The 72,089-nt window shown below is 27.0% G+C and overlaps 9 protein-coding genes across 13 annotated transcripts in view; 4 read left to right on the top strand and 5 right to left on the bottom strand.

Annotated features, from left to right (window-relative positions):
* Positions 1-2,624: 2,624 nt before the first annotated feature.
* LOC112599313 lies at positions 2,625-10,110 on the bottom strand. 3 transcript variants are annotated; one of them, XM_025346159.1, is made up of 4 exons: positions 9,928-10,110; positions 7,500-7,898; positions 5,272-5,376; positions 2,625-4,915 (listed from the first exon to the last, which is right to left on the bottom strand). In XM_025346159.1, the coding sequence occupies exons 2-4, from the start codon at positions 7,623-7,625 to the stop codon at positions 3,230-3,232; spliced, it is 1,917 nt and encodes a 638-aa protein (XP_025201944.1). In that variant the 5' UTR covers positions 7,626-7,898; positions 9,928-10,110; the 3' UTR covers positions 2,625-3,229. The 3 variants fall into 3 exon arrangements, with proteins under 3 accessions (XP_025201944.1, XP_025201945.1, XP_025201946.1); XM_025346160.1 differs by lacking the exon at positions 9,928-10,110 and adding an exon at positions 8,025-8,048; XM_025346161.1 differs by lacking the exon at positions 7,500-7,898 and having other exon boundaries at positions 2,628-4,915.
* Positions 10,111-12,930: 2,820 nt separating this feature from the next.
* Positions 12,931-19,431, bottom strand: LOC112599309 (plexin-A3-like). Its single transcript, XM_025346152.1, has 3 exons — positions 19,321-19,431; positions 15,776-15,889; positions 12,931-15,468 (listed from the first exon to the last, which is right to left on the bottom strand). The coding sequence occupies exons 2-3, from the start codon at positions 15,863-15,865 to the stop codon at positions 13,357-13,359; spliced, it is 2,202 nt and encodes a 733-aa protein (XP_025201937.1). The 5' UTR covers positions 15,866-15,889; positions 19,321-19,431; the 3' UTR covers positions 12,931-13,356.
* Positions 19,432-24,345: 4,914 nt separating this feature from the next.
* On the bottom strand, positions 24,346-28,525 carry LOC112599297 (dnaJ homolog subfamily C member 3). The gene is made up of 10 exons (XM_025346125.1): positions 28,185-28,525; positions 28,001-28,093; positions 27,248-27,372; positions 27,090-27,164; positions 26,693-27,021; positions 26,481-26,631; positions 25,696-25,888; positions 24,978-25,146; positions 24,800-24,909; positions 24,346-24,684 (listed from the first exon to the last, which is right to left on the bottom strand). The coding sequence occupies exons 1-10, from the start codon at positions 28,264-28,266 to the stop codon at positions 24,545-24,547; spliced, it is 1,467 nt and encodes a 488-aa protein (XP_025201910.1). The 5' UTR covers positions 28,267-28,525; the 3' UTR covers positions 24,346-24,544.
* Positions 28,526-42,487: 13,962 nt separating this feature from the next.
* LOC112599350 lies at positions 42,488-45,293 on the bottom strand. Of its 2 annotated transcripts, XM_025346221.1 has the most exons (6): positions 45,201-45,293; positions 44,934-45,042; positions 43,388-43,506; positions 43,163-43,318; positions 42,948-43,103; positions 42,488-42,873 (listed from the first exon to the last, which is right to left on the bottom strand). In XM_025346221.1, exons 2-6 carry the CDS (start codon positions 44,966-44,968, stop codon positions 42,641-42,643), a joined length of 699 nt encoding a protein of 232 aa, XP_025202006.1. In that variant the 5' UTR covers positions 44,969-45,042; positions 45,201-45,293; the 3' UTR covers positions 42,488-42,640. The 2 variants fall into 2 exon arrangements, with proteins under 2 accessions (XP_025202006.1, XP_025202007.1); XM_025346222.1 differs by lacking the exon at positions 44,934-45,042 and having other exon boundaries at positions 45,201-45,284.
* A 5,338-nt stretch (positions 45,294-50,631) lies between these two features.
* LOC112599352 lies at positions 50,632-53,184 on the bottom strand. The gene is made up of 4 exons (XM_025346224.1): positions 52,551-53,184; positions 51,426-51,548; positions 51,180-51,332; positions 50,632-51,115 (listed from the first exon to the last, which is right to left on the bottom strand). The coding sequence occupies exons 1-4, from the start codon at positions 52,684-52,686 to the stop codon at positions 50,856-50,858; spliced, it is 672 nt and encodes a 223-aa protein (XP_025202009.1). The 5' UTR covers positions 52,687-53,184; the 3' UTR covers positions 50,632-50,855.
* A 4,653-nt stretch (positions 53,185-57,837) lies between these two features.
* On the top strand, positions 57,838-59,399 carry LOC112599351 (probable pseudouridine-5'-phosphatase). Its single transcript, XM_025346223.1, has 4 exons — positions 57,838-58,272; positions 58,424-58,642; positions 58,702-58,934; positions 59,022-59,399. Exons 1-4 carry the CDS (start codon positions 58,215-58,217, stop codon positions 59,196-59,198), a joined length of 687 nt encoding a protein of 228 aa, XP_025202008.1. The 5' UTR covers positions 57,838-58,214; the 3' UTR covers positions 59,199-59,399.
* LOC112599348 (pseudouridine-5'-phosphatase-like) lies at positions 59,353-60,654 on the top strand. 2 transcript variants are annotated; one of them, XM_025346218.1, is made up of 5 exons: positions 59,353-59,445; positions 59,504-59,614; positions 59,688-59,738; positions 60,083-60,315; positions 60,385-60,654. In XM_025346218.1, exons 1-5 carry the CDS (start codon positions 59,442-59,444, stop codon positions 60,559-60,561), a joined length of 576 nt encoding a protein of 191 aa, XP_025202003.1. In that variant the 5' UTR covers positions 59,353-59,441; the 3' UTR covers positions 60,562-60,654. The 2 variants fall into 2 exon arrangements, with proteins under 2 accessions (XP_025202003.1, XP_025202002.1); XM_025346217.1 differs by having other exon boundaries at positions 59,354-59,445; positions 59,688-59,906.
* Positions 60,655-63,598: 2,944 nt separating this feature from the next.
* LOC112599349 (probable pseudouridine-5'-phosphatase) lies at positions 63,599-67,629 on the top strand. Its single transcript, XM_025346219.1, has 4 exons — positions 63,599-63,670; positions 65,490-65,708; positions 66,658-66,890; positions 67,411-67,629. The coding sequence occupies exons 1-4, from the start codon at positions 63,607-63,609 to the stop codon at positions 67,612-67,614; spliced, it is 720 nt and encodes a 239-aa protein (XP_025202004.1). The 5' UTR covers positions 63,599-63,606; the 3' UTR covers positions 67,615-67,629.
* Positions 67,630-70,523: 2,894 nt separating this feature from the next.
* LOC112599357 (mitochondrial import receptor subunit TOM40 homolog) overlaps positions 70,524-72,089 on the top strand; it is a gene marked incomplete at its 5' end in the record, with an annotated part of 2,798 nt that continues 1,232 nt past the window's right edge. Inside the window, one exon of the mRNA XM_025346231.1 lies at positions 70,524-70,616. Within this exon, the coding sequence (XP_025202016.1) occupies positions 70,524-70,616 (93 nt within the window). The remainder of the gene's footprint in view (positions 70,617-72,089) is intronic.

The following is a 72,089-nucleotide window of genomic DNA, read 5'->3' as shown; positions in this document are numbered from 1 at the left end:
TTATTTATTCCTCCAGCTCTCCAGTTATCAGATTTACAAAGTTTTCTGAATGGTTCATAATTAAATTATTTTTCTTGATAAACTGAAGTAACCCAAACCCAGTAAACCCATCTTATTAGAATAAACGACTACCTTAAATAACTTTAAAATATACTCCATAAACTTTTAATTTATAAATTTAATAATAAATATATTACACATATCATTTTCTATAACAATTTACAATGTCTTTTTGTCTATTTTTTCAATAATGCAAAATCTCCATTTATAAAGTAGTTGAAGATTATTATATCACAGTAATTAGTATCCAAGCGATAATATTCAAATCCGATTTCAATTTGATATTTCAATTATGAATATCAACTTCACATTTTAAAAATTAATTTAATATATTTGCGATGAACACAAAATCATTTTTCTTTTTTTATATTTCTAACTAAAATCGCTTTTTATTTATGAAAACTATACCTATTCCATCTTTCCACTGTAAAATATAAAAAAGAATCATCATAAAATTAAAATATCTCATCTATAAACTAAAAAAAACACAATAATAATTGTAACCATTTGTAAAATGATAGTTATACTAAATAAATTATTTGAAAATTAACCTTTTCTCCGCATAAGAACATTTTTTTAAAGTAATTTTAGTATTCAACACATTCTCTTTTAAAGATTATGCAACTTTTTTATAAAACAAGTCTATTCACAAATAATTGACTATTAAAAAAAATGTTTAATATAATATATTATATGTAAGAGTATACTATCATATTTCAATCTAAAGTTCAATAAAATTGTAAAAAAAAAAATGGAAAATACTTTCACAATTTTTAGAATTGAAAAATAAATCTGTTCTCTGAACTGTATTTTATTTATTATGTTAACTGCAATAAAATAAATGGGTAAATTAAGCTGAGAGTTTCCGTTTTCCGCCAAAATCACCATCTCAATATTCAGATTTTTTAATACACTATTATAATCTTAGTCTGTTGGGCGTAACCGTTTTTAATTAAAATAACCCTTGCCCTAAATTTATTTTAAAATACAATTACAAAAATTAATAAGAATTGGCAGTATTAAGAGTTTTTATCAGATATTCAAAATGTATTAATTATTATAAATAAGAAATAAGATGTAATATGTATAAAACTATTAACTTTATTTTGTTTGCATTATTCTAAAGACTAAAATGCTATTGTATTAGAATGCTTTTAAGCCTTAAGATTTTCTTATATCACCTTTTTCTATATTATTCTAAGACTATTTTTTTAATGATATTATTTATCTCATATTTTCAAAGATCTAATAATTTAATCATTATAGCATAACTTACACGTGTCATACCTGCATTTTACTATCTGCGCATTACCTATACATATGTGTAACATACTTGTGATGTATCATTGGAATAATTGACTCTCAACTAGTAACACATTTTAGATGACGACCATGCATGCTGATATTAATATTTAATGTTGTTTTCTTATGATTTGCTATTGATTGGTGGCTAGTACCATGGACGATCATATAAATTTTATGCAGACATGAATTACCATTGCAATCACATTTTAATTTGATCATAAGGATTCATATTACATAAAGTCATATAATTGTATATGAATGCCGGTATTTAAAATTTAATACTTTAAAAATATCATTAAGTATGAAGCGTATAACTTAAAATTAAATATTATATTTTTGATTTTTACAAACTTCTATTTGTGATAGCCCGTGAGCTATTTCATTTTCATTTAACATACACTTTTTGAACTTTGAGCAGGTATCCTGGAATGGCCTCTAAATAATCTTTAGTTAATAAATTTAACCTTTTTTAGAACTTTTTTAATTTTTTTTTTTTTTTTATGAGATAAGACGAAGAATTACAACTTATACCTACTAATATAATAGGTAACAATTTAAAAACTAAAAAATTACGGCACATAATTTATCTTATAATACATAATTAAATAAAACAAAAATGTATTTATATTTTTAAATAAGTTTCCAGTAATTTTGTATTATTTATTATTTCTACGATGACTATAAATATAAAATTTGAGTAAGCAGATGAACAAATTGAATAGATATGATTGATATAAACAATAAGTTTCCATTAACCATATCAATATATATCTTATTAATCTAATATTCCTAGCTGATATTAAAATTGTTTTTAATTTTCAAGCAATTAATGTAGGCACAGTTAGTAAAATTATAATAAAATTAATATAATCGTCAAATTTTGTAGTTAATAATTTAAAAGAATAAAAGCAATTTAAATGTAATATATTTAATACTAGGAACAAATTTCTAATGGTCTGAAAATAAACCAATAAAAATATAAACAAATGATAAATTTTGATAAATAACAAAAATTCTATCTGGAGTCAAAACATTATACTAATTAAATCCATCATAGCGACTACTTGTGAAAGTGTTATAAAATGTATTTTTATATAATTTTACATAAACTTAGTTTTAGAGTGATTACAAAAAAATATATTTTCAAAAGTGAAAAAATTATAATAATTAAAATTATGTTAATTACCATAAGACTTATTTAAAAAACCATCCATTTCTATAATTTACCATTATGTTCTTTATTCAAAATAGACTACATTCTCAAATTTCTAATACAACATAAATTTATAGTTAATTAAATGTTGTTTCTTTTAAAAATGCATTTACCTTTTGAATGCCCTGGACAAAGTATTGGTATAAAGATAATAGATTGGTTAATTTAAATTTATAATTTATGCAATAATAATATAAAGTGCATGTACTGTATATACAGAATATGTAACGGAAATACGGATAAAATCAAATAGATATAATTTCAGGAATTTTAAATGAAGAACCATTGTATTTAAATTACTAACTAATAGAGAAAGAAGTGCTATTTCGTGTTTTAAAAATAATATCGAGCATATTATGATGTCCATAATCTGCATAGCACGAAGTAAGTTATTTCAAAAAATAGTATTAAACGCAGTGAAGCAAAACTTTTTCAATAATTGCAGTTTTTGCTAGTGTTGTCGTATTACATGTCGTACACAAACACATAGTGTACAATGTAACATATATTTAATGTAATTATATTATTACAGATGTAAATATAGTTTTATCAAAGGAAACGATGTTTTAAAATTATAGATACGAAATATTATAAATATTATGTAAAAAAAAATTAATAAATTAAATGTCATTTTTATAGCAAAATACGAAATTAATGCCGTTTGTCGCGTACCGGCAACATATTTTTAGATTCGCTGTCGTTGTCGTAGTCGTTGAAATTTTTTTCGTTCAACGACCGCATTTCTTCAAGATTCTGGCGTCCATGTAAATGTAATAGGTCATAGTCCTTGGAAGACTTAAAAAATATAAGAGCCACACATAAAACTGCAATAAATGAAACATACGCGCCTATAGTGACGATACCTGGCAATATTATCCCAGCCAACGAATTTTTGAAATGACTGGATTTTCGTTTCGTTAGCGTCAGGACTCTAAAATAATCACCCACCGTTATATTTATTTGTTTTGGCAGTGGATCTAACTGAGACGGCGGTGACCGCGATAGCGGTAGCTGACAAGTGATCTGCGTACTGTTCATCAAAATGATCAGACAACGGGACGACGAATTTTCACTGTCCAGTACAATAGACAAGTCATTAGCGGCGTAACCCAGGTCAAGGTGCAGACCATTTACGGTGACGTTACAGCAACCGTTTACCACAAAATCCGTAAAAACCGGATCCTGGTATAAGTAGTATTCGATTAACCATGAATTGGGATTCACCTGAACACTTCCGGGAAAAATGTCAGCTTTAAACTTCAACTGTTTCATTACAAGTCGTGGTTGTGGGTCGTTGATGACAAACTTGGGAGATTTACATTCCATGAACGTATCGTTATGGACATTACAGCGGCTACACGTTTGATTATAATCAGTAGTGCAAACCTTCACGTTGTACAAGCTTTCACAACTTTGACCCTGTACCATAAATTTAGTATTACCCGATACGATACCACCGAACTTTTGGCCGGCGTTCACCGTCGGAACGATCGAAGAACTGTTATTGTCGCCCACGGGATCTTTCGGTTTGAGCCGGTCTGATTGGAGCATCGTTTTCGGCGTCACAGAATCTTTAACTACGACCGGACCTTTGTAGAGACACATTTCGTCGATTTCCTTGTTAGCGAATCCCAATTTGGTAAAATTCAAATTATTCCGCATGTCACAGTACTTCTTAAACGATGTTATGTTCGCGGACCTAGTTTTGTTATCCAACCACGTACAGTAACATCTGTGCGTGCCGTTATTCCGGTTAAAATGTTCGTAATCGATTCGCGAACAATCACTAGGATAATTGAACACGTAGTGGTCGCTTTCGTTGTCAAATCGCAAAAACTTGCCATCGAACAAGATCAAAAAATGACTGAAGACAGGCTCGAAATACCGGCACTTCACCTTGTAATCCGATCTAATATGTACCGGTGCACAGGATATCCGGTCGCCGTTTACCACGGTTGTGATATTCTCGTTTTTTAGCTGACACTTTACGCTGCTATTAGCCAACAGTTCAACGAAACGACCTCCCATGGCACTGTCGTTTATCGTAACCGTTATCGTCATGTTGTTATCGGCCGCTGTGCCGACTCTATTGTCGACTGAAAACTTTGGACAAGACGATCTGTCGGTGACCATCAGTCGGCTTTGAGCTGCCTCCGCAACATTATCCACACACATCTGTTCGACAACGGACCAACTGCACGACGGCGTCATTCCTTCTGTACACGATGTACACGTCCATCGCTCTGCGCACGCAAGTCCATTTAAGGTTGCGATTCCATTCGTCGTCGAGGTCTCCAATAAATCGTTTTCGGCTAGTAACTGGTGTGCCGTAGTCAACTGCAACATTGAACGTGTGATGAAATAATTTAGAGGGTATCATAATATATAATATTATTTAATATTGTTATGCATGATATAATATAGCCTATGTAACGCGCGGTCGAGCAGAATGTCTTAGTCATTTTATTATTAATATAATAGTACAGTTTTCATGGCGCAGCTTAAAATACCTAATTTAAGCGCTCTGGGTTAATGTACCTATATAATATTAAATAAATATGATGAGCATCTATATGAATACTACTTCTTAAGCAGCACAGCATATTAGTTGCACTAGTTACGTATTATAGGGATTTATTTGTAAAATAAAAATTACTTTATTTGATATTAATAAAACGGTGGTATTTACGTACTATGATAAATAAGAATAAAAATTGATTCAATGATAAATGCTTCCAGTAATGCTCAGATTTAGGCCGTCCGCTGACAAACATGTCACTTGAGTAAAGTTTGTTTTTCTGAAAATAAATAATCATATAATAAAATTTTAGATCAAAGTAAATAAAATTATACAACAATTTAAACAATTCGAAAATGTTGATTTATCTAAATAAATACATTGTATGTGACAAACACAAAAAAATATGAATAATATTGCATAAACGTCTTAATTTCATAATTAATATACATTTTTATTTTATTTTATTTCATACAAATATATACATATATATTAATAAATAATATTAATATAAATTAAATATATATTAAATATATATTACACTCAATTAATTAATTGGTTATCAGTTATTAGTTTTGCAAGTTAAAATGCAATATTTACGTTCTATGAATTCGTGTTCTTGTATATTTTATATTTCAACAATTTTAGCAATTTAATGAATTTTAACTAAAAACTATATTTTGAAATGATAGAAAAAACTAACTTGTTGAACCTTGATGATGATCTAACTTAAAACATGTTATTGTTTATAATATATTTAAAATGTGTAATTAAGGTGTTTTATGTTAGTATTTTTATTTATGAGATTTTTGTATTTTGTATACATTGTTAATTTGAAATTAGGGTTATTTATATTTGACGTTTATAATTTTTGTAAAACAAATCAATACCTATGTCAATTCGACAGACAATTACACATTAATATATTTTTTTTTTTTTTGTTATTTCTCTTTATAAGATTACTAAATTAGGGCGTTTATAGTATAGGACATAGTGTATACATAATATTATTACATACATGATAATTATCAAATATTATCAATTAATTTCAAAATTATAAAAAAGTAAATCAAGGACACATCGTTACAAATTTAAATCAATTTAAGTAAATAAATTAACAATAATAAACGTATGAAATCTCAAATTTTAACATATTACATTTGTAATAATAATAAATATATGTAGCAGCTGTAATGCAAAAAATATTTTGATGAATTCACCTGTATCACTTGATTTTTTTATTAAAATATGCAAAAAAATAAATTATTAAAAACATGCATCTGATTAATTATACGTCGTGAATATATAAAATATATTAAATACACATATTATTTCGGAACTATCGTTCTGCAGAGGTCAGATAAGTTATATTAAAATACCGTACAAACAACCAAAAGATAAAATCAATGATTTTTTAAAATTTAATCGATCTTACCCAACTATATGGTATTAATAATATAGAAAAAATCACTTATAATGTGACCATACGTCCCGCTTTCGAGCTAATAGTGTTCCGCTGTCTCCAAAGAACCTAAAAATTTCCTGATTTAAGAAAATTTGACTTGTGGTGGGTATAATATTGATCACAGTTCACAATCATAAATTTATACTAAATACGTATACCTGAATATAACTATATACTGTAAAACACAAAAACCCATTGTTCATAGATAAAAATGACTATTGCACTCTATTATTATATTTTATTATTTGTTATTACGATTAATATATAAGCTGCATTTTTCTGTTGCTATTTTTTAAATAAATAATAAATGTTTTTTTCCAATAAAAAAATTGTTATTTTACACACAATTAAATGGTTTTCTTATTAAAATATACAAGTGTCCTGCTTTGAAGAAAAATAATTATGGTTACGTTATTTAAAAAGCTTGAAATAAATTAAGATAAATTCTGTTAAAGGGATAAGTCAACTACGTTTATTGATAAGTAATATGGTTAACCTCTTCTTCCAAAAATAAATATGTACGAGTATATTATAATTTTTTTTAACCTAACCTAACTGATTGCGTACAAAAAAAAATTCTGTGCGAAGACATAATATAAGTACCTACCTATGTTTTGTGGTATATTTATATTGCTATTATAGTAATTTGTTTTACTATTAGTACTATTATAGTAACTATACTGTAGATGTTATATAGAATAAATAGTCTTAAAATATAATGCACGTGTTTTGAAAATATCATCGCGTAAAATGAATAATATTTTTGAATTACAACAAAATAACTAAAATTTTTTTTATCATTTATAACTATCTAATTTTAACTTAAAATATTTATTTAAAATAAATATGCTAATTAATTCCTGCACATATTCGTTACAACCTATAAATTAAAGTACAATAATTAATACCAATAGCTGCCGTTGCAGCTGCAAACTCACGTGGTACATGCCGATTGTACGGGGACGTGCATAGTCAGCTGTCGCATGATCACACGACAGCACAGAAGATGTTTGTAAATTATCTTCAACTCTGTAATCAGACTTTAGGTACGTCTCTCGTGGCATTATGTTATTATCGTACGTTGATACCTATGGGTGCAGACGGCGGTGAACGACCACACCGGAGTTACCCTGAGTGTCACAAATGACTGCACTCCATTCCGAAAAATGATTAATATCTATCTGGACTTGGCTGACAGTACGGGATTCAAATTCTCATGAAGTGGCTCGTCGGTAAACATTTAAATTGAACACAAAATGATTACAACTGGCACATTAGACGAATTAAAGCAATAATTATTAATCGATGAGTATATCGCGTTCATTAGTGTCGGAGGACTGCAACCATAACAATAATAATAGTATAATAAGTATTTATGTGCGGTACGTATGACGTTATGTTGTATAATCGTTATACTATAGTAAACATTGCTATATGAAAAATATTTTACAGGAAATACTAACCTACTCTCCAGTGGATGAGAAAACAATTTTCTTTTCTTTTTCGGAAATCTAAAAGAAAACTATATGTGTAAGCATCTATCTACAATCGTTTTTACACCATCAGTATAACAAAAATACTTTAAATGAAATAATCCATTCATTCCATGCTAACACGATTTTTCAAATACCTATACGTATACTGAGTCATATAGATGTAAGTACGTAAGAAGTTTCTTCCAAAACATTTCCACTAAGTGAGATATTGACTACGTCTACACCAAAGTATAAATGTAAGATTTTAGTTTATACTTACACGACACGCATTTTAAATTTACTTAGCAATTAATTGAAAAAGTAAAAAAAAGTTGCAAATGCAACAACATCCGTGCCATAGTTATAATTTATAAATACCTAAGGAACGGATTTAAATGCAAAATACATTTTTTTCTGAATGTCAGAAAACATTGCTTTTCAAGCACAAAGTTTATTTCATACATAAAGTAATTCAAAATCGTAACTTTTATTTTGCATGTTTTTGTATTTTTAATATTTTTTTGTTTTTTAAAGCATTTTTGACATTTTTAGTGCATTTTTTTATGTTTTTAAATCATTTTTATAGAGAAATAGATAAAATTTGATAAAAATTTAATTAACATTCTAAAAGAATAAAATGAAATGTTTTTTATCGTATATTATATGTCGTACTACTATTTTTGTTATTTATTAATATTATCATGTTTTTATCGATCAGATAAATTTAATATGATGTCAGACAAAATTATTGTTGAAACGTGTTGACACTTAGATATATTGATATCTACAATACTCGTATAATATAAAAGTTTAAACTGTTAATAAACAGTTTATTCATTGTTATAAGAGAAATTTTTAAAAATTTAATTTTAATTTGGTTACTTTAATACGATACTACGTATTTGAATCGGGCAGTTAAAATATAGACCAGAAATATATTATAGTGTATGTATTAATACTAGTAATACCAGCTACTATTGGAACGTTAGATTTTTGAAAGTTTTGAATATTTATCAAAATTGCAATATTGTTTTAAGTTTTCAAAATTTCTTATTAGTCTATTACATAGGTAGTAATATTGCCTATAGTACGTATTAAAATTATTTAAGTAGTGACATGAATGAGTTTAAATTAATCCTATATAATAGCATTGATTTATTATCAATGATTATATTTTATAGCATGGATTAAATTTTGAAATGACAATCAGCTAATACAATTTTTTACTATAAAAGCGTGTTGCAAAACCATTAAATATAATATATAATAGTAATAAACTTATTTTTAATCTAATATAGGTACTACATATTATATGTATAAATACTTAAATCAAAATCTATGACGATATAATACTCGTACTTTTGAATGTGTACATTTCCGCTTAAATTTTATACTTTTACATTTCAAAAAATTATACAAACACGTGAAACAGCTGGTAAACCATAATATAAAACTGTTAAACATAAAAAACACAAAGCAAATACTTCTTCATTTTTTGAAAATGTATTCTTATTTCTTAAGTTCACAAATTACATTTAAAATACAATTATAATAATAATGTAACCTAATATTATTAAATATCAGGGATAACTTGGCTTAAAAATAGGTAATATACAATGGTATAATACGGTTATTATACATTTATACATCGTAATAAATCCAAATTCGGAATACGGTTAAATTAAATAAATTAACTAACTAAATAATATTGAAAAATTAATGATATATAATATAAATATCAAAAGTAAAATAATAAGTTATTATAATAATCACGCACCATTTAGGTATTAGGTGAATGAAAACGATTTTATATTATTAAGAATTATTTATTTATAAATTATAATAAAAGGATTATTAATTTAATGCAGGTACAAAAATGTTGCTATATTACCTTATATTGTAGATAAATTTGATCTCTTTGATTTGATGAGTGCACTATACGAGTTTAACAACAAAATTTTTTTTTGTAATAAATTGATGCACTATGTACAAACTTGACACACTGACACATAATATACAGGCATAGGTATATACAATTTAAATAGATATATTGGTAGTATCTGGAATGAGTTGTAAAGACATACTGATTTTATTACTGGAGGAATAGGATATAAACATTTTGACTCGCTCATCAACGATGACGTTTTATTTTTTGTGAAATATTGATTATTTTAATGATATTCCAATGTAATTAAAATTTGGGACAAAACTACTTATTTATAATAAAATTATCATATATTCATTATCAATTATAATAATTATATTCTAATATATTCTTATAGTTGACAGTCTTGTTTAATTTTATCAAAATCTATAAGTTGTTCTATATAGGTTAAACTTATGATTTAATAATAATTATAGTAATTATTTTAATTTTGAGAATAAGATATAAAATATATGTAACATTAATGTTATAAGGCAGCATAGTATATATTATAATTTAAATTATATACATAATATTATAGTAGTTTTTATATGGATATATGGTACCCATTAATACCAATATCCATATATATATATATATCATAAACCAACGAGTATACTTATAATTAAATATATTGAACTCAAGCCCGATAATTAAATCATAGTCATTAAAATAGTTAGGACGAAGGCATAATATCTATCGACTGTCAGCATAGTTTTTACGATTTATTACAATCCATAAGTAAGTATATATAAGATAGTAGCAACGTCACCCCCGAACTAAATTAATATTTATGTTCGTTAATCTTAAATTGTTTGACTCATTTTGTCATATTATTACATTTTTTGTGTTTGCAAGTCACCGCGTTGCGTCACGACCATATTATAAAAATACAAATATTACAATGGTATGAATAAAGAATAATATCATAAATTCATAATATTATCATATTCCGATACTCAGTTATTAGGTGAACGCTCAAAATTGTTTTTATTCCGATAGTCTGACGTCATTTTGTCAACGAATATAATATAATATACATGATAAATAAAACGGAATGTCTCGTATTATTTTTTTTTATTTTTAGCCAGTATTTGGTTAACAGAAACTCAGAACTTTTCGATCACATTTACTAACTGTAACGATAGTTTTCCTTGCAAGTTTGAATTTTAACGTATTAATTTTATTTTATCAGCAACATGCTGATCAGTGACGCATTTACGAAAATTAACAGTCGAACAGTCTAATCCTAAACTACAATACTTGACGTAATAATAAAAATATACTAATACTATCCCAAGCGTTCTGTTGAATGAATATTGAATAGGTACCAATTGACCCAATACTACAATGTATAAAGGACATAGGTACATCACCTATTCACATACTTACAATAAACGATATAAAAACGATTGCAGCGAAGTTAATAAATTATAAAAATAGTTTTATGAAATAACGTAAATAATTATAATTATATTTTAGAAAAATAAAAAGTTTAATCGTATTTAAGATTGATTTGTGGCCTCACGACTCACGAGTTAACACATAAATGGCACATTGCACTTATATTAATAAAATTGTGTGATCTTAATTTTATTTTAGAAACTATATTTTTTATTTTTATTATTGATCTAATGATCTAAAATAGATATTTTCTGCATTAGCCATTATTAAGTTACATTGCGTTCCACGAGTTGTCGGAAAATTCGAGTCGCATCAAAAGATTGTTGCTTGGTGGAGTTAATTAGATTAATTTAATAGTGCGTCTATGCTACGTTACGTGATAATGACGTTATAAGTGAATACGCAGCTTAAATATTCACTGGTCGCCTGGTAATAGAGCGATACCAAAATATACTTATCCATTTTTTTCTTATTGCTTCTTTCTTTTTTTTAAACTATATAAGTATATAATATATTAAGATAACTTGTTTTAATAATAAAAAATATAAGTTTATTAAATAATTTGTTGTTTTATGAGAAATAAAATAAAAATTTACTAATTTTCGATAGATTGATAAAATGTTTATTTTAAATATAAAGATAGAATGCGCAAAACTTACGAACATTTTCAGCCCACATCTATGCACCTTTTTCTATACATTTATCACGGCTATATATTGTAGTATAAGTAGTTAAACAAGGTGGCGGATGTAAAATTAAAATCCAATCATCATAAAATTTTATTTTTAGTATAGTTTCCGTCAAAATATCGAAATAATTTTGGAAGCTGTCAAGTAAATGATAAAAAAAATATTTACATCACTGTGGTTAAAAAATTCAAATTCCGAATGATTAGTAAAATTAATCTGTTTAGAAAAAGCTTAAAAATAAAATTTCATTGTTCATATTTACAAAAAATGTAATAATGTCATTCTAATTAGTAATTTATAAGTAGTGCATATATATAACAAATAATATATTTTCATACGTACAATAGGGTATAGTGTCAACTGTCAACATAATATATTGATTTGATAGTACAGTGTACTTAAACGATATATTATATATATATATATTATGTACATAAGATAGAGATAATATTAACCTAATCGCCAATTTCGAAATCAACTGTTAAGCCAGGTCCACACATCAATGCAAGCATAACAGGCAACGGCTAATACCGTAATTTTTAAATTTATAATAGTTTAAAGATACTGTCATCATGTAGACAAATGATAATTGCTGTCAAAACGTTGTAATAGAGTATATAATATCAAACGGTAATGGCAGCAGATAACAAGCTCAGAAAGTGATTGGATCTAATCCAAAATTATTTCTAAACACAACCTCCTGCCCCTAAAACAACATACAAAACAAATATATTAACCCATTACATAATACCGAATACTCATTGTGTTATTAATGCAGGTGATATATTTTTAAAAATTATATTATATTATGTGAATATACATTATAAAAAAAGTATTATTTCGTCAATTAAGACGAAAAATAGTGAATAAAAAAATAACAGCATTTCAAAGTTATAAAGATATAAAATATAAATATAAGAAAAGAGTGTCTATGTAAGAATTAAGTGTATGTTATAGAATAAAAATACATCAAGAGCATAAGAAGTAGTGACGATGCGTTTGACTTCGTGCTATAAACACAGCGCATAACGTAGAAGATCAATTAATTCAAACAGTTAAAACATGTATTACTGAAAAACACAACTTTATATCTCATGTTATAACACAATCTCGTGTCTCAAGTAAAAAATAAATACAAAAACTCTGTTCAACAAACTCACGTAACAGCATTGATAATTTTAATAGTTGAAAACTATTTATATACTATTTTAGTGCGCGCGTTATTTATTTGTACAATTGAAAAAAAAAATTTACATCCGTACATAACTCAATGCCCCCCCCCCTTCGTATTCGAGTGTTCGCCTCACCGGCCCGTGTTCGAGTTGATTAAATAGTGATTGCTCTCGTCTATTCCAGCGGTGATGTTTCGAAGTTCACCCAGATATCGCCTGTCCACGTGTCGCTTGGAACGGTTCATTATTTTCTTTGCGCCGACGATCAGTGCAAACACGCATATCAGCAATAGCGAAATACCGCCAACGACGTATTGCGGTCTTAGTAGCCGAACGATCGTATAATGCCGGTCGTGCCTTCTGCGCACCACGGTCCGTTTCGTCTGTTCGCCCAGCGCGATTTCGATTTCCAGAGTGTCGACTAATGACTTGCCGGACAGCGACCGGCACTCAAAGTGATCGTCGGTCACATAGGTCAGGGCGCACGTATGGTCGTCGTCGTCGTCCAAATGTTCGCCATGCTGCAATGCTACGACCTCGAGCAAATAGTTGCCGTCCGACCGACGGCGTTGCAACGGGTCCGGGAACCAGCCGTTTACGCGGATGACGTCGACGTCGCGAACTTCGAAGTCCGCGTACACCGGATCGGGGTGCAGCATGTAACTGTAGGGCGGCTGTCGCTGAAAATCCACGACTTTGCCGGCCAATTCGACGCTAAACCCGAGGGGGAGGCTCATTGTCTGCGCCGGACTGTCGAACTTTGGCGGCCGACAGTGCATCGCTGCGGTGCCGTTAATGGTGCGCAACGCACAACGGCCGTAGCGCCTCGTACCGTTGTAGTCGTCCACGTACATCCGTTGATTTTCCGTGCAATTGAAAACGCCCTGGACAATCAACGGCACGTCGCCCGACGCGATTCCCGCGAACACTTGACCGTCCTGGACGATTGGATCGTCGACGTACGAGAACAAATTTTCTCTGCAGTAAAATTCCATCATTCCTTCGAATTCGATTCGCAACAAGCCGGGTTTTTGATCTCTGTCGTTGGCTACAGTCGTGCAGCTTATTCGGTCGCTGAAGAGCTCGACGATCTCACACATCGGTTTCGTTTTTGTTTTTTTGAAGAAGACCTGCACGAAAGTCGTGGCGTTCAAATTCTCGCCGGTCAGTTCAATCCGGGTACCTCCGGAAGCGGGGACACACGTTGGGCTGACGCCCGTGAAACGCGGTTTGACGAACTTGAACTTCTGTGTCGATCGCAACGTCACCGTAGACGCCGTCACCCACTCGTACTCGACTAGCACCGGACCTTCGACTATATTTTGCGCATAGGGACTAACGATGCAATTTATCGTCTGATCGTCGACCATGGTCGCATTTTCACAACTCTGCCCTGCCACAGTCACAGTTTTCAACCGACTGCCGTCGGCCAATAGCTCGTGATTCTTGACGGTTATGTTCACGGCCGCTGGCATTTTACGTATGAAAATCAATACGTCCGGGTTGAAAGATTCGATCGCCAGCTCGGGACTTTTTACTTCGATCGCGGACAAAGCCGTGTCGTCGTTGTTCCACTTCTCGTTGTTAATCGCGTCCCGTACGTCGCAATTGCTCCTCGGGTCGGCCGTTGTCTGACAACTATCGTTTTTCAAACACCATTTACAGTAATATTTTTTCGAATCACTTTCCCAAAAAACGATCGAACAATTCACGTTGGGGCAGGTCCGACTGCGATAACTGACGTAATGATCTCGCGGATCGTCAAATTGTAATCTCACGCCGTTGACAATGATTGAAAAATACAAAATAAACAAAGGATTGATTTTATCTGATATTTGTTTGGCGGGAGAAATAATATTTTTTTTACAAGTAATTACTTCATTATCGATTGAAGCGTTGTAAATTTTATTTTCTATTTCACAACTAATAACTGCGTTTTTGTTAAAAAAATTTCTTACACTTTCTACCGTAATATTCAAAACCGTAACTTGTATTTGATAATGTTTATCTTCGGTCTTTAAGGTAACGGCATACTTTGGGCATGATTCTTTTGTAACCACTCCGTGATTCTCTGAGAGACTCTGATTTGAATAGAGACAAATTTGTTTTTGAATCGCCCAGCTACAAATAGATATATCAGCACATTTTGTGCAGGACCTATAAACCGTGCAGTTTATTTCTTGGCCTGATCCACTTTCCGTAAAATTAATATTGCTCGCGTTGATTTCAATACTTGTTGTCAACTGTAAAATATTTATAATATATATTACTGATTTATCACATTTTATAAAAACAATACAATTTTTAAGGATATAGTCTAACTTTAAGTTATGTAAATCCCATAAGTTAAATTTGAATTGTTAATAAGCAATAAATATATAGGATATAGATAATGAAAATTAATTATAAAGTATCCTTAATAAAATTATAGAGTTTAACTTTTAGGTCTATGAATAACATAACTAGGCTCAAAACGTATTAAATTATATATATATTAATACATTTGTATCATAAAATTGAAATAAAAATAATTATCAAAATTTAACCTACCAATACAATTGTGAATAAAAGTCGTTTAACGGAGGAATAATTCCAATATTTTCGTTGGTTTGCAGTCATGTAACGTCCGCAGGTAAACATGGTAATGAAATTCTCTACGTCCTCCTGAAAATAAATAATTAGTTTACGAACTTAAACAAGTAAATTATAATTGGAAAAAAATTGTATTTCAAAAGTCTTATTTTATTTTATTTCTATGTGTATTACATGTTTTATTCCAGCTTTTTTTTATCTGGTATTAAAGTATGAGAGTTTTATATTTCAAATTTAAACTTTGATAATTAACTACTTATTTAAAATTGAAAAATGTACCTATATGAGGTTTATAATTGTTCCAAAGCAATGTATTAATACTATATACGGCGTACAGTCATAATTTATTGTATGTACTCTTTAATTAATTACTTGTATTAATCGTTGATTACAGAAGTACACTAGCTACAAATCTAAGTTTTATACTAATTATACATACTTCTCCTGCTCATTTTTGGTATTCTATATAATACCTAGGATTTCTATATAATACCGGATTCAATACATTTCTGGTAACATATGCATATGTATATATATACAAGGGCGGATCCAGCATGTATTTACAGTTGGGGCACTTTATAGGAAACATTTTATAACATAGATATATCCTCCCCACAAAAAAAAAAATTCGATACTAAAATTTTTATTTTTTTTTCTAACGGGGGTGGCACTTGTCAACAGTGCCTCTCCTGGATCCACCCATGTATATATAGTATGTACAGAATGATTCTTTTCTCAAACAACTATCATCAATTCAAAATTTATTAACGTTTTTGAAAATATATTTTTTAGATAATTTAAAATCAAAATAAAATAACTTTTAGCAAAATATTTTTTAAGTACTTAAATAATTACTAAAAATGGAAATTCAGACAAATAGCTTTTTAGTTATAGTTAAGTATTTAAAGTATGAATTAGCGGAGTAGAATAGTACGGAGATACCCAGAAAAATATTGGTCTACTACTCTTACTCCACTCACCAATGTTCTAAGCATGTAAAACTGTAAATACTATTATATCTTCTAGTTTGAATTTTGATATTTATGAATCAAAGTACTTCCAAAAATATTCTACTTCAAAATATGAAATTAAAAATATAATATGTAATATTCAAAAATGTAAAAAAATGTAAAAAAACTAAAAGCATAAAAAAAATTTAAAAATCTTTTGAAAAAAAATTTGTTTTATTTCGACTGGAAATTAATAATTATGTAAAAGAAATACTTTCAAAAACGTTAATAGATTTTGAAAAAATGAGTGTTGATAAAATAAACACTCAGTATATTTATAAATACATAACTATATCATTAGTTTATTTAATTATTTTTTTGAAATTTAATTCATCTCACAAATATAAAAGTTTTGATAAATTTATATCTTAGTTGTGAGTAAAAATGTTTTCTGTGGTCATCAAATTAAAATCTAGAATAAAATTTAAATAAATTAAATTTCATGATGATATGTCCTAATATCATCATAAAAATGCTGTTATATTAACACCTTTTTATAAATGAATATTACCTAACTTTAAGCTCAATAATTAGTTATCCTCTTTAACTATAAGGTTAGTATTTGAAAAAATTTGTATTTTTTAGTGAAATCAAAAAAACTTTTAATTTTAATTTTTTCTCTTATATTTTATGTTGTTATTTTTTTTTTTTACTTTTTCAATTAAATATTTTTTTGATATTTCGTAATAAATGATAAATGTTTTACAATATATTTGAAATGTATTTTTGGTAACATAATTTTCGTAATGCAGCGAAGCCCTTATTTTAATTCATGTCTGTGTCGATTTTACATTGTATTAACACTAAAAGTAACTACAATTTGATGTAGATCTAGAACTAAAAACAAGATTGCATGCATATTTGTTTTATTTTCACTGATATCAATAAAAATTCGAATTGCCGATTTAAAATAACTGATTAAATTCAGAGCTAGTTTTAAATACCTACCTTTTGTTCGTGAAATTTTTGACACTAAAAATAACTAAATAACTTAATAAAAAAATTGTTTAATTTTACATTAAAAATGCTTTTTTCATAATATATAAATGCATTTTTTATAATTTATATTGATTATTCCTTACTCTACTTATAACTATTTACTTGTTTACTGATTTCTGATGCTTATTCAAAAATAATGATTGTTTTTATTTAAAAAAAAGTTTTATTCACACATTTATAATCTTTTTTTTTCGATCACTAATATGTTCCGAGGTCAAGCTTTGGCCGGCGTCGCTAGCTCTCGGATAGGTGACCACCCAAGTTTTTAGTGACGAATCCATGGCACACCCATACACTCATGTGTTTCAACCCTACTAACCAAACCTTACACAAAATACCTACTGTTCCTATGTACAGTTAATGGCCTTAGTTTCCAGGCTGAAATAAGGTCAATAAAAAAAAATCTTTTTTTAATTGCAGCAATCCGACTGAATTCATAAAAATTTGAGTATTTTAGACATTTTTCAATATACAGTAGAAGCCGCTTATTAGAAACACGGATAATTGATACAATCGTGTTATTGAAACAAAATGTCTCGGGACGGATCGGATGTATATTAGAATATTGAAAATAAATCGGATTATTGAAACATCACATCGGTTATTTGAAACAATTGGGAGAAGATTAGTTGACATAAACACCGATTATCCGGCGATAACCAATGTGGTACTTCAATCTTATCTTTGCTGTCGTTACGTTTATTTTTACTGTAATTTATCGTGAGAATGTTCTTTCTGTACGTACCGATCGTACCGTTGGTAGTTTAGCTTCAGCGTGCGTATGTAAAGATTATTAGTGTTTTCTTTTTCTAAAAATCTAAAAATGTCTAAACGCTAAGATTTTAGTCAATTTTCATGCGACCAATCGTGGTTTGAAGTTCATTAGACCGATTTGCTAACCCAATACACACCTTCTGATATTTTAAATGCGGCCGAGACTGGGTTTTATTTTAGAGCTCTACCTGAACACACATACGCACTCAAAATAAGTGACAAAGCCAAAGGGGCAATATTACTCGTATGAAAATATGGTCATGGAGTTACTCGACGCAAAAAACAAATTACGATTGATAAATATTTTAAATAATATCGTAAAATATATACATTTGTACATACTTTTTTAAATAAAATTATAGAATATATATAGGTACATACATACATACATATTTTTTTCACGTACCTATTATTCATTTTTTTTTTCAATCGCTTATTAGAAACAATCGGTTAATTGACACAATTTACTTTGGTCCCAAAGTGTTTCTAATAAGCGTCTTTTACTGTATATATATACAACATACATAAATATATACAAACCACGGCAAAAGGTAATTTTTATGAACATTACAAAAATTATTAAATATGAAAAAAAAAAATCAGACTATTTTCAGTTCAGCAGACAAGGAATAAGAGAAAGGTATCAGTGAATCGGAAACGGTATTTAGATACATGAATAATATATTACTATTTACTAACATACTTAGGTTATCTACTCACTTTGTATTTTCCGTACGATAGTGACGATGATCGATGATGCGATGGTGGTCCGTCAATAGTGCACGGTGGCGACAACAGCTCAAATTTTTAAAACATATGACTTCACTTCGCAACCTATGTGTCACTGCGAAGCGTTGCGATAACTTCTCGAACGTATATTATTATTTATTGTTTATTATTTATCAACATTTAATTATTGAACCCAATTAAACGTCTGACGATCCCCGCTCACCTATCGGGCTGAGGATGAACCATTTTATAATCTAAAACAATAATAGATATCCATCATTAAAATTAAATACATCATTAAATTGTATCATAGTGTGTGTAGGTAGTCTTAAAAACGAAATCTTATGGATATTATACATAAATTTGATATGGCAGCACAACCATGTTAATTTTGTTATACAATGTAATCACACATACACATTTATATTTAAATGCCTTATTAAAAAACAAATTGAAATAGATAACCAGAAAAAAAATTATCACTTAATACGAGACGGATATAGGTTTATAGGAAAATTTACCCATAACTTACATGTAAATGTGAAATTGATTTTGTTGCAACAGCTTATCTTCTAAACAATTAAACCTATTTCAATCAAAGTCAGCTGCTTTTTTTTTTTTTTATTAAACACAAGAAAAATAATAATTATAAAAAAAAAATCCCGTAAATGATTTTTAAAAGAAAAATATCTATTAATATATTGCAGTAAACCCGAAATACATTAGTATAATTATTACTCAGCCTATACTAATTAGTCAGCATAATATGTAACTAAGGAATAAACATTTCTAGAAATAAGGAGGTTAAAGAGTAAAAGAAACATAATAGGTAACATGTTTTTGCCATTTTACGCTAATTAGTAAATAGTAAATTTTACATAATAGACTTCCAGCTATTATTAACATCACACCGCCATATGCCCATATATACCTATCATCGATAAGACGATTCACATAAATACGAGTCGGACACCAAACACTAACAGAAGGTAGTCACAGCTTAAAATCTGACTATTTACCCCGTTATTTGATTATTGCTTGTCTTAGACATTGTCAAGCCACGTCGCCGCGAATACATAATCATTTCTAGCCTTAGTAGCTTTTTGTAATAGCATTAAGCTATAAGTAATATTATTATTCTATTGTCTAATAACTAATAAGTAATTAATTGTTTTAACTATTAACATTTTGAACACTCATGTTTTATTTATTTAAAACTACTTTCCTCACTAACTACTACAAATGGACCAGAAACATGCAACATCGTTAAATAATTAGTATGGAACAGATCGCGTAGTGTCCTGCACGGTAATCACAACAATATTTTATTCGCTTCTGAAAATTTTCGTTTTTGTGCATTTTTGGGGGTATGTAACATTGGCCTTGGGATTTCATGGCCGACGTAAAATTAAAATTTTAGTTAAAAACGATTAATTTTTTATCAATAGGTACAAATTGTAATATTGTAGTATCTACTAAAGGAAATGTTAAGAAAAATAACTACCATAATGCAATTAAATGTTATTGATTTGAAATATAAAATTAAATAATACTAAAACTGAAAATGACATAGTAATGTTTTGACCTTTGATTAAAATATTTTATTTTCAATTTTTGTTAAGGTATTACACATAAACAATAACAGCAGTCTACCAACTGATTACTCAGATTACTGTTATAGGTAGTAGGTACTTATCATCATTATTTTCTGCTTACAAAATGTATTGACATAATATTATTTATTAAGTGACTTATACGTTCACTTAATATATCTATGACAAAATGTAATGGTAATTTTGGTAGGTAACCTAAAATAGTACGATAACCATTTAATGGGGTATCTATTTTTTTCTCTTTAGCATTTTAAATTATTGAAAATAGTCATCAGAACTAAGAATTCTAGTCATACGATTAATTTCAGTAGATTTATAAAACACGATAATTATTTCGATATACGTATAAACTATAACTAAATATCAAGGTAATAAGGTATACTTATTTATTGTTACAATATAATTAATTATTGACAATATTAATTTTTTATGGCGGTTTTTTGTGTTTAAATTATATACACCCAATCGAGTACAATAAATATATAGATTCTCCTTACTGCAAATTACTTAGAATAAATGGTTATAGTTGTAGATAATTACTATCAAAGATTTAACAAAAAAAAAAAATATATGTATAATTCTTGTAAATCATAGTAGTAAATATTTATTGATATTAATATGTAATTTTAATTTAAAATATTTTTTTTCTGTGTGTTTTCGTCACCTTTTAGTGATAACCAGGCTTCAAGGAAGATTAAAAATAAAATCCTAGTATACTTACTTAACCGGCTGTAAACATTTTATGCGTAAATGGCCGACGGGGTGGTGGTTCGATGATTATCATAATATTATTGTCGAGTATCTGAAGTCATAGGACCTGAGCGAAATTCGCTGACTTCTTCGCTTGCGCCTTGGGAAATTCCGACAGGCTAGCCGCGTCGCCGATTCTGCAATACTTCACCCGTGTTTTTGTTGTCGTCGTCGTCACCACCGTTATTGCACATATAAACATGAACGTCATGACTTATGAGCCACTTTGTGCGATGACTACCTATTATACGTCCTCGTTTGTTGTTTATTTTAAATAGGACTTCAATTTTGGCGTGTACACAAAAATATGTTGTCTTCATTTTTTTTTTTGTATTGTCGAGTTATAGCTATTATAAATTATAAATCGTTATTCGTTTAATACATTTTTAAAATATGACTTGCTCATAAATTATTGACCAGTAATATAAACGCTATCTACACGTACAACTCTTAAATAGCTAATAGTCACACTTAGTGTAACGATTTAAATAAAAATAACTGTGCAAAACAATAAATTCAGCTTATGTTTCATAAAATAATAATACAATAATCTATCGATACCCACAGACACAGCAAGGCGAAGATTGTAACATGCGTTGTGACTTGTGACTGTTGTGCACACGTAAGCCATCACAATGTGTACGAATGTACGATGATAGTTCCTGGTCAGAATAAATATTAATAATGGCATAAATAAAGCTTTGTACCATATAAATGTTATTAGTTTATCTCAACACGAGCCTAAATTACAAAACAATCTCATTACACAAGGGAGTTATTTCTGCCGCACTCTGTACTAATACATAAAATTTAAATACCTAATTAAAAATTAATTAAGTGTTACTTATTTTATTTTTTGAAAGGATTTTTATTTTAGATGCCATTTATTATGGACTATAGAGGTAAGAACTAGAAATATAATTTTGGGAAAATTAACAAAACGTGTAGAAATTCTAACTAGATTTTTTTTGGACCTAAATATTATATATATATATCAAATTTGTAAACATGATAAAAAGTCATGTTATACCATGACACTATGATCTTGTAAAAATAACCAAATCAGAAAACATTTGAAATCATTGATCATATTTCCATTTGAATTATTTGAAATTTAAATGCATACATTTTAAACAATGAAATACTTGATTAATTACTTTAACATTTAAATTTTTTAACTAACAATAACTATTTTATGATATTACAGTCATCATTGACGTCACTCAGATTTATATAAATTGATGTATGATGTACCAAATCAGATCCTGATTTCTTTAAAAAAAATTTTTTTGCCTGTGCTTTATTTTTTTTTTTTAATATATACCATGTTTTTAGACTAAAATATTAAGTAAAAATATTGCTGAAAATATTACGTATAATGCTGTTTAATAACGTTTAATATAATATTGCATTTACAAAATATATGTAGATTAAAGACAGACAATAGGTAAAAAAAAAATTATAAAATCAATCTTAACGAATAATAATAAGCGATGTGTGGAGTTAACAGCTACATAGATAAGTATTTTAGACTTATTATTTCATTCTGTTTTAAATAAGTTACCTATGCAATAAACCATTCAATAATAATATATTAGAGATTATTAATTATTAACCAGCTACAATATATTACACTGTTTAAATAAACACACAAAATAGATTACTAAAATATGCAAGTACATAAATAGTATGGTGTATGTAATAGGTAGTTAAAACTTAAATTATAAAATTTGCAAGAGGAAATTCGGCAAAAAAAAAAAAAGTTTCAGTCTTGTTTAACGAGCATACAACACACCTTGTAAACTACTATTATAAAAAACAAATAGGTATTGAACTGATTTATAGCATTAAACATTATCAGACAAGAATTGTTTTGATAAATAAAATTAAATATATGAGACTTGGGAAATAGTTTTAATAATTTTGATGTAAAAAAATATCTAAATACATAATTAAACGTTAAATTAAAAAAAGTCAACAACAATGAGACGAGTACAATGTGTAATATGTACACAATCAGTTCACGTATAAAATTAAATAAAATGGTTATCAAATTTTCCATTGTGTCAATGACAGTTTATAGAAAAAAAAAATCATATTGTTAAATAATATTAATATTTGAATCATTAACATTTATATTATATCAAGTAACAAGCAATTCTCATTCCTATATTGATGATACTTGTTTTACAGGTTTTAACAGACAATATATTGAAATAACAATTAAAACGGTGTATGCGTGAAAATAATATTATTATATCAATGATTCTAAAGAATTTAAATTGGACTAGACACATTATTTCAGTAACAGATAAAAATTACACAACTTATAAGACTTTAGATACAAATATCTTTAAAATCTTTTATGTATATATAAAAAAAATAATAATTTAAAATAAATTTATTTTAATATTATTTGATTTTTTAATCTAATTGTTGATTGTGAATAAATATCACAATAACCATGTAATAAGATCAATATATTATTTATAAAAAAGAAACTCAAAACAGAGAATAATTATAAATAATTATCAATCTTTTTAATTTTAAAATTATTGCAGTGATATAGAATAGAGTTTGAAGATGTTAACTATAGAAAAAATGTCAGTTAACTATTTTACTTGCATAGTCAAATAAATTATAAGTTATCGTGTTACAATAATAATTGGAAGTTATTGTTTATTACTTACTATGTACAATACATTAATATACGTTTTTTGTTATACACAATGACATTTTCTATGCATTACTCTATTTACATTTTACCATACACAGCCTTTTGAACCCTAGACAATGAGATGATAACAAAACTCATTATGGCACCTATGTTTGTTTTTGTACCATAATATAAATTAGTTGAAGTTAAATTTGAATGTAAATGGGCTCCCATGAAATTGATGGAACTGTTGAAATGGATTAAAACCATCTTGTTGATGACGCCCAGATTCTGGATCTAATGGATCGATACCACGATCAAATTGTTCTCGTTTTTCTGATTTTACATAAAAAAAAATGTGTTATTAGTGTTAACTCATTTTACATTTTCAAAAAAATAATGTAATAAATAATAATATACTATTATTCTATACTCAAGTTCATTTTATTACCTGGATTAGTCAGAACTTCTTTGGCAGAGGCTATTTCAATGAACTTTTTCTCTGCATTCTTTTTGGCTTCACCTTGGAAATTATCTGGATGCCATTGTTGAGCAGCTTTTCTGAAAATGTATAATATTTTATAAGTCATTAATTATTTTAAATAGAAAATAAACACAAATAAACATACCTATATGCTTTAATTATTTCTTGTTTGGTGGCAGTTCTTTTTACATTTAATATCTTATAATAATCTTTTCTTTCTGCTTGTTTTTGTAAGTTTTTCGCTTTTTTTAATCCTTCATTTGCTTGTCTATGCTCCTGATCGATATGAAGTGCATGCTCAAAATCTCTAATCGCTAAACATAAAATATAAATATGTAATTACTAATGTTAGTAAATAATATATACATTTATCATCTACACATACATGGCCACAAGTAAAGTCTTCATCTTACGACATACTAAATTTGAGTTCAGAAAAACAGCATATGAAATTTAAGAACGAATAATAATATGAAGGTTTGAACTTTTTTATCTACTAACACATAATATTTTTACTCTACCGCCCCAAAATAAAATGTTTTTGATTATTAAGTTATAAATTTAATTTAATTAATAAATCCAAAACTTATAAATTATAAATTTAATTGATATAGCTTGTTAAAAATAAATAATAATAAATTAAACATTTATTTATATAGTATCGATAATTGTTTTATTATATAGGAAATTTGAAAATTATTTTGAGTTATTGACTATCCGTCAGCTATTCAAAATTTACATACTTATTAGATTTTTTTTTTTTGTAGAACTACACAAATGAAATTCAAAATATTACTAGTCATTGAGCCACTGCTACTTAGCTACCTTTAGAATAAGAAAAAAAAATTGTTTATTGTACTAACCTTCATCAAACATTGAGTTAGCAATATATCCTTCTGCTCTCAGGCAGTAGAGATCTGGTGTTTGACTTATTTCTAATGCATCGCTACAATATTTTAGCGACAATGATAATTCATCTGTATGTTGATAACTGCGGCAAAGTTTTTCCAAGGCTAAAAATCTTATGTTTTGAGTGTCTTTTTCTAAGTCTAATATCTAAAATTAAAAATTATTTAAATTATTTAATAGGTATATGAAATGTTTATATAATATTTAAGTGCTTCACCTCGTAACTTTGTTTCTCAATTAATTTTATATGAATAAAAAATATAATTTCAATAATGTTATTTTACTTTAGACTAAAGTATAATAATTTAGACAAAAATAATAGAAAGTTTATAGTTCATAATAAAAATGTAAATATTGTCTTAAACTTTAAAACTTTTAGAATTTGTTGAGCCTTTAAAAATACTTACATAAATTAGCTTTAAATTATTTACAGTTTAGGCAAAAGATACTTAAAATTTAATTTTTTACAAAATAATTATAACAAAAAGAATCATTTATTAATAAAAACCAATAAATACTATACTATACTAATCTTAAATTTATTCAGTATACTATTCTTCGAAAAATTAAATTTGTCTTTCATATTAAATTATTTATAAATTGAATTTAACTGTATAAACTGCATATTACATAGTATTTACAATTTATAAATCTAAATTTAATTTATCTTAAACCACAAAACTAATATTCTAGGGATTTTGAGTGGAACTTAACATTTTAGTTAGACCAAATATTTTACCTTTTTTGCAAATTGAATACTACTGGAAAAATCTTTGATATTAAGTGCTGACTGGCTGTCTACTATCAGTCTGTCAATTTTTTTAACAATTTTATAGTGGGTGTGACATAATTTGTGATCTGGATCTAATTTTAAACACTCTCTAATTTCTCTGTAAAATAATTTATTATTATACAATATGATAAAGATAACAAATTATAAATAATAATTACTTTAGAGATTCAGATACTTCTCCTATACTGTAATAAATTGTTGATAATTTGTAATGGCCGTCTGTATCATCGGCTTGGAGTTTAGTAGCTGTCCGCAAATCCATGATAGCATGTTGCACATTTCCAGAACTTAAATATAGCTGTGATCGTTGTTCACGTAATGAAGGAGCCCAGGGACAATGTTCTATAAGACGATCCAATGAATTTATACCACTTTCATAATCATTGTTCTCTTGATAATAGGTGGCTAATTCTATATCATAGGCAAGACCATCAAGTTTTGAATATAAATCGTATGCTTCTCGTGAAAAATCACCATTGGCAATATACTAAAATGTTTATAATTTATAAAATTAATAGACAAAAATGCCTAAATAGTAAATATGTTTATACTTACCACATTGTACAGTTCTTTTCTTGCATCTTCGATTGAGGCTTGTTTCATCAAGACTACACCTCTTTGATAACGTGCCTGATAATAAATATAAAATACAACATATAATATAACTTTAAAAATTTAAAAAAATTATCATTATTAATCTTATTTTTACTTACAGCTGTAAAATCCGGTTTGAGTTCAAGAACTTTTCCAAAGTCTAATAAAGCAAATTTGGCTTTTCCTAGAGCTAAATAAACTGTACCTCTTTTAAAATAAGTTAAATAATTATTTGGATCTCCCTCTGCAAAAAAAAAAAAGTTATTACTTAGCAAGGTACATTTTTATTTATTTACATATCATACTAAAATATATAATAAAAATTATAACTAGACTTGGATTATTATTTTGTTTTCTTATTAACATTAAAATTAAAAATAAATACATCATAATTTGTCAGTTACTAAGAAATATGTGATATAAAAGGTATAAATAATTGATAAGCAGCTATTGAGTATTGATATTTAAACCAAAATAAATGCTGAAAGTACTTTAAATGTAACAATAACTTAGCAAAAATATTCAGAAAATCACTTTCAAAAAGTTATAGCATACAATGAAAGCACAGAATATATTTAAGATTGTGAATAAAAATGATAAAAACCAATGACTTCCTTACCTACCTAATACATAAATGCAATATGGCTAAAATAATTAAGGCGCCTACTTAGATAATATCCTTAGAATTTATTAAATTCAAATATGAGTATATTTTATGGTTTTATTAAAAATTATATTAAACAGATAGACCACAAATATTAATATAGAAAATTGTATTGGATAGATGAACATTATTAACACTCAACACTAATGGTATTTAACTAACAAAGATGAAGCATTTATTTTGCCAATAAGACAACATATTCACTTACCCACAGCGGCATGATAATGGGATAGGGCATCTTGAAGTTGTCCACGAGCTAGGAAATCGCGTCCCATGTCCAAATGGTTCTCGACATCGGAACCTGCGAGTCAAACGAAAAATAAATACACACAAAACCTATTGACCGACGTATCCAAGGATAACACTCGGGAGTGCTCAGCGGCACTTCTTACCCATGGCTACCGAACAGTCCAAGGCCAAGAAAAACAGACAAGTGGAGTACAGTTTCAGCCGCATCTTATGCCACGTATCCATAACGGCGACGACAAAAGTCACTTCACTCCTTTAGACGTATCGGGCGTATCTACGTATGCGGCGGCAGGTCGTGAATCGTGATGATCCAGAAAAAACTTCTATCGCATCCTACGCGATGAACAAACGATAATACATCCGGGGTGCGTGTGACGCACGACGTACGCGAACGGTGTCTGACTAGTCTGAGGCCTGAGCACTCTGAGCGGGTCACCAAAACCAAGTCCGTTGCCACCGCCGCTGTGACAACTGATAACACAAGACGATGATAACGGATTTTTTAGCTGCTGCGTTTGGTGTGCAGCCGTCTTGGCACCTGTATTCAACTCTGACGCAATGGACAACAAACGCAGCTGTAGGCCGACCGGTCGGGCACCGTGTTGTACTCCCATTGGTCCGTTTAGCTTTCCGCGCCAAACCGCTAGGGAAAATACTATTCGCACGGATAGAACAATGTTTGAAAGCTTAAAAAAGATTACCAAAAAAACAAATTTTTTTTTAAAAAATTCACTTTACTGCGTTTTGTACTAATTAGTACAGTTTTTTAAAAAATATTTATTTTTTTTATTAAATACCACTATTTTTAACTGTACAAATTCGAAATTCCGCAACCTATTATTATTAATATTTTATTTGTATAGTACCTACAAGTACTAGATTTATATAATTATGGTAATTGAATTAATTGACATTTTAAACTTGAAATTTCTAAAAAAACTACTGAACTTGCTTACGAAAAAAATCAACAATTCATCATACATCGTCCCATGTTTAAATACTTATAAACCGTAACTCTTAATTTATTCAACCTAAATATTATTTTAACTTTTATTATTAATAAGTATTTATTTTTTCATTTAAGTGATTAAGCATCCATGACTCATTTATATCATATAGACGATTTACGTTTATCTCGTAATTGTCTAGATATTACTTATTAGTTATTACTTATTATTGTAATACCTACTCGTAAATTAGCATATTTTTGGGAGCTATTAGATTTAAGTAAAGTTAAAATTAATTTCACGATACTACGAAAAAAATATTAAAAGTTTATATCCAGTGCATAATTTTGCATATTTAATAATTTTGTAATTTTAAGAACATATTTTTCAATTTTACAATTTTTAGAACATATTTGATGAGTGATGACTAATAATATGTTTATAATAAAATTTTTAAATTTGACAGTAAAAAAAATAAATACTTTATAAAGTATGTTTATTTTGAGGATTTTCAATAGGTATTAATGTATCGTGTTTTTTAAATTTCTAGTCGACATACAATTTCTTGTTTTTAATATTAATATTTAGTATCTACAAATTATAAGATTTTTGTAATTATGAAAATAAGTGCATATTTTTTTAAGCATATTTTTACTATTATAAGCGCATAAGTGCAAATATATTTAGTACTTTTTAAATGTATTAAGTTCCGAGCTCTACTTATTAGGTACTAGATACAATGTATTGGCGTATGTGTATGTCAACATGCCATCACTGTAATATTGTTGTTTCCTCTGTTGCGGGAAAATAATGAATGATTTGCGTGTGCGTTTGTTATTGGACCACGTGACCTGCAGCGTTACGTGTGCGTAAAAATCAGGACACACGATCGAAAATAATAAATAAATTACATGCAATATTATGCAGACTGCGGGATGTTTTGCAATGTGCACGGTACCATGTAAAGAAGAGAAAACCAAAGGAGACACAATTATTATTGAGATATTTGAATATGATATGTACAATCTAATCAAACATTTTTTTTTTTAATATGAGTGATGAATGAGTTTATTTAATTTATTTAAATGGAACTGAGTTTATATAATATGTGCATCGTATATATGAATACATTTAATATTATTAAATAGATAATATTTTGAAAAGTGCTTATAAGAATTTTCGAACCTAAAAAATTACCAGAGTAAAGATACATATAGTTGCTTATTATGATTAGCACACAAAATTAACCGAACGTTTGAGTAAATTTATATTAAAGATTAAGACTATTGAGAAAATGTCAGCACTCCTGCACGTAATATTTGTTTTCTCACTATGATTCACGTACAGCATAACAATATACGAAAAAGTAAAGAACTTAGGTTAAAATAAATTTACGAATGTCATTAGAATTGCTGCAGTTGTATCTACCAAAACTATCTTTGATCATTTTCTTTAGAACATATTTGAAAATTACTCATTATTAATAGGAATATTATAATTATTATTGTAAAATGAAAAAATTTATTTGACATTATAAAAATAAATATATTATTTTAATAAAACACATTTAGCAAACAATAGTATATAAAACTACAAAATCAATAACACTTATGATAATCACGATGTTATAATAGAATTTAAATTTTCAAATAGGTGATGCAGCAAAAGCAGAATTATAAATTATATTAAAAGCTAAGAAGGTAGGTATAAAACTATACAATTACATTTAGTACAAATAATAATATTTGCCCATATTACACAAAATACAAATAAAAGACCTTGGAGTTCGGACTACATTTTATGTATTCATTTTATGGTGAACTCATGGATCCAGAGTACCTCATACAGTCATACACCTCATGCCCCAAAAGTACTTAGATTTATCAAGCGTAAAACCAAGTTCATTATTTCTTTTAACTGTCTTTGTTGTCTCTGTTTTGTATGTGTAATTATATAGAGTTTTATGTTGTGGAAAATGATCTGTACTTTGCAAAAAATCAACTTAGATTATAATCAATATTTTGCAGCTTTTACTCTTAAATAAATCATGACTGTGATGATTAATTGTGTAATTACTAATTTTTTTTTAGCAACTTTTATCTTCTTATCTGTGCTTTTTTACATACCTTTATATACTTCAGAATTACTGTATAGCAAGTGTACAATTCAAAGTACTTCCTCATGAAACGTGAATCTAAGTTCAATTTTAATCATTCGTTCCATATATTGATTCGTAAATAATGTAAAATTACATTACATTAAAATATAATTATAATTACATTACATTATTTATTCGGTATATTATAATACCGTGACTTAATATTGGTTTAATCTTTTATTTACTTCCTTTTAATTGTGTACCTATACTCATGCTGTTTTCACCTAGTTATAATTTAAATAGTATATCGTTATTTTTATTTAATTTATACTGTATATTTAATTGTTAATAAATATTAAAAAAAACATTATCGACAGTAAACGCTGGACACTGATTTAAAAGACAAAATGTTTAGATACTTATTTAAACTGTGCTGACCAAACACAGAATTGGAAACTATCCAGATTATTTTTATTTTATTATTTAATAATAACATTTTTTTTATAAATTTATAAACACCTATTTAATTGTATTAAAGTAATTATTATGTGTAAACAATATAAATACAATTATAAAAAGGGTCAAAATAAAAATACTTTATTTTATACTTAGATTTCAAAAAAAGATGGACAAGAGGGTACTGCTATGCTGTACAGTAGGTTTCGAGTGGGTCATACTGGTCATAGTAATGAATATGTAAATTTACGAAAAACGATTTCGAAGGGAGATAGTCTATTATCCTATTTCAATAAATGTATTTCATGTGATTTTTTTTTTGATTTTATGATTAGGTAAATTAATTTATTATACAATTAGTAATACTATAGATTGAAAATTTTTTCTGAAAACATTGCATTTGAAAATGTCTTTCAGTGTATAAAATAAATTAACATACGTAAATGCTCTCATGTTCTATGTCCCCACGAATAATGTTTTTGAATTATAATAAAATATTGCTATTTATATTATTTATTCATATTTAAGAAAATACCTTATGTCATTCAAATTTGAATTTAAATTGTCAATAAAAATAATTTATACGGAATATACTTACTAGATTGTATTAGTTTTATGGTTTGAATACGAACTACTTAAATGGTATCATGTGTTAAATTTTCAAAAATTTCGAACTAGCAAAAAATTTTTAATTAACAATAACAAAAAAAAAAAAACATATAAATAGCTCAAAAAGAGTAAAACAATATTGTAAATTTTATGATATAATGAACATAATAACATCAAAAATTTTCAAAAATTTAAAGTACCTATCTACAATTACTTTTTTTGAAATACAACAAAATATAAAAAATAAAATGTAGAGGAGAAATAACTATTTTACAAATGAATATTCAATGTTGTAAAAAACTTCAAATGTTCATAAAAAATGTATTTGCATTTCCGATAGAACTTTTTATCTTTTTTAGGTTGAAAAACGTATAAAAAACTTTATATTAAATCTTCAAATCTTAGGTATAAAAACAAAACTGTTTATGAATTTCTAACTACAAAATAATTTCCTAATTTTCTCGATTTTTATAAATGTCAAATTTCTAGAGCATTGTATTAAATTTTCAATGCATTTAGTATATTCTAATGATTTCTAGTTTCTACACAACAGTGATTATAAGTTATTTATTTTAAACATTTAAAAATTTAAAAATTTGCTTTACTCGTTTTGTCTTCTTACGACAAAACAATTTATGAAACATTAGTTTTTAAAATAAAAAGTAAGTACAAATATATTTAGTTTTTAATTTTTTATGTCAATTGTTAACATATATATTTTTTATTATTTTATAATTTAACACATTTAATAAATATCGTGTTTTGAACACACGTGAAATAAATATCCATGATTTACCAATCAATTATGCGAAAATAAAATTCATTGATTTTTAAATTTAAATACACGTAAAAAAAAATTCATTATTACGTACATCATTTACATTCAAATTTTAGAACTTTATGTATTTTTACATACTGAATAATTTTTTATCTACATTTCTAGAAAAAAATTAAAAATGTCATCGTAAATAAAAACAATATAACATTCGGTAAAAATTCATGTATCTATGATTATTCTATATTGAGTTACACCTAAAAAAAAAAAAATCGATTTTGTCAAAAATTAGATTTGTATAAAAATCCATTTTTTCCTCAAGTTTTTTTTTTTTTGTTTTTCCCAATTATACTTTTAACTCTACAAAGTACTAATTAGGTTCAATTTCTTACCAAAAATCATTCCCAATTTTGAAAATATAAACATTTTACTGTCCTAAAAAGTGTTTACAAACACAAAAAAAAACCACATTATTGTAAAATTATTGCATTCATCGCTCTACTCAGAATCTAAAAAAATACATATGCGATTATTTGTTCTCGAGTTACGCCAAAAAATCGAAATAAATTTTGTTAAAAATTAGATTTGAATAAAAATTTCTGTTTTACATTAATTATTATTTGTTTTTCGTGGTTTTAACTAGAATATTTCAAGTTTGAAAGTAGTAATAAAATTTATAGAGTTCAAACATAAATCAGAGAAAATTAAAATTTAGTTCTCTATACACATCGCGTTATCCATCACATAGGATAGTAATCTTCAACCTTTTTGACTTGCGACTAACTTTTCTTACCGCATACATTTTTCGCTACCCATAATAGTTTTGTTAGCCGTGAAAACCAAAAAAAATTTTTGATTGCTTAATATCTTAGTATGCCATTGTACCTATAAGTGCAAAAGTACCTAATAAATAAAAATAAATTAATAAATTAAAATTAAAATAAATAAATTAAAATTTACATTTTTTAGGTACCTAATAATAAATCTTCATTATATGTAATGATATAAAAAAAAACCATGTAATTATACACAAAAAAAGTACATGTAAAATATAATAATACAAAAAAAAAAAATAGTGCGATATTTGACCCTGATTGTTTTCACACAAAATACTTCATCTCGGCTTAATTTTACACAGTGCAATCCACAAATCGTGTTAAAAAAATATTTATTTTTTTGACGCTTTCAAATTCTACATAATTTCAAATCCCTTTTCATATTTATATGTGGTTGAAAACATTAATAGTATCAAAATAGTCTTAGCAGTTAGTTTGTGTAACTTCCTGTGCATTAATATACCCAAAAAACTTCTTGAAAAGTTTCATTGAACATGTTTTTGAAGTTTGTTATCACAAGAAAACTCAATCAATTGATTTTCTTTGTCAGTAGATATATTTACTGTCATTATATTATCCACTATGAATGGTTATTCAATCCATTAAAATTACACAAATTAAAATCCACATAAATTACATAATTTATGCAAAGATCTTCAGGAAAATACTCGTCAAATGATTTTTCCAAGGCTGTTAAATGTTGATTTACGAACTCAGCAATGTCTTCATATTTTACAGTATTCTTTTTTTTTTTTAAACTTGCTAATAATGGCGAAATTATTAATTTTTCCAAAATATGATCGAGCTTTTAAAATATGAAGTTTTTTCTTAAATGTCCTTGAGTAAATCAAAAATATTTGTTAAGTATATCAAAGTAAGAACTAAGAATCCATTACAAATTTCCAAATAAATTATTGAAGATTGAAATTTTACCGTTTATAAATGAAAATATTTCGTGTCGCAATTCATAAACTCTTTGAAGACATCTGCCTCTCGATAACAAACGTATTTATTTTTCAGTACGTAACAATAGAAATCGATGAAATGAACCCATTTCTGAACAGAGTTTTTTAAATAAACATAAATTTAAATCATTAGCTTTTATATAATTTACAATTTTAAAAATTTTACTAAGATTTCAGTGTTTGTTTTGGACATTTTCTTTGAAGAAAAAGCTTCTCTATGTAGGATGCAGTGTCTCCATTTCAAACTTGGAACAATGTCTTTGATTAATTTTACTAGACCGACGTGTTTTACAGTCATAACGACTGCGCCATTAGTTGTTATAGATAGAAGTACACTTTTTAAAATCTAAATTATTGTTTGCAAAAAAGTTTACCAACGTATCAAAAATGTTACTCCCAGTAGTTGTACTTTAAAGTTTTCATGAGAACAGCGTAAGGTCCTCGCGGATTTTGTTATTATAAAAATTTAATATCTTACATAACATAACAAAATCACTTCGTTTACAATATCAGACTGCTCTCATCAAACTGTAAATAAAAAACATTTCCTATTGACAAACGAGACGAAAGTTACACTTTTAAATCATTACTGATAAGTGATAAGTGATATACGTCTTACAACTGCAGTATCAGAGCCAGGAATATTTTTTAGTTGGTTTGCAACTTTTTCGTTAATCATTTACGTATACACATACATCAATAGCAAAAGATAAAATTAGTTTTTCCTCGATGATAGGTAATATAGGTATATGGTTTCAAACATTTCGAAATTCTTTACTAGACTAAAAATGATGTTTTTAAGTAGGCTACGAAACTAAAGAAAATTTTTTTATGACTTTTTGGTTTTTATTTAAGTTTTATTTTAATGATTCAAAATAATTTATCGGTTTTTTTTTTCAATGTTGACGTTTTAGATCTAAATGTAATTTTTAATTTTAAAGGTTTTAATTTTTCGTTTGCAAACAACCAACATTTATATTTTATAATACAACTATACAACGCTATCAACTCAGAACACAACGGCATCAGTATTAACTAATAAAAATAATTTATAAAATTTATAAATAAATAACAGGTAAATAACTTATATCGATTAATTCAGACTATCGCTATATCATTATACTTAATTCGATTGTTTATTCATATCTTTTACAAACATAAATTAATATGGTATACTCGAAAATGATTTTATCTGACATCATATGACTTACATAATATAATATTATAATATTATATGATTAAAATACATCTATGAATATGAATTTTTTAAATTTTAAACAGAAGATTTATTGTGACCCAATCTTAAAGCTTACGTGACCCACCGTTTAAATATTACTAACACAGGACATATAGGTATAGATTCAATATTATCACAATTTATTCGAAGTGAAGGAAAAATGCAACAACTCTCATCCATTACTTTCTAAGGCTAAAAAGTATCTAGATTCAGTTTAAACTTTCTTAAGGATGATTTGAAAATATTTCAGGAAGAGCTAATAACCCTCTCCTCTATTTACGTTAATGCTCGTCGCACTTTGTTTACTACTTGTATTTATTTTTTTACAATAGTCATATTGTGTTAATTTTACAAACCAGTTTTTTTTTAAATTCATAACTTAATTGTTTGTCTCATGATTTTGTTTAATTGGTCGGGTATACCTCTCTCCTCGTTATTATCCATATTTACCGACATTATGACATGTAGGTACTATATTATGTAGACATGTATTTTGTTAATATAGTTTCACCGTGTTATAGCTATGTTTTGAAGGCTAACTATAAACATAATATGATTAACTTTTCTTTATTAAATACCTAACCAATAACCATCATGTGTTAACTTTGAATGGCGAAATTTGAATATATTTACTAGGTACAGTTTCTATTGTTATAATTTTTAGAGCATTTATGAATAGTTCTATTTAATTCACTTAGTTTTTGATTTGTCACTGCCGAAGTGCCGTTGCACTAGATATAGTCTCTTTACACAAGTTCACGTGACTTCCAAATTAAAATATAGATAATATGTTTTCGACTTAATGATTATTGTACGAAGAATGTACAGATGGTTGAATTTCTCTAGTAAGAATTTTAAAAAAAGTTCTTGATTTAAACTGTTAATAAATATTTTGTATAATTTATTAGTGGATTTTTTTGGTATAACTAAAGTTTATTTTATTTGTAAAATCTAATAAAAGTTACTAAATTTTAAAATTAAAAAAAAATACAAACTTTAAATACAGCTAGGGTAATCGGTCTACTCTATTGGTAATAAAATTTACAATTATTATATTTCGTCATTGAATAAGTCACTGTATAACAGAAGTATTAAATTTGAACTCAATGATAAATTATTGTCATACCAATAATATTAAGTGAAAAACTATTTTGAATAGAGACGGTGTGTCGTCTCTATTTCTAGAAATTTTACTATTTATTTATAATACTCTTCTAACAATATTGTAGTAGGTTGAATTAATTTTAGTTCAAAATATAATAAATATTATTACTATTAGCTTAAAATTTTATCCTTGATAATCCCAGACGATTCAAACGGACTTGATCAAGAGATTTATCCTAATTATGTACTAATTTATTCTGTCTAGGAGCACTACTAAGAGCTTTTACAATTCAGACAATTCAGTTATTCCCGTCGAGTAATTAAAACAGTTTATTGTACTTTTTATGTACCTATAGACTATAGATATTAGATTATAATTATTTATTTTTTATGATAAAAAAAATTTTAATCTATATCGTGTACTGTATAATGCTGTGATATAAATATCTTATAGAATTGTTTTTTAAAATATTTTGACTTAAAATATATATTGTGTAATATATATAAAAACTTAAGCTAAAGTTAAATTACCAATATATATATATATATATACATCAAATGTTTAAAAACAAAAAAAAAAATGAAAAAAAAACTAGGCAGCTATACAAATATAACATATCTATAACTCGTTATACATTTATATATATACGTATTAAAATGTCAACATCAATACTTAGTTTACTTAAACTTTTAAATTTGTTAGCGTGTAGCGATGGATGATACTCGATGAGTTTCCTCACCGCTAAACCGGTTCCACTGCATTTTGAACACTACCCGTTTTCTATTATTTACCTAAAAAATGAATTCAAGTTTCCGCCGATATCTATGCACAGGTACCCGTTTTTTGAATCGATAATGATTAACATATGATTAGCTGGAACCTTACAGTCCAATCGTCTTACGCTGTCGCCAACTTATGCTTAAATATTTTATTTATTATGTTCGTCGTTTGTTATGTGACGGATGAACTTGCTGCGACCGAACTATATCGGAGTGTACTTACGTCGTTTTTTCTCTAGACAACTCGTAAAAAATATTGACTGTTGAAGTCACCTAATCGTTCAAATACAAAATTGTAACGTAGGTGGCTGTCGGTGGATGTTAACAGTCAAGTATACACGCCGAAAATCGATTTTCGTTGGTGATGCCACTTCGTGTGAAGTATTGAACTACGCAGTAGTTTTTTCGCGCATCAAAAATAAACGATAACAATTATTATTCGAAAAGGTACGTAATAATATTTTAAGCATTATTAACTGTACATAGTGACTGCATTATAGTAAATAATTGTATTTTATATTATTATTTTATTTTGATATGTAAACGCATGTTTATCAAATAGAATAAGTATATGAATAATAAAAATATTAAGTTGTGGTTTATATATTGGCACACGACACCTAACTATGTCTAGGTAAAATACTAAAAAAATTATAGGTATTAACGTAATATCTCATCTCCATACGTCCAGCATGAACGCATCACACATACCTACCAAGTACATAGTATACGTATACATAGTACCTACATAATATAATTTTATTAATTATATGACATAGGCAGGTATAGGTATCTATAAGATTATAAAAAAAAATAAGGAAAAAGAAATTTCAAAAAAATACATACGATTAATTTTTTTTTCAGAAAAGGTATAATATCAATCCAATACCCCAATAATAAAACTTAAAAAAATTGTACCTATACGATTTGTTTTTTGCTTTAAATACAATTTGATACCTTACCAAGTAGGTACTATAGCAGGGGTGGCCACAACGAGGCTCGCGAGCCGCATGCGACTCTTAAATTAGTTTCGTGCGGCTCTTGAACTAAATTTAGACTAAAATTAATAAATTTAAAATTTGTTTGAATCGTTAAAACGTTAGATAGCATTTTTATTGCCATCGATTTCGTTATCATTACAGTCGTTATTAGGTATAGATTGGCACGGCGGCGGTGCTTTTAGTATGTGTAGCCAAAAATGTGTCTTCATTTCATAAACATCGCTTTACAATGCGACTCGCCTCGAATTAGCTTTATAAATTTTCGGCTCCCAAAGTTAAGGTTAGTGGCCACCTCTGTACTATAGTCTATAACTAATATCTAGATTATTTTCAATATCAATAACTAATAATTTTTAATAAAATAATTATTTCCAACGCCCAATAGTATAATACATACCTATAAAGAACGTACAATGATAATTACTTACTCATTATAAAATATGCATCTACCTAATACAGTAATACGTTGTATACTCATAACAGTCATAACTATTACTGGGTACTCACCGATATTCTGCAGTAAATATTAGATAATATGATAAACGACTAACGAGTACAAATATCGTATTATATTCTGAGATTCTCCCACCGTCCTTTGAATAATAAAAAATATTTTATTTAAAAAACCTGTAGATAACAATATGGTAAAAAATAATAATAATAGGCAGGTATTTAAATTCAAATTAAAAAAAAAAAATACGCGAATTTAACAAACATACCTACTAGTCCTGATGGGGTGAAAAAAATGGTATTAGTCCATAAAACAAAATATATACATCATCACAAATCCACGATGTTTAGTTGATCCTACACAAATACACTTACGATTTTGAATTTTTCTAGATCATAATGGTCATAACTCATAACAATATGATTGATTATTGATTTGATTACGTTTGCAGAACTCTTTCCCACCACCATTCTTTCGCTATCAAATTATTTCTCTAGACTCCTGCAGCATAGTCTAACATACCTACGATGAACGAAGATCCTACTTTTACGGTTATACAAATATACAATATACCATATTGGTAACTAAGTACTGTATATTTTTTAACAACGATCGTACTTAATAATTTATCATGGAAACTTTCAATTAAAACTATTGTAAATATGTTTTATAACATAATATAATTAGGTACTTAATAATTGATTTTACTTTTTGATCCCCGCTTTTATAAATTGCTGTTAATTAAATATTCAGTTAAATTAAAATATAATCGATAATTATTAACTAAACACCTGGTCTTATAACTATAGTAGCTAATAGCTACTATCTAGGTACTTATATTCTATTAATAATCTCCTTATTTATTTGTCTGTATACTTCGTACCACTTACCACTATATTATAAAATGAAAAATACTTCACATCAATGATTTGATAATTTTTAAGCTAAATATATTTATCACGTATTTATCAAAAAAATGATAAATCTCAGAAGATCACTAAAATTGTAGGCCAATAATCTAAAATATCGTTAAAAGTGTCTGGTTTATTTTACTTTATATATTATATTATAGCTTTATAAGTACCTGAAAACGAGTTATATCATTTTTCACATTTCCTCCGATAAAAAAGTGATTATGGGTATAGGTATGTTAATTGTGCTACTAACTCACGTGTAGTATTTATAATATGAGTTAGTAGAGAACGAGAGAAAAAAAATATAATATGAAGGACTTTACCGAAGGAATTAAATTATTAATAAGTGTTACACAATCAGAAATTTTTTCAAAAAAAAATACACGAAACTCAACGTAGTATAAAATAGTTCAAGGTCACCATGCGAGATTTTAATTATTTTAATCAAGGAATTACAAAATAATTTTTTTGTAATTTATACTAAAATCGTATATTAATTTGTTACTATACATTAAAAAAAACTAATGTTATTTACATTTAGGTGCAACTTACAAAATATTCCATTATGATTGGTAATAACTATGTTAAACTGGGAATAGAATTTTTTTTGATTCTATTGCTATATATGGTAAAAATAAGTGAAATACATTTTCTGATTAATAATTTAAAATTTGCTGTATGCTAGAATGCTGAATGCCAATAAATTAAAATTAAGAAATAGAAAATTTTGATTATACTACTAATTAATTATTGCTATTATAATTGTTACTTGATAAAATTATTTGTCGACTCAATATCTTCTTTGATTGCCCCTCAGTACTTTAATATGTAATCTTAAAAAATATGATTTTATAAAAAAAATTAAATCCTGAAATATTTTATAGAAATTAAATATTTAAATATTATAATGCATACACTAACATTTTGTTCAAAAAATAATTGTTGCACAAACCAAAAAACATAATTAAAAGTGTATAAATAATTAGGTATTAATAGTTTATTTTATTTTCAGAAATATTCTATTTTTATGGTTTTTTTTAAATATTATATCTACATTATAAAATAATAAAACAATTAAACTTAAATGTTTTGTAACAAAAGGCAGTTTTGCATAGTGCAGTTTATTAATATAACATTGATATTAATAAATAATAACTATTAATTGTTCATCAGAAATTTTTTTACAATCAGTTTAAGCTCATAAAGAATTATCATAAACCTTAAATAATTAATGTTTTAAAATTACAAAAAATTAATATTAAATTTAATAGAACTAGAATAAGAATGATATTGTATAACATTTAATTACTTATTCTAATTATGTTTAAAAAATAAAAATAAATAATTTCAATACAAATACATTCAATAATTTGTGGATAATACAATTTACAACAAAAAATTAGAGGTTAAATACTGTAAAGTTAAGTTTTTGATTAAAACATCACTAAAAGTATAGTTTTTTAAAAGACTATCATAAAACAACCTTTGATACTGTATTAGCAATTAAAACATTATTAAAAATTTGAATAATTTAAACACTTCTCATTTTATTTTGAAAATTTTTTAGTAATTACTTATTAGTGATAGCTAAATTAGCTATTTTAGGTTTATTGTTTGAAAATAATTCTATTGTTGATAATATTCTTAAAAATAAATAATATACATATTTGGCGTTTTATAAATAAGAAATTATATATTTTTTTTAATAATCAATAATTGTAAAAGAATAAAAAGAATATTTAACATAGAATCAATGTGCAGTGATTTGGTAATAAATAATATAAAACTAATGTAATAAAATCCCAATGCATCTAGTTTCTAGGATAAAATAAAAAAAAATAAAATATCAACCAAGTATAAATCTTAAAAAATTAGATTGCATAAGAAAAATGAAAATTAATGGTGTTCATCCCTTACAGTGATGAATCCTGTAACTGTAGCACAGGATTTCCTTAAAACTAAATATTTTAATAATGCAAGTATTTAGCTACATTAAATACAGGCTTGTTTAAAGAAAAAAAATGTATATAATATAACATCTTAAAATTACAATATTTTTTTTTATTTCTAACACCTATATGATACAGATCTGAGATATTGAAAAATTAAAACTAAATAAAGTGTATAATTTTAAATAAATAATATTATCGCAATAATATTCGTTATAAATGGACGGAGTCGGTTTCATACAACAGTCAAAATTGTATTAACTCACATTTTATCACAAATAAATAAATCAATAATTTAAAATAGTATAAGTAATAGTGTTCATTTAAATAAAAATGAGATTATTAGTTTCATAAAAATAAGTTGCTATCAGATTTTGGAAATCATAAAATTTAATACAAAAGGTTACTATCAAAAACATATCTTAATGGTCTAAATTGGAAATATTTTAAATTTTTAAGTGAAAAATAAATTTCATCTTATCCTTTAGACTCCATGTCAAATTTAGTTTGTGATTCTTTCAGATATTTCCTTTTCTTCACTTGTATATTTGTTTCTACCAAATAAAATGCTCCAGATGCAAGTAAAGCAAAGAAACTTGCAATAGCCACGCCAAATGCCCAACCAAAGAAGTTGTTGTCATGGCCAGGCATCCAACCTGGTCGGTTAGCAAACAAAGCAAATATTAACACTGCTATTGCAGCACAAACACCTAAAATAAAATGAAAATATGTTGGTATAGTAAAAAATTAAGAATATTTATAACAATATAAACATTAAATTTACCAGATACAATCAATGTTATTCCCAGCGCAAAAGTTATTTGTATAAAACGTTTTTCATCAGGTGTACAACATAAAAGAAACATTGATGAACCAACAGCTGATACCAATGTTCCTAGGAATGTAATTGTGTAAAAGAACTGAGTTGCCACAATGTAAACTATAAAAACACAAATTAATCATTTAAAATGTTTAAAAACGGCACAATATTTTAATTACATGGTAACAAAAATCCTTTGATTTCATCATATCCCTTGGTGAAAGGGTCAAAAATCCAGTGGCATCCAACAAAAAACCTTCGCTCTGCTGGGTCATTAGGATCTGGTAATGAGCGAAAACAATGAGTCCACAGTCCAAAACTTTCTAATTTAGCTCCTAAATTTAAGTTTAAAAAATATAACACAATGAAACATTAAAATTATTTTTAAAAAAATTTATAAATACCCGTGATTCTCCCATCACTGACTAACCAACTGGTCGAAAAAAATGAAATGAACACAAAAACTAAAGCCAAAACGTATAAGCCAAGGGCTACGTTACCAGCCAAACTACGTTTTTTCATTCTATAAAAACAAACATTTAAGTCAAAACAAAATAAAACAATAAAATAAATATAACTACCTATGAGCTATAATTCATATATTATAGGTACCTAAACAATGATTATTATCATCAAACATATACTTTTAATAATTACAAATACTTAAACTTTTTTTTCAATTAGATTATACATTCTATAAAACATTTAAATGACCATTTAAATATGTCTTTAAATACATAATTCAATTGATTTTATTAGTATTAATAAAACTATATTATGATAAATTAAATCATCAGTTTAATTGTTTAGTCACCTATTATATAATTTTAAGTTACTACTTATTAAAATTTAAAAGCATTTATATTTTTATTATAAGAAATTATTATTATGATATATTTAGTTAATTCACTTTTTATTTCTTAATGGGTAATTAATAACAGCAAAATGTTATTTATTTATTTTCCTAAGATAAATAGTATAAAAAATAAAATTATAAATGTTGTACTTTGTACAAATATACTTAGGTAGTAAATATCCAACTATTCAAGTAACTAGAAAAATATTTTTTCTTTAAAAGATTTAAAATTGCAATTGTAAGTATTTCCTAATAAAAGTGAAAAGATCTAAATACATATTGTATGCCAAAAAAGTAGTTTATATAATATTGAATGCTTAGTTAATAGTTATTTATCATCCAACTATCTATAATAAATAAAGTAAGGTTTTAACTATTAAGACATAAAACAAAATAGTTTGTTTATAGTTATACTTTTAAAAATTGAATGGTTTTTAAATAAATTATGTTTTATAGAAATTAAAAATGAATAATTTGAGTTAATTATTAATCATTAATAACTAACTTACCTACAATAGTATAGTATTAAAATAATATATAAATATAATACATCACAAGTATGAAAATGCTTTATTTTTATAAGTAAATACATGCATTAAGCTATTATAAAAGTAACTATTTATGTATGAAAAAAACTAAGTTGGTTCTAACCATAAATAGTATTCTAAGGTACTTAAACTAGATAATTTTGTGTAAAAATAATAGAATATGAATTAAATTATGTTTATTTACTAAATATATATATATATATATATATTTAAGAATAAATGGATAATGTGATTACTTAATGGACATTTTTTGTAATATACCTTAAATAACATGCATACAATAACAACATAATTATTTTATATGTACTAATGATATAATTAACAGTAAATCATAAACAACAAAAGAAACATAAGAAATCAATTCTTCTAAGTGTATTTTGGCTACATCTAGCATTTGTATATCATAGATGCAGTTCGGAGTGCAGTTTAAAACGAGGACATATGCATAAAATCATATTACTTAAGACATTGGGCAATAACAATAAACATGATAGGTACATGTATAATAGTTATGGTTATAATTTAATGATTATGACATAGGTGTACCTCAGGTCATTGTTGGAAACTGTCGACCCTGGCATGCTGGTAAGCGACGTACGATGAGAGTTAATCAAAAACTGTTAATGGCATGCCACACGCACAACACAAGACAAACCTAAATTAGTGCGAAAAGCAATGTTAATGTTTTTTTTTTTTTAGTATTTTAAATCAATCTAAAAATACGCAAAACATTAAATACAGATCAAAAGTATCAATTATTATTGTGTTACGTCAACAACGAAAAGACCGAATAAAATTATATTAGATAATTACCTATGCGAGTTATCAGGACAGCGTTTGCGGTGGAAACTTGAAAATCCGAACGAATTATTGATACAAAAATGAAAAACCTGTCTTCGTTGTGGAAAAATAGGCGTAGTTGCGATATCACATCACTCGGAAAGACAAACACGAATACGAGGCGATTAATAACACATAAACAGTAAACACAATTAGTGACCTGGACGGACCATTAAAATGAGAAAAAAGTAATGTAAAAATTAGTAGAAAAATAAAAAAATACGGACGAACGCGACGGCAGTTGTACACCGACACGACGGAACGTTGGCTCTTCGGAATTTGGTGTTTTCAATGGTTTTGTTTGTTAGTTATATTATCTGGTAAACGACCGACAGAGATACGATCCATGTCTGGGAGGAGAGGGGACGACACGCCCTAGGTCTCGCGTGGCGGGGCGCGCCGATTCAAACGGCAACGGCGACGGTTTCGGTTTCAGCAGTTTTAGCATATTTTTACCAATTCGCTCTCCGCCTCCACCGTCACATCTACGGCCTACTGGTATACATAAATTTATACTTGAAACCAAAATATACATGTATTTGTACATCCAAAATAAATACCAATACTCACGTTATGCTAATCGAGCGAGTAAGTGACTACGACGACGGTCATCGCATAATAATTATTATATTGCGGCGGCGACGACGATGACGACGTAGCAACTACAAATCGTGTTTTGTAATGCGATGAATACGATACTGCAACATCACTCCGGGACCATAAACATTTTACATTACTATACAGTATACAGTATACGACGGACAGTGTGTATACCACTTGGTAATCTATAACTTATGAGAATCGAAATGATTAGAAACATTTTCAAAAACGAAAAATCTACAATTGTAAATGATATGGATTAATATTTAGTATTTATTTCATGTATGTAGGTAATATACTTACATTTAATCTTATTTGTAATTTTCTTGTAGGTAGTACAAAAAATATTCGCAAACAAAAGACATATAACAGCAATAATATGTACCTATAATCTAATCACGCAATTTGACTTATATTAAGTGTCAGGTGTATTTGTCTCTACGCTTAGAATCTAAAATAAATACTAAATATGAGTTTTAGCTGAACACTAAAAGTGATTAAACAGTGGGACACACAAAACTATACAATGAAATTATAGTTAGACGAATTCATCTCGTTATAATAAAGAAACAAATAAACGATTAAAATTAAATTTCAAAATATTTTTATACCTAGAATAGGTGACGATGACCATAATAATCTAAAATATTCATTTATTTATTAATTAATTAACTGATAAAATAACCAATAAAACAATTGGACACAAATATAAATGTTTACTGAAATTAAACTTAATTTACTAGACAAAATAACATTAAATAATAATTAGAATAATTAGATGTGTATTAATAAACTATAACGTGTACAATAAAATTCTTAAAAATTATTTGTAATAATCTAAATAACGTATAGGGTACTCAGCCAAACGCATCATTCGATCAACTTGATTAAGCGTATCATAATAGTATTGTTATAAAATTAATGATAAAGGAAAAGTAAGATCTTGAAGAACGACAAAGAATTTTAAAGTTTAAAGTTAATTCAGATAGGAGACGAGGAACATCAAAGTATCCAACTATCAATTTTTGCAAAAATAATAAATAGTTCCATCTGCTAATGAGTTACTCAAGTCCAAGCTGATTTGTTAATGGGGTTATCATGTAGAGTAGGTAGGTATTTTCAATTTTTAAAATAAAGTAGCTTATGATATATAATCTAGCTTTAGTTAATCTGTGAGAGATTCCTTCATGTGTTGCCATAAATGAATTCCAAAAAAAAATGACGCATATTTCAGTATGTACAGAACAAGAGAGCAGTATATGTACTATTTTGAGCGAGGATAGTTTCAAGTTTTCCAAAGTATGAACTACGAAGGGTCTTTACAGCACATTTCTTCTATGTAATTGAAGATTCGGATAAAAAAGAATACCTAGATCTTTTTTAGTAGTAACCACATCAATTCAAGAGTTATTAATCGAATACGTATTTTTTATATGAGATGGGCATCTAACAAAAGACATGGACTTACATTTATGTATGTTGAAACGTAAGTCAATGATATTAAATTATAAAACAAAAGCATTCAACTCCACCTGGAATGTTACACAATCAACTAATGTATATATTTTACGAAAAAGTTTTAAATCCTTAAAATAAGCAATACAAATAATAAAGGTGATACGTGCTTTCCTTGACTTAGCCCGACTTATGATATTAACAAGTAACAATAACAGATTTTTTACCATCAATTTTCACCTGTTAGATTATTCTAGATATAAATGATTTAAACCATGATAAAATTAGTTCACCAAAACCAGTTTTTAACAGTACTTCCATGAGGATTTTGTGTTCAACGTGACTAAAGGTCTTCAAGATCAGTAAATATTACGTTTACCTGAGAATGATTTTCAATTGTACTTAAAATTAAACTATTAAGCATAATGAACTTAAGTAGTTGACTGATGTGGCTAAAAATATTTTTTAGAACCCACTGTTTGAAAATTTTAGATGTGTCGTTCTGAATCGAGATAGATCAATAATTTTTCATATGCTATTTATCCTTAAACTTAAGTACAAGAGTTACATAACTGAACAACTCATTTTTAACATGGATAAATAAAAAATGTCATCATTCATCAAATAAAAAAAATTTTATCAACGAAAAGTAAATGGCAGATTTCTTAACATTTCATTAAAATATCTCAGACAAGCCATCTGGGTTGACAAATTGTATAGTTTTTAGTATAGATATACCAACTTGGTATCGTCAATACGACAATACAATAGCTACTAAAAGAACAATTATTTGACACAATAAAATATGAGAGACATCTCTAAACAGTGGTGCAACTAGCTTAATTGTTTTGGGGGGATGAAGTCCCACATTTTTTGTGACTGACACAGAATAAAATTATGGTTAGGTTTTTTTGGGGGGACTATTACAAATTTGGGGGGGATAAGTCCCCCCCTATTTGCGCCACTGCTCTAAAAGTAAGCTAAACGAAGGAAGAAAAAAGCTAGCAATTGACTGTACATAATTACTAATTTTACCATCCAAATGAACCGTACCTACAACTGTACAAGGGATACCATTACTAGAATTATTTTTATGGACCAAGTCCTAAAAGGAGTACTGATTCACCTTAAGCATGTTTTCAATACGAGATGATTATGATCTATAACATCTTAACATATTTTGTAATCGAACTTAAGGCATACTTGAAAATTGGAAACTCGTTATAATCTATTATAAATGGATGACGAATGTTACAACTATTTGGAAAAAAATATTGTAAAAAATAACTTAGAAATTGAGAGTTGGACTAGGTACTTCCCACATATTTTGACTTTTGATAAATTCGGTAGTCGGTTAGCGGTAGAATTGACAAGTCTCTAAAGTATTTCTACATAAGAAGATACAATAAGCTTAATATAGAGTAGGTAGGTATAAGTATTTGTATTAGCGCATTTTTAAATCGATTAACACCCAAAAAATTGGTAATGTCAAAAACATAATTACAGATTTGAGTTTAATAATTACTACCTATAAGTATTTATATTTTATAGATACTATAAAATATTATTTATCTTTAATCATATTTAATGTTACACGCATAAATAGCTGTACCTAATGAAAAGTCCCATCACTGGCTACAATTGCTTCTTTCCAATGGGCCACGGTCACGTTATAGTCATCGTGGAAGTTATACAACATAATATGACCTAAAATCTATTAAAACTATTCGAATATACTTTTATAGCTATGTTAACATATTTTGTATAATGAACACACTGAACACGATATTACGCCGTCGAAAGACAAACGGAGTGATACAGCTCGAGGACAAGTGTGGTTGGTGAAGAACATTAAATAACAAAATTATTATACCGTACACTGTACTTTTCTATAGTACGGTTAACCCAGGTCGTCGGAAGGTCTCCGGATTTCGAGTGGCTTCTAGTATTCGCACCATTATGCGTGAGAACCACAAACCTACGCGACCACATGAGAACGACTATTCTAATTATTGCGTTGTACTATATCGATACATTTTTCGTCGTTGAATAGACAATAGGTGTACACGTCGAGTTTTTCCAAGGGTACATGCCAACGACGTCCCGCTGAGCGCGTCCAAGGATTTTTCGATGGTCGTAAGACATACGTTTAGTGTTACTGAAAAACAAGTGAAACGTATGATAATAATGTAACGTCCACAAAACGATCGTTTTCATCAGAAAGGGAATATAAATTATACAGCGCTTCGCTAGAACTGGCGGTTAAGTCATATACACATACTAAGGAAACTGAATCAAAAGTCGCATTGTATTTGTATAAAAATATATTATAATATGTATATTTGTTATCAATTGGTATGTACGTTTTAAAAATACAAATAAATTTAAAAAAAGCTGTAAAATTAATAATAAAGCAAATGATATGTACTCTTGGTATGAGGAATATGAAAATCATAGTCATTCTCGAATTTATACATAAAATGCTAATTAGTAACAAAAGAAAGCTTAAAATTAAAAAGATTACATTGTTTAATTTCGAAAAAAATTACAACTTGTTATTATTTATACATGGTAAGGTTGGTAAGACAATAAAATATCATATTAAATGAATTTTAAGTTTTCTATTTTCTTTTAAATTCAGATCTAGTACCTAATTCACCAGTTTATAACATTAATTAAACATATAATAATTCATAAAACGAAAAAAAATGGACGGCATTAATTCATTCATCGAACTACTCTACTCAACTACTATACTAAACAGACGACATGGTTTCATTTTTAAACAATCATAAAATCTAATTGTGAAAAGTATTCAATCCGAACAACTTAAATCTTTATATTATATAAACAATAATTATGCAATCACAGAATAATTTTTTTTACGTATTACAATTTTAGTCCATAACAACTTTAAGAAATATTTAACAAAATAGTATAAAATATAGTTACCTAATATGAATATCAAAATGTAAAAATATTGTTAAACATTTTGCTGCAATTGTGTAGCACTTGTTACTAAAATTAACTTATAATTAAATGGACGGATAATTGTTAACCTAACTATAAAAAAATATACATAAATTAACTTATATCATTTTTTTTTACAAAACTCTCAATTATTACATTTAGTTGTACGAACAATTTAAAATCAATTATTTTTCATACAATTATTATTGAAATTCATAGATTTTAAATTAAATACTTGAGATTCTTGTATTTATAAGTTGTAAAGACTTATTTAATATTAATTGCACATTTAAATCAAAGTAAGATCAATAAATAATTTATTACATTTTGTCAATAACTTTATAAATGACGAAGTAATAAATTATTTTTATAAAGCCATTCTTAAGAATAAAAATCCATAAGTGCTCATTCATACTATACTTAATAATATTTGTTATCCAAAATAAATACCAAATGTTTTCTAAGCAAAGTGAACAGTTCATGCAGACATTTGAAGAATGTCAATGAGTCTATGTTTTAGAAGTGCTCACCATACATAATCATTAAGAATAAATTAATGAAAAAGTGCAGATGCTGAAGTTTTGAAAATAAAAATTTGAAAAATTATATGTCAGTGTGAGACGATTGTTTTAAGTCATCTGCGTCATAGTTGTAATTGGCCCTTTGGGTAGCCATTTTTTGACGTTTAATCTTGTGAGCTCGTCCCTCTATTACATACAATATTCCACTGACATAAAGGGCAATAGTTCCTGCGACTGCTACTCCGTAACTCCACCCTATATCATTGTGTTCCCAATGTGGCATCCATACTCTACTATCTCCATCTATTCCAAATATTATGAGAGCAATAGTACTGCATATAGCTGAAAATTATTTTTATGAAATAATAAGTATGCTATATAAGACAACAATGATATTATGTTTTACCAGCAGCTATGTAAAGTATTCCAGCTGTAAATAGAATTTGAACATAGCGTTCATAAGCTCTATTTAAATACATATAAAGTGTAGTGTAGAATAAACCAAACACTGTTAAGAGAACACAAGCTGAGAACCAAAACTGAGTAGCAATGTAAAAACCTAAGGAAAAGAATTTATATTAATTTAAAATGTCACATTAAAGTATTAAATACATATAAAAAGTAAAAAAAAAAAATTAAATCATAAACAAACCTTTGAATAAAATATCATAGATAATATAATACTCTTCTTCAAACACCCACCAACAACTATGGAATTGTGTGTCGTACCAATGATGAGAGTCTTCAAATTCTTTAAAACATACTACCCACAGACCTATGGATATGAAAAAGTTTTATTTATAATTAAACACTTAATTTTATTAAATTTTTGATCATAGGTAATTACTAATAGGTATAAAAAATTATTTGAAACAATTACTATTTAATAATATTTGGTTAAAATGTAGTTATTTATTAGTACTGATAAAAAAAAGAAAGAAAAAAGTTGGTTAGTATTACCAAAATGTTTAATAAACCTAAAAATCTACTTGTGGATTATTTAAAAAATATAAATTATATTGATATAACCTCATTATCAAATGAAAAAATTGTTTGAGATATTTTTACTTTGTAGATCAGTTTCTTACAACTTAAGAAAATGCAAACTATTATAATTAGGTAAGCATGGATAGTAGATATTATACACATGAAAAAACTCAATATCTAGTTCAAGAGACAAAAATGAGATTAATATAAAAATGTACAGCCTTGTATTCTATTCTGAGCACAATTATCTAAAATCATAATCGTATTCTCTTAATATTTAAAACTTGCTTAATGTATAAAAATATTATTGTGTAAAAAAATCTCAATATTTCTCATGGGTACAAATTTTAACTACAAAAACTGCTTGAAAAAAAAAGTCAGTGACCCCAATGGATAGAAATCAGTATGTCAGAATAAAGAACATTACATGAAAAGCCATAATTCTACCAATTACATTTCAAAAAAAAAAAAAAAAAATCATAAAATAACCTAATTTAAGACTTTTACAGCTTATACCTATTTCAATGGGGTACAAAACTACAAGAGAGCAAAAATTAAGAACCTAGTAATAATTTTAAAACAAAAGCAAAGATATTTTGAGCGCATATTTTTAAATTCGCAACACAGATGGCGCATTTATGGACACCACTGCTGCGAATAATTTATTTTGTGATAGGCAAAATTCTATAGTCAACAGGAGGGACTTAAAAAAGGGCGAAAAACTGAATGAGCACCCCTAATTTGGGCGTGACCGTGCGGGCGGGCCAGCGTGCGCGCGCGCTATACTAACCGATCCTTTCGAATTTTGGGTGCTCTAATTTGCCATCCGTGACCAACCAACTCTTCGTCGTGAACGCCAACAGGACCAAAAACGCTCCCAAAACCGACAGGCCAACGGCCGTCAGACCGTTCCTGGACTTGGCCATAGAAATCACTGGTACATCAAGACGCGTACTGAAATTTCAAGTTTTGAAAAAGGACAACAAAACTGGGAGTGTCCTCCAACACGGTCGGCGGCGGTGGCGACGGGGACGGGTACAAACAACAACAGCGGTTATCACACACCGTAATCAACATGTGGCTCAGGGTGGCAAACGTGAATTGCGCGTTTTTCCCGTTCCAACGATACAAATCCGGTTTTCTTGCCGAAGTTTCGCGCGCGTTTTTTTTTTTTTAATTTATTCCAATACAATTTTGCGACGACATTCCGGGCGAGATGACACAAAAAAAAATCAATTTGAATACACGTTTTTGGCTATTTCCGCGTCGGGGACCCAACCGGCTTAGATTAACTTCGGAGACAAAGGATCGAAATTCAAAATAAATCTATTCGATCTGACGCGGCGGCAGTGTGCGCATAAACGACCACAGACGACAGACACGAGACACGTCGAGAAACGGCGCGCGCAAAAAAACGACCACGCGATGACGACGACGAGGGGCAAGTCCGTTGGTGGGGAGGCAGAATACTGGTGTACCAGCGCAAACTGCCACAGTCGTAGCGGACATACGGCCGTGACGGTTTCATTTTTTTTTTGCCTTATAAACTGGTTATGGAACGGCGTTTGTACTTAACACGCTATTGCCCATTAGTTACTGTTTAGTATTACGCGTGAAACCCGTACGGATCGTTTTTTGGACGTTAATCGCCGGCGATCCGTTTGAGGTAAGCGCGTCCGGTTGAAGGCCAAATGGAGATTAGGAAACCCGCCGATGACAGTAAAAATTTACATTTAGGCCTACATACAGTATATACAGGGTGATTCATTACCCACGTTCACCCCTTTTTTTCTTCAATAATGCAGTTATTCGAAATTTGATTTTTGGAACTTTTAAATTTACTCAATGACCTTAATCTCAAGTTCTTGAGATTTTTTTCCACTATTTCAAGAGTGTTCTGTGGAGATCCAAACTTTTATTTTTTCAAATCCCCTTTTCTACCGTAAGCAATTAAGCGGAAAATGTTGATGAATCAAAACCAACATTTGAACGTGTAGTTTTAAAATAAAAAAAGGGGATTATTATTATTTATTTATTTTTTTTTTTATTAGGAAAAATAAATATACAACTATACAACATTTTGCACAACAAGTATTAATGATGTAGGTGGTTTACATATCTTGAAAGATGCGCGATGTAGGAGAGTTCATAATGGAGCTACCTACTTAAGGGTATTTTTTTTTAGGAGAAAATAGTTTTTAATGGAGAAGGTCTCTGATCCATTTTATTTTGAGTCTTCGTGGAGGATTGTCGTGGATGTGGAGTGGAGCAAGGTGTCTTTGTTGGGATTATTATTTAAAAACAGAAGTTTATATTGCCACTTTTACACTCCTTAAGTAGTATACAAATCACAAGATTTTTAAAATAAAGTCATTAGTAAATTTAAAAATTCCAAAAATCATTACTTGAATAAATTTGTTATAAAATTAAAACATTAATGTGAGTTTCCACGGTAAATCAGTATAGCATAACTACAGGGAGTTATATCATGAATCATGATGATATATCATCTCGCAGACCTTTTTTTACATTATTATTAAGGATATCAAAAATATTACTATAAAAATAAAAAGCTTAGTATAATTTGTAATTTATTATAAATTATGAGGTATGTTATTTGTAACAATTATGAAATATACATATCATCAACCATAAAATGGCCCTAGTTACGCCACTATGGTGATTTATTGTGTAGAGCATAATATTATTATATATTTATAGATTTTAGAACGAATCAAAATTATACTATATTTTGATGAATTATAATTTATAGAAAAATCGCTATTATATATTTTTATATATATGTTGTATTGTATGTATGTAGATGATAGTATACAAGGTGATTCATTTAAAGGTTTTCTACTAATATTCCAAAAGTCGTAACTTTAAAAAAAATATAATTTGATATCATTGAAAAACAACATTTTTTTGTATGAATACATATTTTGGATTTTGAAAAAAGCGATAAATGTATTTTTAATTTCATATTTCGAAACAGAATATTTTACGTAGTACCATTGATTATAGAATAGACTATTCTATAATCAATGGTAGTACTTCGATACATACATCAGAGAAATTAATACAATTAAATTACTTATTACTAATACGTGATTTACCAATTCATAGACCCAGTAAAAAAATTTAAATGATAGATCCCCAAATTAATTAATAAAATAGAACATATAATATTAGTTTAAACATAATAATTTAATATATCTACAAGAACGCTATACATTTTTAAATACCAACGCTTAATAACATAATATTTATATTATAATTTCACAAACTAAAAAAATTAACATTTTCTTAAAAAACAACTATATTTTTGATTTTAATAATACTTTTATAGAACTAATTTTTTTCAGTCTAATTTTATCAAAGTTCTAATTTTATCTACAAATATTTTTTCGCTTTCTGTTTTAAAAACTTGTTAATATATTATTCAGTATTGCTGAGTAAAAAATGCATATTTACAAACATAACTAATTTTGTTTGCCCGTTGTCGGTGGGAAACTCGAGTGGGACAAATGCAAATGTCCCACATGTCATAAATATGACCATAGTTATAATTTATAAGTATTTAAAATTTAGATGAGCAGAGAAGTAAAATAACATTTTTTTGGATACCCGCGCCATTCTAGTATTTTACTGTCTAGTACTTACAACACTCATATAAAATTTTATTTATGTATACTTATTACCAGTGGCGCAAATAGGAAGGGGACTTGGGGGGACTTAGACCCCAAAAATGTTCAACACTTTTAAAATTGTTTTGTTCATGAAAAATAGTAAATACTGATTTTTTTATAAAAAAATACGTCTTGTTTTTTTTTTTATTGGTTAGTAGCAACACTGTGTTATAAAGTTACCATCATTTTATTCGGTGTCAGTCACAAAAAATGTGGGACTTCAGTCCCCCCCAAAAAAACAATTAAGCTAGTTGAGCCACTACTTATTACTTATAAGTTATAATTTATAACTGAGCTGTAAATATTAACAGTTACTAGTTACTGCCATGATTCAAGATAATGCATGTAGTGCACTGTATTGTAAAATGCAAATTGCATTATTATGGCGAATACGGAATAATATCTAAACACAGTATGATTTATTTTTGAATTCGCTACACGCAGCGTGTCGCTTCTGGACTGTTTTGTGTGAACGCGGAGCCCTTTATAACTATAATTGATTACTTGTTCAAAAATCGATTTTTCTTAATCGAATTAGTGCAAATTAATTTGCTTGGGGTATGAAATTAAAAAAGTATATTCTTACGAAAAGTAAAAATTGAAAAATGACAACGATAAAAAAAATGTATAGAAAAATATAATTATTTTTTTTTAAATATTATGTAAAAAAAATATTTTCAAAAAATTTAAGACTGAAACAAAGAATTTAAAGCGTAGTCTTGTAGATGATTATATTTATATACTTAAATTGATCACCTTATACATGTAGGGTTATACTAGGATGACCTCTGACCATACGTCCTGTTTTATACAGAATTGTTCTTTATTTTAACTTTGTGTCCTGTTGATCTGACAATCTTTTTTCAAGACGCTTTTTGTCTCATATTTTCAAATTTCAAGTCCATCCAGTATTAATCCCGTTTTTGCCTTGCTGTTATAATTTATAACTTTTGAAATTGATTTTGTAAAAAAATCGTTCTTTTACTACTATATTTTTGTATGACATTATTGAATAAAATAATATAAGAATCTATACTTTTCAGTAGTATTTTTGGATTTTTGTTCTTACTATAATTTTATTATTGCTGAATTACATTGTTGTCGGTGACGCGGGTGACGTAACCGTACGTATAAGTATAATAGTACCTACCTATTATATTTACCAACTAGCCGCAACCTGTTCCTTATAAAATGCTAATAATTATAATAATTTTTTTATTATTAATAAATAAATATTTTATTAATCTATATTGCGTCGTCTTATGACCTATCGGCAATCACATATATTTTGAAATGTTTGTATTATAATAGACTAATAGTACCGTATCTACAATTTACATTTTTTTTTTTTAATGTAATATATATGATTAAAGGAAATTTTAAAAAGTATTAATTTAATTTAACCATATAATTTTTTTTTTTTAAATCATGTTTTTATGAGTCTAAATTTTAATTTTTAATAATTTAAAAATCATATTTTAGTACAGTTCAAAATCAACAAAAATATAATATAATAAATATTATGATTATTATTTTTATCCAGTTTTTATTTTTTGAAATATGATCACCCTAGGTTATACACTTATACCTACTTATTATTGTCACAATAACAACGTGTTATGTGTTATGAAACGATAGAGTTAGCAGAAGGTCGTTTACATCGACATCAATTACTGTGTGCTATTTACAATTTCACATATCAATATATTATTATAATATTTTTAATTGTTATTAATAACCGGGTTCGGTTCGCGACTCAATTGACGTAGTCACGTAATTAATTGTTTCACTCATCACGGGTAATTTTTGTTTTTTTAATATTTTTAGTTTTATTTTAAATCGACGAACTTCTTAAAATGCGATCATGATAAATAAATGTATCTAAAGTCATTGCCATAAATGTAGGTACTCTAGACTCTAGTGCTGTGCTGCAAAGCATCATTACCCATAGGCCATAGATTTATAAGTACCTATAACATTGTTGACTGTTGTGTGCATAAACAAAGTAGATAATTTATAATGATTGTAAGCATGTTTACGAGACCGTTTCTGTACTTGTGTACTGCGTGTCTGCGTGGCGTATCATAAATTCATAAGGCGAGCCATTATGATAGCCGATTGGGGGTAATCAACCATACTTATATATATATATATATTATATATTTATATGTATAACACTAATATAATTATCAAAGTTTTATATTTTATATAATAATAAATAAATATTACACAACATAATATTATGATATTATATCAGATATCAGACTGTTCAGACAGCGAAGTTAGGATTGTGTTTATAATTATAATATCATTGATAATATTTATGATAACGATTATCGGGTTAGGACAAAAATACGAAAATGAAATAGAGCAGCGCCACCACACGACATACGGACTAATGACTATTGTCGAATGTCGAGTGCCGAGTTCTATGTATACACTATACAACAGTGTATAGACTATAGATTGTACTACAGTCTACAGTAGCTGTAATATGATAATATAATAGTGTAGCGTTAGGCGAGTGTAAAAATTTCTAACTTACCGGCAGTGGTTTTGGGCGTGTGATTCTAGCGAATATAAATAGACAAATCGAATAGTAATAAATTTAAATAATTTTGATTACCAATACGTACCAATTAATACGTCTTCGAGGAGTTCGTAATTTTCTTCTTAAAGTACTTTAATATATTATATATTTATTTATTTATTTCGTTGTCCGAGTGGGTCGAAAGTGCAACGCCGAAAATCGAAATAATAACATGTCCAAGTATACGCCTGTGACTCATGTCATATTCGACATGGACGGTTTGCTTTTAGGTAAGTAATTTACCTATCTAATAATTTCAATTGTATGAGCGTTTTAAAAATGTTTTTGTGTATCTTTATATTGTCCTAGAAGTTAAAAGAATAATTTATTATAAGAAATATCATTGTATAAAGTAATGATGTTGTCGATTTTGCTTTTCAGACACGGAGAAAGTATACTTGTCCAGCATTACTGAAGTACTGAAAAATCATGGCAAGGACTACCCTAATGATTTACGAGTCAAAGTTATGGGCACGATACCAATTAATACGGCTACGATCATAATAAAAGAATTGGAAATGGACATAAGTCCTGTTGATCTTCTTGCTGAATTCTATGAAAATCAGATAAAAAAAATGGAAAATGTTCCATTTTTACCAGGTTTGAGTCTAATTTGTGTATGATTTATTGTTTACCGGTAATGTAAAGCTTGTTTTCAGGAGCTGAAAGGTTAATTGATCATTTATACACCAACAATGTGCCAATAGCTGTGGCCACAAGTAGTGGTAAAGATACTTTCAAAATAAAAACAGCAAACTATCAACACATTTTTTCAAAATTCCATCACATTGTACTTGGTAGTGCAGATTCAGAAGTCAAACAGGGAAAACCAGCTCCAGACATATTCCTAGTGTGTGCTTCACGATTTGATGATAAACCTCTACCACAAAAAGTATATTATTCTTTGGTGTTTGTTCTAATACTTTATTACCATGTTTAGCTTCATAATACTCATAAATATTTATTCTAATAATTACAGTGTTTAGTATTTGAAGATGCTCCAAATGGGGTGACGGGTGCAAGGTCTGCTGGTATGCAAACTGTTATGGTTCCAGATAAAATAATTCCTATAGAAATGACTTCTCATGCTACTCAAGTGATATCTTCATTGTTGGACTTTAAGCCTGAAGATTTTGGACTACCTCCATTTCCATGATAGTCCAAATTGAAAAATTCATAAAACAAACTGTGTTTAATAATATTATTATTTTTAGTAAACAAAATAGAATTTTTAATATTTATTATTTAAAATTATTTAAATTATAACTTATGTTTTTAGTGACTTATATTAAACAGCTGTTTGTTAACAATCTAGTCTTATCACTGTAACTGATAAATAAATAATTTGATTATATAATATTTTGCTTTGAATAAATTTCTTTTAAACTTTCATAGAAAAATGAGTAAGTTTATCATACTAACTAATTGGATTTAGTATAATAATAATTAAATACATTTCAGGACTACCTATAAAAATTACTCAAATTGTTAAAAATGTTAGTCGTTCATTTACTACCAAGAAATTACATCCTGTGTCTCATGTCATTTTTGATATGGATGGTGTACTTCTAGGTAATTGATTATATTAATATTACATTTAATTTTTTAATAATCAACTATATATATTGCTATTATGTAAATATAGACACTGAAAAAATACATGAGAAATCTGTAGCAGAAGTGGCATCTAAATTTGGTAAGACCTACAATCTTGATTTACGTTACAGGGTGTTAGGTGCACCAGAATTGGACGGAGCCAAGATGGTAGTGAATGAATTAAATTTGCCAATATCAATTGAAGAGTTCATTATTATGGTTCATGCAATTGAAAATAAAGTTTTATCTGACGTTGCTATACTACCAGGTTTATAAAATAGATTTCCTATTCACCAAAAAAATCTTTAAAATATGAATTTTAAATTTATATCTAAAAAGTTAAATTGTCTATATTATTTTTTTTGTTGCCTAAATTCGTACCAATTTACCATATTTAAGCATGATATTATTACTATTATTAAATTATTAATTAATTAATTTCAGGTGTAGATCGGCTTGTGCATCATCTTGACAAAAACAAAGTACCATTTGCTATAGCAACTAGCAGCACTAAAAAAAGTTTTGACTTAAAAACTTCTCGTCATAAATCATTGTTTTCTCTTTTTAATCATGTTGTCACTGGAGGATCTGATCCAGAGGTAAAAAATGGAAAACCTGCACCAGATATATTTCTCACGTGTGCCTCTAGATTTCCTGATAAACCACATCCAAATAAGGTATCTACTCATACACATGATATTTATTAATAACTTAAAATCTCATTAATCCAGTGATTTTATTTTCAGTGTTTAGTTTTTGAGGATTCTCCTAATGGGGTTCGTGGAGCTAAGGAAGCAGGCATGCAAGCAGTTATGATACCAGATAATTTATTATCAAAAGATTTGTGTACTGAAGCAACTGTAGTATTAGGCAGCATAGAAGATTTTGTTCCAGAAGCATTTGGTTTACCATCATTTAATTGACTACTTTACTATTAGTCTATTTTTTCTTTTTGGTTTTTTTTTTTCTTAAGAAAATGACTTATTATTTTTTATTTATTAAGTTTAAGCATACAAAAGCTGTTAATTTTTGTTGATATATAGATATCTATATAGTATAATTTAATTTAAATAATAATTTGTTATATTAAAAAGTTATTAAATTCAAAAGTCTGTATTAATGATTTTGCTTATATACAGAACTTACATTGAAGATTGAACCAGCTTTTCTGTGAATACTATCGTGCTCGACTTGTCATCTTGAATTATTTTTTAGATCTAACCATAGACCTTATACTCTGAGTATAAGGTCTATGGATCTAACTGACAACAGCTTTGGTTAGTTTCTACAACATTTTACAAGTATGTTAAATGATGAGCCAGAACTCTGTGATAACTTAAAATATGCCAAAAACAATTAAAACTAATGAAATCAACTATTTATTTTTATGAGGTATAATAGCGTTTAACGATTTGATTAAAAAAAAAATTAAGGAAAATTAATGGACATTATAAAATATAAAGCCTTATATTTCAATTCATGAGAATGCTATAATACAACACGAAAAATTATACAAAAAAAAAAAAAAAAAAATTAAATCATGAACTTAATGTATAAATCTTGTATTCTTATTTATTCTGTATAAAGTCTAAACAACAATTATGTGTATCTACATAAATACTTGTAAATACATACTTACAATCGCTTGAAATATTTAATGTTCAAATAATTTATATTTTTAATATAGGTTCTCTTAGAGTTAAATTAATTTTAACTTTTAAGTTAAGATATCTACATAACCAGTTTAATATATTTATTAAATAAACGTTGATTAGTTTAAAGGAGGTAACTGAGCGTTGTACAGTAAGTGTCAAATGTATTTCATCATATAGTAAAATAATGTAATGTATTTATGTACGTGTCAAATTTGAATTCAATAAAAAATTATTGCACATGAAAAAAATTCTGAGCTGACACCTATAGGTCTGCCTATTTAGCTATATTAATTTATATTGTTACTAAAGAAATTTATTTTACAACATATTAATATAATACAAACATTGCATTTGAACATTTGCTTTTAAAATATAAATAGTAAATATATAGATATGTTAAAAATTTTCAAGTACTCACGAATAATATTTTTAAATGATAAACATATAACTAAAATCGTTGTTCTTGGTATAATTGTATAAAAATATTATTTCATCCAAATTTTAACTTCAAATTCCCATAAAAAAAATTATGTGTATATATACTTATAAAGGACCTGTATTTAATTTTCGAGTGTTGGCTATTTAAGTGGAACATTTCATACATTTTTAACTTTAAAATTATATGAATATTTTAATGGATTTAGAAAAGTTAGCAAACATTTGAATTTCAAAAAATGATTATAGCAAAAAATCGTGCTTATATGTAACTTTAATGTTTTAAATGTCTTTATCTAATAATAAATTTATAAAGAACCTTGCATAAAATTTTCAAATTTTTTGAATCAAGCAAAAAGATTTTAATTGATATTTGTAAAAAAAAAATAGTAAAATGTCTATAAATAGTTCAAAGCAATTAAAAATATTTTAAAAACTATACCATGTAGAGAAAGTGCAAAACATAAAAACATATGAGCATCGTAAACTATTTACCGTTATTTTTTTTTTTTTTTGAAATACATTAAAATATAAATCTAGTTAGATGAAAAATTGATATTTTAAGCTTAAATAGTAAATGTAAGTGAAATTTTGTCAAATCTTAAATTTTAGACACCCAAAATTAAATTTTCTAGAAATATATAGGTTTTAAAATACTTAACATCCACGATAAAATAATAAAAAATTCTAATTTAAAATAATTATCAAAAAAACTTTATTTCGTATTAAACAAAGAATATATTATGTTTATTACTATTCTGTAGTCTGTCCCAGGACTGGTTCAAAAATGTCTACCGGGAAAATAAAAATTAATTGACTCACTTAGGAAAACCTATAAAAACAACCTTAAAAAACATATTTTCACATAAAATGATAGTATATTATTTTGAGAACCAATTTGAACACTTAAAATTATTATTAAAAATTGGTTAGTACAAAGAAATGTTATCATTTTTATTTAAAATACATAATATGTTAGACTCGATAATTATATTTATACATATTAAGCAATTTGTTAAGGTTTGAGATCTTATGCGCAATTGTGTTGATTATGATTTCATTATTCAACGCTATTAAAATATCAGATTCAGCTGATATAAGCATAAATGATTCCAAATGATCTTGACTCAATGAATTGACCGATTAACGAAGACAATATGATACAGCACACAAGCATCTATTTTTGACAATTTATACATTTTTTCATATCTATTTTACGTATATTATATTCAGAGTACAGTGTTAATTTAAGAATATTATAAACTAAATTGTTATTTGTTACGTATTACTTATATTAAAGAGCACACTACATCGTTCTGAATACTGAAGTTATTATATATTTTTTTTAAGGAATTTCTTTAATATTTTGTCGCATACCCATGTCTGACAGTTACGAGTCACCACTGGACAATTTTATTATACAATGGCATTAGAAAATGTGTCTGTCTGTCGACAGAATGATAGTCTTAATCGATAAACCTAAAAAAAAACGTCCCTACTGGTACAAGCGGTCTACCGGAAAATTCCCGGTATCTCGCCAGTCCAGTCTAGCCCTGTCTGTACCTATATATTATATATATAGAAATTATATAAATTATAGAAACAATTTTTTAGAAATAATTAATATTTAAAAAGTTGCGGGAATATAAAATAACGAGAGATCGTACACGGCTGATTGGCTTAGCAACTTTCAGTTATCTTGTTCCGTATCCAATACCTACCCAAATTCATGTTTTAAACAGCAAAGACATCTTACTCTGACACACCTTGACGTGTAGACACCATAGTATATTATTTCGTGTTAGAAACTTAAGCGTAAAATTATAGGTACTTATATACATCATCACATCATGTGATAGACATTCGAACTTTCCGATAATGAATATACCGATATTTAAACCTGTGACACACGTCATTTTTGGTTTGGATGGAACGCTATTAGGTGAGTAAAATGCTTATAAATTATTTATAAAATTAACTTGACTATTGAGTCGTACAATATACTAGTACATTTAATGATTAATAATATAGCTATGTAGGTGAAATTATTACAAATAGTTGACTACCGCAACTAAGCATAGTGTTAGTACCCTTATTAGCTGACTGTCTAATTTAAAAATATTTAAAATTAAGAACAACTTATTTATATATTATTATTATTGTATTTTTGGTTATAATTTAATATAGTACGAGTAAGTACTAATGAATAACAAAATAATAAATAACAAACAATCAATAACAGTTTCTATTTACTACTTACATGGCTACATAAATACCTAAATAATAAAAAATTCTATTTTACAAAAATTAAATAAATAATAATAATATAATATACTTTATAACAAATAAATTATAATCATGATTCTGATTACTAAGGAAATTATAAGTTACTAGTATAAAATATAGAATACTACAATAAAAATAAGAAAATCGTAAATAACAAAACCAGCATACAATAAAAAACAAAAAAAAAAACACGATATAAATAGCAAATTCAATATATTCAATATTGGTTAAGTTATTTTTTAAGTATGGTGATAATGAATATTAGGAAATTTTAAGGTATATTAAATACGAGTAAGTGTTTAGCATGCAAAACATGACTGGATTGCTTTCAAAGGTGTGGTCTTGGTTTGGCAGTTAATTTAGTTGTTAACTTACAACTATTATTAACTTGTATGTTTTTACTGGTAAGGAAATTTTATTTTGTATATTGAGAGATGGGAATAATTTATATTCTATTTTTCCAGAGTGGAAAAAGTGGTGGTTTTCATTTAAGCTAAAAAATTGCCAATTTATGATCGTGAAGAGAGGTGTTGGCCTATCACTGTTGGATTTCATAATTTTGGAAATAGGAGGTGTGTTAATTAGTATTTATATCAGAAGTACAACAGTTATTTTTCTTAAAAATGAGATCATCTTTATAAGAGATATTTTCAGAATCCATGATTTTTTTTAAATTTCTTTTGAGTAGACTATTCTCGGCAACTGCGATCCGTGACTAAATGTGACAAATTGCAGAAGAAACAAACAAGTCAGTCGTTGGTGACTTTAATGGATGGGAAAACATTTTTTGTCTTTATTGTAGTCGTTACATCTTGGATCACCACGAAATTATTTTTTGAGTATGTTCAAAACGTAGGCAACAACTGCATTGATTAGTAGATCGGACATTTGCCTTAACTTAAAAAATCACATTGAATAATGAAATGACAATTGGTATTCTGAAAGCAACGAATATCAAGTTTTAGTTGTGGGTATGACGTCTGAATAATATTCCCATCTTTCTTTATGGAAATATACTCGAAAGCTTCTACTGGAACAATGGTTAGGTTAACAATTAGTGTTAACTAATTTATTGTAATATTTCGTCCGAAGAAGTAATTATGAATAGTATAATTTACTGTAAAATTAATTACATTCAAAATTTTAAAATTGAAATAGAGGTCGTTGTTATTGGTGATATTTAAATCTTGAACGTTGATAGAAATATTTTTTGTTAGCTAAGTATAATAAATTATAGTATAAATTCATATCATTCTGAAAATGGTAATTAATATTTTTATTATGCTATAGAGATCGAAGAGAAAACTTTGATAAAAAAAATATGAATTAAAACACTTGTAATTTTATATAATAAGAGAAATATTTTTATTTTTTCGTTAAAAAGTAAGTTTTACACAAATGGGTATGTTTTTGTTTAATTTACTGTGATAGTGTTTTTTTTTGTGCCTATTTAATGCTACACTATCGCATTTTAGATACGGAGAGGATTCATAGAAAAATGTTTACAAGAATCGCCAATGGTTATGGTAAAGTATTTCCCGATGATTTGAGTTTAAAAATTCTTGGAAAACAAGAAATGGATATTGCTAATTATATAATCAACACATTGCAACTTAATTTGACACACGAAGAATTAATACAAAAAGTTCGCGACGAGGAAGAAAAAACACTAAAAAACGCAAAACTCATGTATGGTGAGTAGTGAGTACATAACTATTTTTAAAGTATAAAATCATTAAAATATGTTTAGATTATTGATTACCAATAGATAAGTTTATTAAACACCAAATGTTTTTTTTTACTGAATGTAAAGCGAATACAATAAATTAAGTTGTGCCGATTTTATGACATAATATATTTGAATGTATATTATACTTAATATTATATTATTAATAAAATGTATACATATAACAAAAAATATAAATAGATATTATTTAAAAACCTTAAAAATGTGGTTATTTTTATATATTTTGTGACCAGAAGGGTAATACAGGGAGAAATGATAAAATATGCCCTAGGCACCATATTTGTTAACTTAGCACTGTTTATTATTCTTTTTTCTATTTTCGATCTTGTTTTGATGTCATTACCACTTAATATTATTTCTATTCTACATACCATACAATTATAAAATATTCATATTATTTATAAATATAATAAATATATAAATAATTTTAAATCATGATGATCGTGCTACAGTAGTTATAGGTATCATATTGATCTATATCTATGATTTAAAAACTTCAACAGTTAATTAATCACGTAATTCCACTCGTTATCGAAAATTATAATAAAATAATAATGATAATAATAATATGTTACACTTAAACAACACAGTGAAAAGAAAACCTCGTTATTAAACCACAATAACCATAAAAAAAGTAATTATAATACGTCTAACAAATGTGAGCTGTGACTTTAGGTATCTATTTATAACATTTTTTTTAATAGTTATCTATTCTATACAAATGATTACTTAATCAAACCTATACAATAATATTTAAAGAAGGAATTGTTAATGGATAAGAACACACTATAATTTATTTTAAATTTTAACTATATTGTTAAATTATAATATAAATATCATTTATTTTACGTGCATGTTTGATATAAAATAATATTTAATATTTGTTAACTCTTTAGGAGTTGAAGACCTTTTGGAGCATTTCCATCAACAGAAAATTCCTATGGCGGTGGCAACAAGTTGCTCAGAGGATAGTTACCGATTGAAAACTGATCACTTGAAAGATATATTTTCAGTATTCCATCACGTAGTCACAGGTTCTTCTGACCCAGAAGTAAAAAACGGCAAGCCAGCACCAGACATATTTAAAGTATGTGCTTCCAGATTTCCGGGGAATCCTATGAACAGTGAGGTATAATAATTGATGTTTTTTAGTTTGTATCTCATCCAAGACTCCATACGAATTACTTTGTGATTTAATTTTTGGTATAATCGGGATAACAAGAACATTTTATATTTAGGAATCATAAATCAATTTTTTAAAGCTCTATAATTTACATAATATGATTTCCTTATATCTTCCTATTCCTGCCGTCAAAAATCGGAAAAATAAACATCTAATTATTCATGTTGATTATTCACTATTATCATTTACCTGTGCAATTATGGCTTCTTCAAAATTCAAGAATACTTTTTTTTTAAATGTTATTTTTCAATTCATTTTATACAAAAATACTTTAAAATACATTTTATATAAAATTTAATTTTAAAGTAATTTTAATCTCATAACATTTTTTGAAAAAATCCTTTTTTTTTAAACATATTAGAACTGATTTAGTGAAATAATTTGATAATAATCTAATATTAAATTATCTCCCTGATACATTCATTTTACATAAGTATATATATAATAAATTATAAAAATTAAATAGTTTCTGGTGTTTGATAACTCACCAAATGGAGTGACTGCGGCTTCAGCGGCTGGTATGCAAGTGATCATGATACCTGATCCTATATTGTCAGTATGGCATAACATGTCGAGCGCCAACGCTACGTATGTATTGAACTCCTTGGAAGATTTTCGTCCGGAAATGTTTTCATTACCACCATATTCCACTAGTTCAGACTTTTGTTAGGTTTAAGTATTTATCTTCAAAATTGACAAAATTATTACCTTTATCAAATTTATTACTTACATAAAAATAAAATATTTGAATTAAGTTGCGTATCCTTTATTCTTTTGTCTAACTATACAAAATAATTTGTAATTTTCGAGATTTTGATGATGCTTATAAAAAATATTGTGACAATACATTTTCAATATTTTTTTTATTGGATTATAAATAAATTAATAAGAATCTTTTACTAAATTTTCAAACAATTTTACTTATTAATTTATTGTTAACAACATTTATAGAAAAATTGAAAATTGAAAAATTTATTTGCTTATAATAATAGCTTAAAAGTCAAAATATTTTGAAAATGATTATACTAAATGAGAAAATTCAAATTCCTATGGTTATTCATTTTTAAGTCATAACAAAATAAAGAAGTCAATTCTGTTAAAAATTGATTTAGCGTAAATATTTTTCCGTTTTTCCTTAATTTTTTGTTTGTTTTCCTGAATTTAAAAATATTACTAGGAATATTTAATTTTGACCATTTTTAAGTATCAACTGAATCCAGAACATAAATAAATTTTTCCGTAATTTATTTTTTGATTACTTTGAAAAATGTTTATTTATTACTTTCAATGTATTTACTAGATGAAATTGGTCATTAGTAACTAATAAGTTTTAGATTGAAGCATTTTTCTACTCCTGGAGTTGAAAAAAAATGTATTCTTATAAATCTATTATACATTTAATTAATTTATCGTCTTGCTCAGAATCTAAAATGCAAATTATTATGTTATACCTTTATTTTATTTTAAACGAAAACAATTCATAAATTGCTATAATTTTGTATATAAAAAATAGGCACAAATCATAAACAATGAATGTTCAAAAAAAGCACTGAAATATAATACATCGATAGAGAATATATAATTACTAGGTATAATATGAAATACACTTTGGCTACTACAATTACTCAAACGAATGATGACTTTAGTTTAATTATTAATAGCTTAATACTGTATTTTTTTATTGAACGATTTTAAATCATGTAATGTTTCAAGGACGTCCATTGAAAAATTCTCAAGGGGGACAAAATTTTAATTATGTCCATGAGATAGAAAGGGCTTACAATTTAACATTATACTATTATATTTTATATATAAAATTGGAAGATTATGAAATAATAATTATTTAACTAATTAACCATAAAAGTTATTTATTGAATTGTCATTTGATTAATAACATATATTTAATAAAATATTAATTTACAAGTAAAAATTGTAAATTTCTTTTTTTAACACCCAATATATTTATTACTTGTTCTATGTATATTCATTCATTTTATCATCAATTTTTTCCCTATGTACGCTTATTATGCATAATCTATCAAGTTTATCTTCACTCATTGTAGATCTTGTGTAAACAATTTTTCAACATTTTATAAGGGGGGAAATGTCCTTCCCTTGCCCCTTTATATGGGCGCCTTTGTAATGTTTCATTGTATACTCATATGAATAAAAAATATATATTAAATTATATTATGTTTTAGTTGTATAAGAAAATATATTGTCATATTAAGATACATTTACATTATCTATGATTTTATGGAATTTGTATTTTAAAATATAAGCTCACGAATATTTTCAGTTATTTTATTTTAAATAATTTAAGCCTTCATTATCTTCTTGAAGATTAAATAAATAAAAATAAATAGTGGCTTAAAAAAATAATAAATAAATAATACGATCATACAGAATTACAGAAAGGTTGAAAATGACGAAAATATTTTGCATTGTAGAAAACTTTAAAAAAATGTTTTGTGTGATTTGAGTACAGATAACTCAGTGATGACACCATCATAAAATGTAATTTTTGAATATAAAGTGTTTTAAATCGGTAGAAGAGCAAGTCAATAAAACGTTCTTGTCTCGATTTTTATTGTTGCCATATTTTTAGTGAATTTCCCAATTGAAAATTACTGATACACCTTTCTACTGTTACTTCCGTCATCCTCAATTATTGAAAAAAGGTATTGTGTGTATACAAGTTTTACATATTTATTTTGTTGATAAAGAATGTATATTTTTACTGGTATTTTCACATGGTGTATACTTGTATGGGTTTTGACTTTTTTTTATCCTTGAAGTAAAATTTAATTACAGTCACTTTCCGATTTTGGCTTCTTACTTTATCAAACACGTTTTAATTTTAACAACAAAATATAGACCATATACTAGATTTTATTCATCTATTCCTTTTTGGTAGCACTACTATATAAATAATAACGAAGAAACGTCAATGAATTTATTTCAAGTTCACAACATAACAAGCGTTTTGAAGAAACAGTCATTTTTGCAAATCTGCTAGTTCTTAAAAATTTTCAATAAATTAACTAAATATTTTTATAACTGATAATTAATATTACAAATAATAATAATAATATTCAAGGTTTCCGCCAATATATATTATATAAATAGGTCACATGCACAGGAGTTGCAGCTGAGTATGTTGAACTTGTAGGTCTAAATTGATATATTTATTGATATAATATTTTTGAATTTCCAATTCGAAGAATTTTAAACAAGTATTCAACAATTAGTGAAGGTAGCTAGTTAAAGTAATCCATTGTGTTATTCGACGTTATTGTAGCTTTAATTGTACTTGTACGTTTTTTTCTATCTACCTTTATTATATTTTTAACTTAAAATTATTTTATTTCATAATTAGCATAATTAAAAACCTTTCTTCTTTTTGTTAGTTCATTTGAATTTTTAGTACAATTCTGCACAGGGTTTGATTTATTGACATTAAAATTCATTTACCTCATTGGTTCATTGAGGATTTTCAAAATTCTTAATGTGTCTCATGAAGTTTTAATTTAGAGATTTACAAATTTGATTAGCAAATTCTTAAAAATTAATTATTCATGTCCAATCAATTTAGACTACTGGTTTCCTGACCGTACTCTGTTCTTGTCCATCGATCTAGTGTTGAAAGACTGTTCTTTCCAAATTTTGCAAGCAAAGTTAATATATTGTAATATTATATGTTTTGGTAAATGTTTACTATAAAAATCTATCTACACTTCGACAATAAATTTAAGTCCATAGATAAACATGTCGCATTTTTAAGGATTTGAATGCATACAGACTTAGTTTGTTACATGACTTGTCTGCACGAGTAGTGAATAATAAAAATAAATAAAAGTACAATTTTTTTATTTTGATTGGCTTTATTAGCAAAAGCAAGAGAACTTAAAACTTTTAGACAGGAAACCTATAATGTTTTAAACATTTCTATTTTAATGAATGTGGTTTGTCTATCACTTTAGTTCATGGAAGGAAAACTCAATATACAAGTAGAGTAACCCGGAGTATAATGGCGCATGGGGCAAAATGAACTATTATGTATGAATAATTTAATATTTGCTATCTGGTTAAGCTATTTTGTTATTATGATTTAATTATCATAGCTAAACATGATAAAACATTTTCTTCAGTAGTTGGTGCTGTTTTAACGTCAATATGAAGTTAGATTATTAATTTTGTTTGTTTCATGTTAAATTTTAGTAAAATAGAAGTAGTTATAAATATCTACTAATCAATGACACGTTATGTATTGCTTTTATTTATTTTCGTATAGTAAAATTAGGAGACTATACGTCAATACTTGTAAAATATTGATATCATAACAACTTAATTTACTACATTTTTATTTATGTAAAAAATCATATTGGAGTCGTATGGCTTATTGAATATGGCAAAAGTGTGCAGTATTTCTTATCCGATTACCTATAGATAATAATAAAAGTATAATTTTAAAAACATTTTATTTTTATAGCTTCAAAATGAATATCTACGTTGTTTAATTATATCTTTCATAACAAGATGTTTATTATATTTACTAGTTGACAGTTGTTTATTTTCTGCTTGATATATATATATATATATATAGTTGTTATTGTTTTAATTTTATTTTTTTAAGGTGATATTGTGATATTATGCTATACCTAAATTAAAAAGTTGTTTTCATTTTATTTGTTCTGCCTACATTTATTTAATTTGATAATAACAAATAAAATAATAATCAGTTTTAGATAAATAAAATAGATTTTTATGAATTAATTTAGCATGCGCCTTTTTACCACACTAGGTGGGCACTTTTACCACATCCACGGGTTAAAAAGACTCATTAATTAAAATTTCTAATTGTTTAGAATTTTTGGTAATTGTTTTGGTAAAATCAACTTTTGACTCGAAAAATTTAATTTACGGTATATGTGTCATAGGATAACAACATCACAATATGCCAAAAACTTGTATATATTACCACATAACTATTGTTAAATAAAAAGTGTGCTATTATACTTCAGGTTACTCTATAATATTATCAGACTTGTAAAAAATATTTTTGATAAAATATTGAGATATTATTACTATTCGGATAAAAAAGTATTAAAAATACTTTAAAAATGTATTTTATGAACACTCGTA

Source organism: Melanaphis sacchari, unplaced genomic scaffold (assembly GCF_002803265.2).
Source record: "Melanaphis sacchari strain LSU unplaced genomic scaffold, SCAv2.0 Contig50_pilon_pilon, whole genome shotgun sequence".
NCBI classification, from domain to species: domain Eukaryota; kingdom Metazoa; phylum Arthropoda; class Insecta; order Hemiptera; family Aphididae; genus Melanaphis; species Melanaphis sacchari.
This window is presented reverse-complemented; position numbering and strand designations above follow the sequence as displayed.

Excerpts from the sequence above, each read along its gene's own strand:
- LOC112599313 (XM_025346159.1), bottom strand. The coding sequence starts at position 7,625 with ATGCCACGAGAGACGTACCTAAAGTCTGATTACAGAGTTGAAGATAAT. Across the intron at positions 5,377-7,499 it reads GTACAATCGGCATGTACCAC|AAAAACAAACTTTACTCAAG; the intron begins GTGAGTTTGCAG and ends ATTTATTTTCAG. Across the intron at positions 4,916-5,271 it reads TTTTATTCTTATTTATCATA|TTGACTACGGCACACCAGTT; the intron begins GTACGTAAATAC and ends TCAATGTTGCAG.
- LOC112599309 (XM_025346152.1), bottom strand. The coding sequence starts at position 15,865 with ATGTTTACCTGCGGACGTTACATGACTGCAAACCAACGAAAATATTGG. Across the intron at positions 15,469-15,775 it reads TTTTATTCACAATTGTATTG|TTGACAACAAGTATTGAAAT; the intron begins GTAGGTTAAATT and ends AATATTTTACAG.
- LOC112599297 (XM_025346125.1), bottom strand. The coding sequence starts at position 28,266 with ATGGATACGTGGCATAAGATGCGGCTGAAACTGTACTCCACTTGTCTG. Across the intron at positions 27,022-27,089 it reads GAAAAGAACTGTACAATGTG|TATATTGCCAATGGTGATTT; the intron begins GTAAGTATAAAC and ends TAAACATTTTAG. Across the intron at positions 25,147-25,695 it reads TAACTCAATGTTTGATGAAG|CGATTAGAGATTTTGAGCAT; the intron begins GTTAGTACAATA and ends TTTTATGTTTAG.
- LOC112599350 (XM_025346221.1), bottom strand. The coding sequence starts at position 44,968 with ATGCCAGGGTCGACAGTTTCCAACAATGACCTGAG. Across the intron at positions 43,507-44,933 it reads GTTTCCAACAATGACCTGAG|AATGAAAAAACGTAGTTTGG; the intron begins GTACACCTATGT and ends TTGTTTTTATAG. Across the intron at positions 42,874-42,947 it reads AATAACATTGATTGTATCTG|GTGTTTGTGCTGCAATAGCA; the intron begins GTAAATTTAATG and ends ATTTTATTTTAG.
- LOC112599352 (XM_025346224.1), bottom strand. The coding sequence starts at position 52,686 with ATGGCCAAGTCCAGGAACGGTCTGACGGCCGTTGGCCTGTCGGTTTTG. Across the intron at positions 51,549-52,550 it reads CCCAAAATTCGAAAGGATCG|GTCTGTGGGTAGTATGTTTT; the intron begins GTTAGTATAGCG and ends TCATATCCATAG. Across the intron at positions 51,116-51,179 it reads AATACTTTACATAGCTGCTG|CTATATGCAGTACTATTGCT; the intron begins GTAAAACATAAT and ends AATAATTTTCAG.
- LOC112599351 (XM_025346223.1), top strand. The coding sequence starts at position 58,215 with ATGTCCAAGTATACGCCTGTGACTCATGTCATATTCGACATGGACGGT. Across the intron at positions 58,273-58,423 it reads CATGGACGGTTTGCTTTTAG|ACACGGAGAAAGTATACTTG; the intron begins GTAAGTAATTTA and ends TTTGCTTTTCAG. Across the intron at positions 58,643-58,701 it reads AAATGTTCCATTTTTACCAG|GAGCTGAAAGGTTAATTGAT; the intron begins GTTTGAGTCTAA and ends GCTTGTTTTCAG.
- LOC112599348 (XM_025346217.1), top strand. Across the intron at positions 59,615-59,687 it reads TATGGATGGTGTACTTCTAG|ACACTGAAAAAATACATGAG; the intron begins GTAATTGATTAT and ends ATGTAAATATAG. Across the intron at positions 60,316-60,384 it reads ATAAACCACATCCAAATAAG|TGTTTAGTTTTTGAGGATTC; the intron begins GTATCTACTCAT and ends TTTTATTTTCAG.
- LOC112599349 (XM_025346219.1), top strand. The coding sequence starts at position 63,607 with ATGAATATACCGATATTTAAACCTGTGACACACGTCATTTTTGGTTTG. Across the intron at positions 65,709-66,657 it reads AAACGCAAAACTCATGTATG|GAGTTGAAGACCTTTTGGAG; the intron begins GTGAGTAGTGAG and ends TTAACTCTTTAG. Across the intron at positions 66,891-67,410 it reads GGAATCCTATGAACAGTGAG|TTTCTGGTGTTTGATAACTC; the intron begins GTATAATAATTG and ends AAAATTAAATAG.